The 72089-nt window shown below is 41.2% G+C and overlaps 1 protein-coding gene and 1 pseudogene across 2 annotated transcripts; both read right to left on the reverse strand.

Moving 5' to 3' along the window:
• Nucleotides 1-14639: 14639 nt before the first annotated feature.
• LOC115358868 (sodium- and chloride-dependent GABA transporter 3-like) lies at nt 14640-53404 on the reverse strand. 2 transcript variants are annotated; one of them, XM_030050966.1, is made up of 15 exons: nt 44831-45086; nt 43922-44149; nt 43112-43246; nt 42589-42729; nt 41973-42054; nt 38964-39096; nt 33331-33465; nt 24572-24675; nt 23962-24086; nt 22311-22423; nt 21330-21467; nt 18705-18807; nt 17830-17930; nt 17255-17425; nt 14640-15966 (listed from the first exon to the last, which is right to left on the reverse strand). In XM_030050966.1, the coding sequence occupies exons 2-15, from the start codon at nt 44130-44132 to the stop codon at nt 15823-15825; spliced, it is 1836 nt and encodes a 611-aa protein (XP_029906826.1). In that variant the 5' UTR covers nt 44133-44149; nt 44831-45086; the 3' UTR covers nt 14640-15822. The 2 variants fall into 2 exon arrangements, 1 of the variants encoding a protein (XP_029906826.1); XR_003928210.1 differs by lacking the exons at nt 14640-15966; nt 44831-45086 and adding exons at nt 20860-20939; nt 53353-53404 and having other exon boundaries at nt 17289-17425.
• A 7007-nt stretch (nt 53405-60411) lies between these two features.
• Nucleotides 60412-72089, reverse strand: part of LOC115359209 (plasma membrane calcium-transporting ATPase 2-like) — a 41030-nt pseudogene continuing 29352 nt past the window's right edge.

The following is a 72089-nucleotide window of genomic DNA, read 5'->3' on the forward strand; positions in this document are numbered from 1 at the left end:
GCCAAAGGATGGACGAACATTGCTGAAAACAAAAACAAGCTACAACATTAACACTTTAGCTGGTGGTCTGTTCCATTATTGTGGAATTCTGAATTCTATGGGGAAAATCCTAAATAAACTGTGGTCTTCTGTGCCTGACAGACATGCCTTTAAACTGCAGTTGAACTTTGATGGTCTACCTCTTTGCAAGAGTACCAGTACACAGTTTTGGCCGATTCTTGGTCTGTTGCAAGGATACACTAAGAAACCAGTGTTGATCGAACTGTTTTGTGGTACTTCTAAGCCAAATTCATTGGCTGAGTATCTTCATAATCTGGTTCAAGAGTAAAAAATGTTGAAAAGTAGGTTTCCATTCAAGCAGAAAACCTTCTTTATAAATGTTGTCGCTGTTGTGTGTGATACTCCAGAACTCATGACAGTTTTAGACAAGCAACAGATGAAGAACACCACATCCATCACTCACCTCTTGCAGATGTTGGCATTAACATGATCGCTTGCTTCCCATTCAAATATATGCACATGGTTTGCCTGGGTGTAATGAGGCGTCTCTTAGATTTGTGGATCGGCACCACTGGCCCCTTTCGCTGTCACATTTCGTCTAGTCTAGCTTCCATGGTTTCAGACAGACTTCATGAATTTCTTAGGAAAATTTAAAAAATTGGTTTGGGGGCCATGCAATCCATGGAGTCAGGTGATACACAGATTATCAGAGATGGGAAGTGGCAGCTACAGTCCTGATGTTAACGAGGCATCTCCTAAAGTGGATAAAGAGCATACAGATGGGCCTGTGCCAGAGTGCTTATCACAGCAAGTTCGTCAATTAAAGTGCTCACTATTGATGATATAGTTGTGAAGTCCAAAGAGAGAGATTCTTGTATCAAAATTGATAACAAGTTGGTTTTAGTCCAAAACATAGTTGAGGATAAAGGAATAGTGTACATTGTGGGCAATGAATATAAACAGGTGGAACACTTCTTTAAGTATCCAACTGACTCAAAAGAGTTGGGAATTTATGTGGTTTCTAGCCTCTCCACCAATCTCAAGTGTTTCATGATTGGAAAGAAGCTGTAGAAGTATGTGAGATTACCATTCCAAAACAAATTTGTTGTTGTTCCACTCCTGCACTGAGACTAATAACCCTTATCTTGTATTTTAGTTGGCTATGGAATAGATAAGTTGATTAAGGATTAGGAATTTATGTGGTGATTGCCTCTCTGCAGATGTTTCATATTGTTGTCTTTGACAACTCAAATGAGGTTGAAGTTGTGCCTTCAGTCTGGATAAAAAAAAAAAAGGAGAGTTCTTGTGGTCTACAAATAAAACTGATGTGGCAAAGCTGTAAAATCCCAAGAATGTCCGGGTGACGGATGGAAGCCCTATAGGGCCAGAATTATTTTCAAATCACACAAGTTAAATTCTGTGACCTCTACCTTTTTTAAATTGAACTAACAGTATGTCATGTGTTACTTAAAATGTTTTTGTTTTTTGGTATTATTTTTCCAGATGACTACAATGAAGCTAGGCTCAAACTACCTCAAGCTGTTGAACACACCGACCTTGGAAGTGATGGCAACGATTCACGAATTAAATTTAAAAGAAAAAGAATGTAGGTTTTGTGGTTGTTGTTTTTTTTTTTTTTTGTATTATTAATCTTTCATGCATAACACTGCAAATGATTAAATGTGTTGTTAGACCCAAGAACATTCTTTTCCCTGGGGAAGAGGATGAAGACGATGAGATGGAAAACACCCTGAAAATAACAAAGCCAAAAAAAGGCTAAGAAGCTTCAACGCTCTTAAATTCTAATGCATTTTGTCACAGCAGATAAAGTACTAAGATTTGGTTTGTACTTCTCAACAGACTGGATTCATTGCCCAAAGTTCTGAAGATCCTTAGGCAGCACAACACTCCTGCATTAGACCCAGGGAAGCAGAACAGCCCCAAGCTCCTCCCAAGTGGCCACAGCAGTCCTGACCTCTTCCCAAGTGATGGCGACACTCCTGACCTCCACCCAAGTGGCCACAGCACACCTGACCTCCACCTAAGTAGACACAGCACTCCTGAGCCACACCAAAGTCAGCACTCCAGCACTACCAAGTTTCCTTCAAGCTCGCACTCCAGCAGTGAGAGCAGTACACCGAGGCACACCAGCAGTGAGAGCCATACACCGAGACACGCCAGCGCCAAGATGCGTCCACTGAGGCACACCAGCACTGAGAGCCGTTTTCCAAGGCACGACAGCACTGAGATCCATATTCTGAGGCACGCCAGCACCGAGTATGTCCACCCAAATGAGAAAATGTGATTTAAGGTAAAAAATACTGGGTCTCAAAGGTGGGGCGGACATTCGTGAGTGTGTTTGGAGGATCATGCACGCAACGATCATAAACTCCTTGGCGAAGAATATTAACATGAGAGGAATAAATGGAAAGATTGGCTTCCAGCGCCTACAGATATGAGATGTTGTGCTTGTTAAGTTGACCTTCACGCCAATAGCGTCATCCATATGTTTAAGAGTTATTGATATTTGGGTTCTTAGAGAAGGAGAGATTGAAAATGGGAGGATAAGATGAGGAAAAAGGAAGAGGAAGAGAAGGGGAGTGGAAAGGAGGGGTAATAAGGAAAGGGGAGGAGAAAGGAAATGGTGCAGGAAAAAAGGAGAGGGAAGGACAGGAAGAAGGGATCAGGAGAGGAGGGTGGAGGAAGAGAGAGATAGGTGAGGTGACAAGCAGAGTAAAAAACATGATTTATCTTTTATTGGAATAGATACAGTGGCTAGGACTCAGTTTTGTTTATTTAGAGAAAATTGATTTGGGTAGTGGAAATTAAGAATGGCCGTGCATTGTATCACATGGAGCCACACATGATTAAAAAATAAGTAGTCATATGTCTTCCTTGGGTCCATACTCAGCCACCACAGAACCTGGGATGGGACATAAGACTGTATTTATTTTTAAACTGTGTGTGGCTCTGTGCGATACAACACTCAGATATGCTTTCTCCTGGAGCCATATCAGAACCTGGTAGGAGGATGGTTACAGCTCATTACTGGACTGATCTGCAAAATTACAGTCCCTATGTGTAGATGTCACACCAGAATGTCAATAGGGCCTGGGCTCTGTTTTAGTGTAATTGTACAGTAGCCACATTAGGTGGTTATACAAAAACTGAATTTCCTGTGTGTATGTATGTTTTAGCTGCTGTCAGGTGTAATTGTCTGATATCTGGGGCCACAGACCAAGAAATCGATTCCACCGTCAAAAGATGGCTGCATCTGGCCCAGATGCAGCCATCACAGATGTTCAGGAGTTCTGTGCAGAGTCCAACTGGTTTGTGGTCTGACAAATGGCACAGACGTTCAGGAGTTGTGTGCAGCAGAGTCCAACTGGTTTGTGGACTGAAACATCGCACAGACGTTCAGGAGATCTGTGCAGAGTCCAACTGGTTTGTGGACTGAAACATCGCACAGACGTTCAGGAGATCTGTGCAGAGTACAACTGGTTTGTGGACTTAAACTCTTTTTTTCATATTCATTCATTACACATACAGTGCTGATGGGGGAGGAGGGGAAGGAGGAGGTGAAAGGACATGAGAAGCAGGGAGGAGAGGAGGGGAGTGAGGGACTGCAAGAAAGATTATCTGTAGGGGTGTAAATCACAAGTTTCATCATGATATGATATATCGATTCTTTGGAGAACGATACGATATATGCTTATCACAACGTCTGCTACAATACGATTTTGATTCAAATCGGGCCTGTGATCGATATGAGGTGAAGTAAACATCAGAGATGCTTGCTACAAGCTACAACTAGGACCTACGCTAACTGATGCAGATCTTCCGAGATAGAACTCCCTGACCCTCCACTTTGTTGGAACCCTTCCACATCATCAGCAGGTATCTCAGGATCACAGGTGTTTCGCCCCTTAACCTGAACACCTCTCCTGAGTGGGGCAGCAAAGGCTGGCTAGCCTTCACCAGCAGAAGGGTTCCAACTGTGGGCTCTTTTCAGCCACAGCCATCTTGAGCTGGACTCGGCTGCTGAAGCAATGTCCCTGGTGGCTTTCTTCACCAGATTAGGTTCCAGCCCAAAACTCTGAAGGAAGTAGTTCACCGATTTTGCTGGGAAACCGTGGCAGCTGACTTCAATGGGGTAGCTGATTGCATGCCACCCCTTTAACGCAGCTTCATTGACCAGGTCCTGGTATTTGGCTTTTGCCAAACAGCTATGAAAGCCATTACTAAAACTGTGTTTTTGATGTGATTGCAGGTGAGATAAGTACACAAGCACCATATAGGGTCAGGTCAAATTCCCCTCTCTGCTCCCAGTGACTTGTTTTATGTTGTTTAATACGTGTTGATGATTTATATGAGAGTCGATAAAGCAGCTAACTGATGCTAGCGTCAGGCACTAATGTAGCCATACAGTCACGTTAGTGGCGGGACGTTATTGTTTTGAATGTTGACATTACTGTTTTGAATGTCATGTTCAGAGGATGTTAGGATACAGAATTCCAGTAAAATACTGTGTTTAACTTAGATTAATATGTTGTTAGTGAACACGGGTGCCCATTTTATATTGTTTATCCTTGCCAGGCGAATTTATTTTTATTTCTTTACATTGTTTTTTAAATGGATCTGAGTCATAGCTATGGTAGAAGCCTGAAGTAGCCTAGTCATAATGGGGTTTATTGGATTAAACTGAATCTCGGTAGAAGCCGGAAGTCGACTAGTCATAACAAAAATGGCTGTGAAGACAACAGCTACAAAAGCCATTACTAAAACTGTGATGTGATTTTTGATGTGATTGCAGAAGAATAAAATCATCTGGCACCTGGTTGTCATGAATCTCATTCAGTGTGTAACACAAGCTATTTAATAAGAAAAATAAATATAGACTTGTTGTACTCATCGTTCTTTTGGAGTTGTAGTTCAGTTTTTGTGGAAAAAGCTGGTCAATTTCAAAATAAAGGCATGTCTGGATGACGATATGGATCGATATTTTCACTTTGCAGCGATGACATTGGATCGTTGACCATTGAAGCGATATACTGATCCATATCGATGTATCGTTACACCCCTAATTGTCTGATAAATGTGTTTTGTATTGATGTAATAAATATTTGTTCATAATACTGTCATCACTGAGGCATTTTTTTTAGTCTGGGCCAAATATGGCAAGTGTGTATTAAAGAAGTGGCTTGGTTAAGGTTTCGTTGAGGTTGACATCTGGAACCAGTGCTGAAACTTGTCTGGTCCAACACAGGGCCAGAAGAGGGCCAGCTATGGTCATACATGTGGCTGAGATATGGCTATGTCATGGGCCATATGTGGCCCATTTCTGGCAACCAAATTTGGACCACCTGTGGACCGTAATTCATTGCGGTATGTGGGCCGAGTGTAAGTGAGATGTGTGGCCCACCACTGGGCCAGACCAATTTTGCTATGTGGGTGCATGGCCTCACTGTGGACATCTATCAAGGTGGAAGTAGGGTGAGCTCGGACGAATTGTGTAAGTTCTCTGCGTAGGGAACAATCAGACACATGTTGGACAAATTGATCTTGGAGTAACACATCCTTATGTAACAGGCCATTAGGAGCCTTTTTGACAACTTTATCCATTAAACACATTAATGCATGAGAAAATTCTTGGAGTGTTTTCTCCTCTTGTTGCTTCCTGGAATAAAAATCTTCCTGCAGAGACACATATGACTTAGTACACCCATACCCATGACCTCTTGATGAAATGATTTATAAAGATTGTTGTGGACCGGGTAACAGCGCTGAATGGTGAAGAGCATCCAGTTATGTTCATAGGCACAGGTATGCAAGTAGCATGTGTACAACATTCACACTGATAGAGAGTTAAGGATTTTCACTTTTGGCTCATTCTTGGTCCCTTTCTCCCTCAGACTCCGGCTGGCTGCAGAAAGCTGTGAAGTTGAATGTAGAGGATGGCCGGGTGATGGAAGAGCTGCAGCTGTTTGAGGCTCCCCACCCCATCAACTTTCTCCAGCTGTCCTCCTCCACTGTAAGGCTGATCACAACACACAAACACACTGCACTGACTGATTCATAAAGGATGCAAACTGACTGACATGATGGCTTGTTGCACTATTCTTCTTTGTGCTGATGAAATTTTCTGTGTATGAAAACAGAAAAAGTAGCCCGTCTACTAAGGCGTTGCTTACACTCTTTTCAGTGTGAATTTTATCATTCGATCATGCCAGGACACAGTAACTATGAAGTCTGTATGCTCTGAGATCAGATCTTGCTTGAATTTGGATAGACCAAACGCAAGCAAGACATGTGTGGACAGCATGTGGGCACAATGCAGACAATTTATCAATACACGTGTTGTGTTTCTACAGGGCCAGCTTTACACTGTAATCAACGATGTGATCGTACAGCTGAATGCCAGGGACTGTAGCTGCTACAAGTTCTGTTTGGACTGTGTCCTGGCCCGAGACCCATACTGTGGTTGGGACATGGTCCAACAGCAGTGTACATCTATTGCTAGCTTGCAGTCTGGATCCGTGTATAAGCTCTGAGCTTCTTGTATTTCCAACAACTCCTTCTGTAATGTGTCCTTTTACTCTGTCGTCTTCTCATTCAGGATATTGCTGATGGAGATGTGAGCATGTGCCCAGAGTCTGATAGTAAGTTGAATATTCACTTACATACATTTTTCAGCTTAAGATATACCTGTAAACTCAAGATGAAACATTCTTGAAGTGGACTCACTGAGTCTGTGTTTGTGTTTCCGCAGTCATACTCAACACAAGGCCATTCAACATCCCCCTCACCGTCAGTATCTCCCAGCTCCTCCCGTGCTCTTTGGACAGCAATCTGCCTGTGTCCTGGTGGTACTATGGCCGCATCATCCCCCCCGGCCCCCTCCACAGTGTACTCAAGCAGGGTCTGCTCATTGAGAAGCCCACCAAAGCAAACGCTGGCCTCTATTCCTGTCATACTATGGAGACAGTCAAAGGCAAACCATATTACAAGATGGTGGTCCAGTATTTCCTGCAGGTTCAGGAGGACCAGAACTTGATCTACCTGATAGTGCCTTTGGTTACCGCCATGTTCCTCTCCTCGTGTTGGTCATGTTCGCTGCATGTGTCACAGGAACGGTGCGGCTCGTCATTACATCAGCAACAGCCGTCACTGCATAATCAACATCGACGTTAACACAGAGTGTGGCTAAGCTGAAGAGGAGGAGTTGGTGGCAGAAAATGAGGATACATTCAGCTGCAGCAACAACTATATGGTCATCGAAATTCCGGAGTAATCACACACGCCTGTCTTTTTTTCCTGTCTCTGTCTCTGTTGTATTTCTCTCTGCGTTTTTCTGTCTCCTTCAGTTTTACTCTTTTTCTGTGAGTGTCTGCATCTGTCTTTCTCGCTCTTTCTCTCTGTCTGTCTCTTTTTGTCTCTCTTTGCTCAGACATGACTGGTTGACTGCAAGAGCTGCCAGTCCCAACCCTCCAACATGACCACACCAAGTCAGTCAAATTTGGGAAGATTTGAGACCAGACAAGGAACGACTGTGGCCAGGGACATCATCGAGACCCCGTCTTTCTCTTTGTGTTTTTCCATGTCTATCTCTGTGTTGTGTCTTTGTCTGTCTCTGTTTGTCTGTGTCTTTGTTTGGTTTTGTCTCTTTCCAGGGTATCTTCATGAGGTCAACAAACCGATGCCTTGCCATGGCGGAGGAAATGCATCGTCAAAATCAGGACCTCCAGCCATCGGAAATGAGGACATCCTCTTGCTCTATCTCTATCTCTCGCTACCTTCTTGCTCTTTCTCTCGCGCTCCTTCTGTCTTTTCACTGTCTGCTAGTCTCCGCAACTAGTGCATGCCCAGCCATCCTGGTGAGGGATCCCTCTGACTTGGCCCGCCCAAGGTTTCTTCCATGACAAGCAAGTCTTCCTTGGGAGTTTTTCCTTGCATGCTCTGAGGGTCTAAGGCTGGTGGTGCCAGGCAGGAATGCTAGGTTTTCAATTTCTTTGATTTTGTCCATCCTTTATTTGCTTTTGTTTTCTCCTTTTGCTTTTCCTGCTTTTCCTCTCTGTCCACAACCTTTTATTTTTATACTGGGCTATTATCATCCAACAGTAGTAATAAAGAGACATTTGAATATGAATGGAAATGACTGGTATAGCATGATGTCTTTGGCTGAAACTATGTCCATAAAGCCAAATATTTGACAGAGGTTTGTTTAGCTCAGTGAGTGCAGAGTCCCACACTTAAAATGTGCACATGTGCCTGTCACTGAGACAGGTTGGCTGGAAAAGAGCCGACCTTCATCAGGTAAGCCTCCACATGATGTTTTTAGCAACATTATGCAACCATTTTATGCATAGGCTATAGTATAAACAAAGGTGTCTGTTACCATTTAAATGAGACTGATACAACAAAAAATGTATGTTGCAGAGCGGGTTATCAATATGCAATGAAAACTGATTCCACCGCTGGATTTTTGCATGGGCTTGCCTGAGTTTTTAAAAGTGTTGTGTTCTTGTTTTCACATTAAAAATATCAATTTCAATTTGTGAAAAAAATATTGTCTCAATTTCAGAACTTCTCTGGTGCACCATTAATTTATGGAAGATTTTGTACCTTTGTATCGCACAGTGTAGTAAAAAAGATTACCAGGTTTATACATGGATGACGTGTATTCCATGAAGAAACTCTTGCTGCTCCTCTTGCCTTTTTTTTTTTTACTGCAAAAGAGAAAAAGACAGCTGGTGTATTCGTTAGGCAAGCAGGAAAAATAGTGATTTGTTGTTTATTGTGGAGGAATTACCTTTCCACTGAGGCCTTAGAGCACATGACCCAGAGGAAATCTTCCTTGGGGACCATGGAGTCCAAGACCTTGTTCACATCACTGGTGAAGGTCCCATCTACATGCCTCCTGCTGAAAGCCTCACCCTCTCTGTCCATTTCAGATCTGGATATGTAAACATGCACACAAGATAACCACTGCTCAGTAACTCCATAATGCTGAAGCTTGCCATTTGCAATTTGATCTGTGTTATATCTATAAGATATATAACATTAATTTGATTTTTTTGCAACGTTTGCAACGTTTCCGAAAATATGTCCTGCTGAATTACAAGATAATGTGTATAAAATAATGCACAAGACATCTAGATACTGTATTTTCATTTTGATGTAATGTTACCACCATAAAACAATAGCAAGGCTTGGTTTGGAATATTTCACTCAATGTAAGTGTGATGTGGTGTCAGTGAAGCATTTCAGCCGGCAGATACAGAATATGTATGCGACATTATACATCATGTAAAAAAATGTCTTTGTTTTTTCCAACTTTGAGGCTTCTTAAAGTGTTAGTTTGGATTGCTGCCCATATAATGATTTTGCTGGTTTATGCCAGGTCTAGTTCTGATCCAGTTTTTTAACTTTGTATCACAGAATCGTGTTGGAAAGGATTTAATAGATCAAAGTTGGTGGATGTATTACACTCACATGCAACAGCAAAAATCACTACATGGGTAAGAATTCCAACTATCTTTTCAAGGGAAAGACGACTTAAAACAAGGGGTTAAATCTCTCCACAGAAACCCAGACCCAAATGTTACACTAAACATACAAAATCACTGGTATGGTTCTTTAAATGCTCATTTTCTTCTTTTACATAAACTGAACTGAGTAACTGTAGTCCCATCTCAAAACTTGCTACCTATCTAAAATCCTAGAGTCTTTGGTAAATCAGCGTGACCTCTGCACTCCCAAATCAGTCGACTTTTAGACCTATGATATTATCCCTGCTGCTTCCCTGCCTGTAAACAACTTCTTTAGGTCTGGATTGCATAATGTATTGTGGTGACCCAGTTCAGATATCTATCTAAAGCATTGTCCCCAATGTCCAAATCGATTTGGACATAGGGGACATAGAATAATCTTTGTTCTCCTCTACCCTAGTTTAAAAGTCTTGACATGAAACATCTGTATCATGTCACAGTCCTTTCCTTCCAGGAGCCTTCCAGGCTCCTGGCACCTCTTGCAGCCACACATATTTAGCGTCAGAGCATTTAAATTAAATCAATTGCGACTGTGCTCATTTACATCATCAGTCCTGGTAAATCAAATGCTTAATTAAGAAACTGCAACAATCCCATACCCATCTTAACATAATGAACAATATTCCTCAGAAATTTCTCCTTTTATCAATGAATATCTTGTCTGAATATGTCTGGATAACAGCTACTACAAATAAGAACCAACAGTGAGCAGTACAGCAGTCTAGTTTCTCTCTTAAACCTAATTAAATTGCTTGTCTAGTTTGGCAACATGGACTAATTTTGTGTCATGATTAATTATTTTGATACATCTTCAGTGCTGAAATATCTCCTACACACACTACAGCATAGTGGTTTCTCTCCTTTGTGGAGTTTTTTTTTTAAATCTACTTTCTGTGTAAAACTTTTACCACAGCCACAACAGTTATATGGTTTCTCTCCTGTGTGGATTCTCATGTGTAAACTCATGCTCTGTTTCTGTGTAAAAGTTATACCACAGGCTGAACAGCTAAATCATTTCTCTCCTGTGTGAACTCTCATGGGTCTTCCCAAGTCTACTTTCTGTAAAAAAAAAAAAAAAACTGACTGAGGCTCTCTAGTCTCTGTCCAGTTGTCACTGTCTTCAGTCTCAGATTCAGAAGCTGGATCTAAGCTCCCAGCTGGTTCTGATCCTCCACAGTCCTCTCCATCAGCTAACCATTCGTTCAGCAGAGCTGCTGGCTTGAGGCTCTGCCTCTCTGTTCTCTTCAGGGTGGCTTTGATAAAGCTGTAAGGACTGATCTTTCTCTTCATCATCCTCAGTCTTCACAGTGACAGGAGTGAATGGGAATTTGCTGATATCAGCCGCCTGCAGCCCTTGAAGCTGGGTACAGAGTTCCTCCTGGTTCAGACTGGGGCTGCACTCCTTCTGCTAAGAGGGAACCTCTTCATTACTCCCCAGCAGCTGCTGATGCAACTCTGAAATACACACATTTGCACATGTGTGTAGTGCACAAAGTGACAGTTAACCCAACATTTCAAACAACATTCGACCCATCAAACTTCTTAGCCTTAAGAATTTGGTTCACGCAAATTGTTTTAATCACCAAGGTCCATGTAAATAACATGTAATCCATAGAGTTACAATTTTCAGTGTGCACAGCATTATAAAGACCCACACACACCATCAGTTCATGAGCACTCTGAAACTACACTACAGCCAAGTATGATGCAGAGGTAATAACACAAGTTATGGACTTGCTTGAAGATTTACATTGTCCCAAACTAATAAATGAAAAATGTATATAAAAAAAGGATACACAATGGTGAAACTGGACAAATAATTTTAATGAGTCACAAGATTTCATTTTACAAAATGATTTGCATAAAAGAATAATCAACAGCCGATTTACACTATTCTGTTTACATGTACTGGAAATTTCGCCCTTTACAAAGCCACGGTAGCAGAGGCTAGTAGTTTATGTTGTGGCTGTCACTGTGTCACTGGTGCTAAACTGGCTTTTCACAGGCATCTCACGCTTAGCTGATGTTGTAATGAATTTGCTGAAAGTATTTTTATGTTTGTTTTTAAATAGTGTGAATAGACTTTTGCCTTTGATAGACTATTTGTTCATTTCATATATTGTTAAGAAATCTCTGAATTAAAAAATGCAAATCCCCCCCCCAAAAAAAAAAAAAAAAAAATACAGAGAACATGGACCGAACCGTGGGTTTACTGAACCGTGCACTCCTCATGAGAATCACTGAATCATTCCTGCAGAAACCTCAGGGTCAGAGAGTTAGCCAGACAACTGTGTAAAGGATTAAGCTTTATCCTGGTGGCAGCACTTTGAATCTGTGGAATACCCCTCAGCTGTGTCAGCCAACTCACTCCACTGATATAACTTTGGTATCAAACACCATTTCTCCAAACGTGTTGGTCCAACGCGGAGGGGAGATGAGTCTGACCAACCCTCTCTGTGAAGCCACACCTCGGCTTTCTCTGCCGCTCCTTCTCATCCTGTGAATGAGACAGCTCCTCAAACAGACCAAACATCTCATCGACAGCTGCTGGTCGACCAACAGTCTCGGCTCCTGGAGTTTGGACATGTCTTCAGCTTTCTCAGTCCCTCTAAGGTCTTTGACTATGACTGAAAACATGAAGCTCCAAGCCAGTGTTTCTTGTATTTCCTGCCTTTGCTAATGTGCTCAACAACTACAAGCAGTAAGTAATTTCTTCCTCTTCTAGGTGCATTACCGCCACCTTCTGGACTGTGGTTCAGAATGACTTTTGCTACTTGGTTGCTTTAAAGTCTCCCATTTAGGTCAGTAGGCCTCAACTAGTGAACTGACCTGCCTCCACATCCTGTAAATGTGTGTGTGTGTGTGTATGTGTGACAGGACAGTTTAAAGATACATTCAGGATTCATTTCAACCAGCAAATTCTTCACACGTTGATGCTTGTTGACACTGAAGTATAATTTGTCAGTGGAAAATAATCATTTTAGAACTATTTTAGCCAGGCACAAAATAATAATAATAACGGTGCGTTTTATTCTTGCAATTGCATAGTCTGTGTAGGCACAACTTTTACAGCCCAATATTTCATCACATTCAGATGGCACTGTCCTGTAAGAAGCAAAAGTATGTTGAAGATCTCTAATAATTTCTTAAAACATCTTCTCTTGGCTGGCATATGGGTTCTGTGGGACAACTGCCCCCCTTTTCTTCTTTGGGGTTAAGTTCCTCCAGTTCTGTGGTCTGGTTTGAATTACAACTTTATTTTCCCAGGTGGACTCCCATCCAAGTACTGGCCATGCCCTCACCTGCTTAACCTCCATCATGGCTGCTAGCTGAAGAATGAGTACATGGAGAGACCGGAGAACAATGCTCTCTCTGCATGTGCTTTTTGTATTCACACTGCCTTCACACATACAGATGGTGTGATTCTGATGGCCGAGCGTAGCTGTAAATGTCTACAGGGCCTAAGCAGGGTTTTTCTGTTAATGGATTAACTAAAACAAATAGCAAATTCAGGAATCCCACATGAACAAATTAAATCAAATCTAGCTTTTTTTTTTTTTTTGACATAGACATTTATTTTCATCTCACTGCTACTGCTACTACTGCTGTTTTGTACTCCTATGCACCATAATGCTGCATATTTTCTTCATACATTTCCATTCAACATTCTGAAGTTATATAACCCTGTATTCTTATTTATATGCTATTCTTCTTTGTACTAATATTTGATCGTGTTAGTATTTGATGCTGCAATATTTCCATATGGGAATCAGTCAAAGTCTAAGAGATTTATTTGATCTGACTTTATTTTGTCTTAAATTTTATCTTGCCCCTGCAAACCTTCAATCACAAATAAAAATCTTGTATGCTTTTCAAAAGGATGTTGATTGATTGTTGGTTGGAATAAGAAATTGCAGTATATCAGCTTGGATCTTTTTTCTTTTTTTTCTTTTTTTTTTTTGCAATTGATTAGACAGGTGAGTCAGGAGATGGTCTGAATGAAAAGTCTTTACTCTTCACTCATTTTTCCTTTATAATATTTATTCTTAAAAATGAGTAAGCAGACAGTTCATGTGTTCTGTGAATACCAAAATGTGTGTAGAACAGTACAGAACAGTAAAACACTTTTCATTATATTTCTATAACAAGATCTTTTGAGCGGCATATCAAAAGTCAAAACAAAGGATGTATTTGTATTACAACAATCCTTTTTTTAAACATTTTTTTTTCATCTCAAGAAATAAACCACAGATTTCTAGAAAGGGATGTAAAAATATACATCGATCTGATCAGTGTTAAACAACAGGCTATAATTTCCAATGCAGTTTTTACTTGCACAAACTTTAGTGAGGAGGTGATGATGCCATAATGCAACCACACCAGAGGGACCAATCACGTGTTTCAGAGGACTTCACAGCTCAGACAGGAGGGGCTTCAGTCTCAGAAGACACTTCCTCAATCTCCCTCATGACTTACTCAATCACACACTTCCTCAGCTCAACAATTCCTTATTTCTTCCCTGCTTTCTGTGCCTCCTCCTGAGAAACTGTAAACAGAGAAATTTGAGTTTCCTCCCCTCTGACATTCTCATCTGATTGCATTTTCATGAGGAAACAAGGAAGAAGAAAAGAACTGAAGTGAGAAAGATGGACAAAGCAAGGAAAGAAGGCAGGGAGGGAGGAAGGAGTATTTAGAATCAGCTGAATCCTGATTGGATGCAGCTCTAATGGGCTGAGATTGATTTGAATAATGAGACCAGCTCATTGGCCCTTAAAACAACCAACTGGCTAAAAGAGGCAGGCCCTGGTGCTTCCCCCCCGCAATGGCTCAGATAGCGAAAATAAAGTGTGTAGCTCCTTCAGATCATGTTCAAGGCTTTAGAATGTCAGAAAAAAGTTGAACGCCACACATCACACCATCCATCACCCTCATCAACAGTAAAAGCATCACTGATGCGTCGATGTGACACCAAATGCAAAGCATTCACATCTGGTGTCACAGTTTCATATGAAGCCTGTGTCACTGTTGCATCCCAAAGAGAAGCAGAGGAGAGAAGTGAAGAATTGAAAGAGGCGGGCAAAAGGAGGAAGAGGTGCAGATAAGGGGACAGATAGGTTTTGAAATGTTCATCTGATGGACGTCCATCTTCTTCTCTACAGGCGGAGCAGGAAATAAAAATGCAGGGGTGGAAGCACATCTGTTTGTCACTCTGCGTTAGGCTCAGCATAATTGCTGTGAAATGACAGAGATCCACGACTTACAGAAGGGCAGCTAGGGGAGAGAGAGACAGTTTCAGACTCAGCCTGCGAGTCAGTCAGAGCTATTTGTAGTAGTATGAAGCCTGGCAGTTCAAACCTAGAGATGTAGAATTAAAGGATCCTAAAACTGAGGGGATCAGTTTTGCAGACATGTTTACCTTCTGGAACTCTTTATGTTGCCAAAGAAGAATAGACATCTCTTTTGAAAGAGATGCACTGTAGGCTTGGGCCAGTATTTCTTAAATAGATATTTAGTAATCTTACGTTGCCACTTAAGCCATGCAATGTGAGATTTTGTCAGTGCCACTAGCAACATAATGCGATTCCAGCAAGGAAGACTTGCAGGAGGCCCAGACAGATTCCACACCCCTCAGAGTCACAGCGTTTTTGTACGGCGTCCATGATTTAAAAAGCAGAACTCTTTCAATAATACAACTCGAGGTTTTACTCGGAGGGGTACGCAGTGCCCTCCTATAGCTTTAGTACTAGGACAGAATATCCTCCCTTAACACACAAAACTACCTAGAATGGTCCCCAAGCTGCTACATATTAGTCACATTTTGTGTACCTAGTACTTAATAGGGAGATACAGCACTTTGCCAATACAAGTGTAAACCTTTTACAGCACAACACATTGCTTTTGTTCTAAAGGCACAGACACTAGTGTGACCAACACTGACAAGGTACCAGGACAACTTCAACCAACTATGTCAAACAGATTTTAAAATATTAATAGTTAAAAAAAAAAAAAAAAAAGACAGAAACAACTGACTTAGTCATGTTAAAACAACAAATGTGTTATCAAAGTTTGTGCAAAACAGAAACAGACTACATAATCATGTGATAACTTTTCCTTTTTTTTCCTCATTTTTTTTGTACAAAATATAACACTCCGAGTCATTTATTTAACTTTCTGTTTCTTGTGGTGGTGGATAATGCAGTTGTTGTTGTTTTGTGGTTTTGTTGTTGCGTCTGTGTGGGTGACAGGCAGCTTGGTCGGTCAGTCAGGTGGTCAGTTAGAAATGTGTCTCCTTCTCTGAGATGGTGGATATTTTTCCATCACCCTTTAGTTTTGCGTCATTGGCAGCATAAGGACTGAGGGCGGCGTGTTTCCCCCTCATTTTCAGGTCTGGGCTGGGTGTGGTCAGTTTCTTCATTCTCTGCAGAGAGCGAGGAAAAGAATTAGAGAGATCATGTGAAATTAAGTCAACATGAAAAATAAAAATTTTAATATTTGTGCTATAAAATTATGTTTTAAAGGTTCTAAGTGTAGCATTTTAACATCAGTAAACCATTACCACAGTAATTTTGAGACATTAGCATAAGCAACATGGATATTGGCCAGTATCCCGTTTGTCATTGCTATGATAATGCGAAATTGGGCCCCCTCTTAAAAGCTTTAAATAGCTTCCTTGTAGTGACCCTTTCACACATTAGGCTGTTGTGTGTACTATTCATACATGGTATCCATAATGCTGTTGAGATTGAAAATGAATGTATGAGCATCTTAAGGTTTATTTTGTTTGTTTTTTTATTTATTTATTTATTTATTGAAATGTTATACTTGTGAATATGTTGCCTTGTTTTGTCATGGATCCTTGATGACTGTCTGTACACTATGCAGCAAATGGTAAACACTTAGATAAAAGCTTGTGTGTGGAAAAAAAAACAAAAACAAACAAACAAACAAACAAACAAACAAAAACATATACAAACATGACCATTGCCAAAATGGCAGCATCTACACTGCATTACGCCATGTGCCACTGAGTCAGATTTTGTGCAACATTTGTTGTACTTCTTTACAGTACAAAGGAAAATTGCTTTAGGGCACAAAACAGGCCTTCATAAACTGTAATCAGAGCTAAAATGTCTTGGACTTGCAGATGATGGAATGAAAAAGGCCTGTGAAAAAAAATCACTTTCATCATGTTCATCTGTTCTGTAACGTGAAAGAGAAAGGGGGCAGTGTTTCTCATACTTCTGAAATATACTTGGGAGAGGGAGTAGTATACAGGAGTAGGAGTATAGTTTATTAGTAGGATATAGAGGAGTAGTAGTAGGATATAGTTTATTATATCTATTTAGACATGAACTGTCTGTGAGCATCATTAAGTAAAAGAGCTCAAAACTGAGTCAAACCTTACTTGAAATTAATGGGAAAGTCGTATAGTATACCATATACTGTATAAAAGCTGTAATGCATAAAACGTTTGTGTGCTGTATATTCATCATGCTGAAGTTTCATTGTGATAGGATTAAAGGACATTTTTTGTCCAGCTCATGTGTGGTACCTTGTTTTAAAGAAGATTTCTACATGAGATGGCGTGTCTGAGCAACAGTGTGCTAACTAGGAGGGTGAGGGGGAGCACCCTCATTCTTCCCCTTAGGTGGCAGGAAAAAAAAATATGAATGGGGGACTGATGGGGAAACGTCATGTGCTTGTACCTCAGTGAAGGTGCCAGGAGTCTTCCAGATCATCCAGATGATACCCAGGGGGATGCAGACCATGGACGACATGGCCATGAACCAGCCAATACCGTAGCCCCAGTCAGGGTAGATGTACACATTGTTGTACTTCAGGGGTTTGTACTTAATCAGGAAGAACAGAAAGATGCCCTGCAGCAGACAAAAATGACATCCTGTATGTATAATTATCTCTCACAGCGTTAAGACAGAGAGGAAAGATGTCCTCTGTGAATAGTTACTCTTGAGTCAGAAGTGATATAGTGCAAAGGTATAAATATATATAATATATGTGCAATTTTCCCAAATCCAGCAATATACAAAAGATTATTCACTGAGGAATGAAGAAATGAAAAGACAATTAACCGGGTCACGGGTTGTATGACACACCTAAAGCTTTTAACCAAACACAGGAAAGAATGCACTCTAAAGGTTACAAAATAAAACAACAAGCGCCTCCTGCACGTCACTGTCTGTCCTTCACGGCCGTTTTGTTCATCTAGACGATGAATCTACTCCTGCTGTTTATTTTGCTGAAGTGTTTGCAGTGAACTCACAGCACAGATGCCCGGGGTGAGGATCATCCAGCACCATTTGATGAAGAACACAGGCTTGTAGCCAATCATGTCCTCAATATTTAGGTAGAACCTGTCACTTCCTGAAACACAAACAAATGTCACTGTCACACAAAGGAAGCTCAGGGTTTCTCTGATTGATTTGATTTGACAATGCATCACCATCAAAACAGGACTGCACTATCTGTACTATCAGTCAATATGTGAATGTCAGCTGATACAACCCATCCTGCTGAGAGCACATTTAGAGACAATTTCAACCTGTGTTGCTGTTAAATGTTGCCCATATAAAAAATACTGAGCATAGTGAATGCAACTTGTCATAAAGGCAATTATCAATATGTATAATATGTCCATGTTCACATAAGTCTAAGACTAGTGTAAAGTTTTTATGTTTTCAATCCAAAGATGAAAGCCAAATGTTTTTGAACAAACAATCAACAAAATGCAAGAACATTTCAACAAAGCATGTTGTAACATTTTTGCTCATGTAAACACAGCATTTGTGTACCTTGTATATCACGCAATACAAGCTGCATGTTGTGTAAGACATTCTCCAGTAGAGGGCAGCAGTAATATTAAAGAACCAAGCTCAGACTAAGTACTGCAACCTGCTTTATGCAATGGCATCCGGCTGACATTGGGCTCTACGTACGTGTGTGTGTGTATGTGTGTCAAGATGAGGTAACATGGATATAAAAAGTCTGCTGTTTACTCACATGGTATGTGGTATGTAGACACACACACCCCAACGTAGAGGACGGGAAACATTTTATCTTGCTGGAAGGTTTTGTTGGTGAATAAACTCACTTCTCTAAGATTTCTAGTTATGTTTCCAGTTGAGCGTTACATCTTACCATACACCCAGCCGATACATATGGATTCAAAAATGGCCACAAACAGCAAACACATCCCACTGGCAGCATACGAATCAAACAACTGGAAGACATACATCCCTCCCTGAAGAGACAGGACAGGACAGGAGTCAGTTTACTGTCACAGCCAACAAATGCACACACAGTACGGATTTCATCCACACATCATCCGTGAAATCAGTGGTGCACTTTAATTTAGCTTGTCAGTAACTGATGGTCTTATGGTGGAGGCCAGTGTCACTCATGTTGCTATTTTACTAAGTACTTTCAGCAGTTTGGCTGGGTGATAAAATATTTCATACGGATGGAAGGCAATGAAAAAAGAAGGCAATGTGATGAAATCCAGCAACCGATTATGTGCAAAAACAAGACCAGTTACTGTTTGTACAAAACTTAAAGCAGAGTGGACGACAACAGCTGTCTTCTGTATGGGATGATACTGTATGGACTATCATGTTTAGAGCGGTAGTATATCCCAATGCAAACACAGCCAGCATCCAGCTGTAGACAAGCCATGATCTCTTCATTCAATTCCTGCTGAATGGAACTACCTTTTTCACAGGATTACAACTGCAATGACTGTAGCATCATGAAGTCACAGCTGAAGTCATGGTAAGAAAAATTTACTGTAGGTGCCTGTTTCTAATGTAATGCATCAAATGATGGATTATGTCCCTGTGAGGTGGATCTCATGATTTCTGGGCAGTATGGAAATAGTGTTACAATGGTGTTAAACTTTAAGGTTGCCCTTGTTACCAGGGGTTTTGCTGCACGTGATCATCCACTCTGCCCTTCTCCTTACAAGACAACTCATCCTTTATTCCTCCCTGCTTCCACTGAAAGGGCCGTCATGAATAAAATCTTACATAAATGCTAGAGCAGGATTACATCACAGTTCAAAACTACTATTGCAGAAGTGAGAGTGCATTGTAAATATCTTCAGTGTTACAGTGAATGTCTCCAGTCCCAGTGCTTCAGCTGCTGTTTGAGGCTGTTCTTTAAGGGCAGCACAAATATATAGTAATGTTAGTTGGTATATGCAATACGAGTTCAATATGTTTTCTTAGTATTGTAGAATAAATAAAATAAAATAAGATAAAAATATGATCAAATAAATGAACATTGAATATGAACTATGCAACTCGTCATGAGCAACAAAAATAAACAGAAGCATAAGTAGCACCAAACATCAGTGTTGTGTTAGCTGCTGTGTCTGAGCTACACCATGACTACAGAGTGTCAACCAGAAAAATGGTGACACCATAACCAGCGTGATGCTGCCTGTGGCATCAACATTAAAACAAGTCACTGTTCTGCGTTAGTAGGCCGGCGTTGTTGCTATGACAACCAGCGTAGCTTCACCAGCAAAGTGCTGTGCTGCTAGAGAAGATAAATCTGATCCGATCAGTTCAGTGTGCAGCTTGGACAGCGAGCCTAAAATATCAGATTTGAAGAAGTAAGTGGATTTTGCTGCTTTGTGAACATCGCTGAAATGTCAGAAGATGTCAGAAGAAACCTTTCAAACTGTGATATAATCCTACTCTGGGCTTCATGTGAGGCTTTATTCATGATGGCTCTTTTAATGGAGGCAGAAAGGAATAAAGGATGAGTGGTGTCTTGAGTGCAGGCAGGTAGAGTGGAAGATGAGATGTGAGTAAAAGCTCGGCAACATGGGCGGTTTTTGATGCCGTGGTGACGGGTCAGTGGGGATGAAGATGGGCGCTGAGACACAGAGCTAAAATCAGTGGATAATGCAGTGGCCCACAAAGGACAAAATACTAAAGAGAAAGAATTCATAGTTGGTTGTAATTTGCCATAAATATTCCAATTTATACTGCATCTAACTGGCCCCTGTTTATCATGGCCATCATGGACCAGTGGAGAACAGCACAGTGTGTGGCGGGGCTTGACAGAGTGCAGTGCATGTGGAGACATGAAGAGCTTTCAGTGGAAAGCCTTTCTGGAAGCCTCCAGCTTCTTTTACATTATTGCAAGAAAAAGGTGGAAGAACTCAGAAATGCAGCGGGCACCATAAATACTGTTGCAGAGATGGATGACTGTAAGTCTTCACTGACTGTTAGGCCAACCTTAAAAACAAACTGGTTAAGCGACAACCATTCACCTGGACAGGATTCACCTCGGACTTGTGTTTTCACGATGATGGTTATGATGATGATGACGATGATGATGACAATGATGACAATGGTGATGTTGTGTCTATGCAGAAATAAAAAGATTAACATGATTTGAGGGTCACAGCAGAAGCAATGGAAAGCTGTTTTAAGTTTTGGGTAACCAGTCCTCCCTTCCATATCTTATATTTGCTGCTTACTGTGGTTTTCCTCATTATATTTAATGCAGGATATCTACAGTAATATAATTGTGTCTAATCATTATTTGATAACAATAAACTGCAAATATTAGATTGCAACAGCATCGAGAAGCTGTTTCATGCTATCATTTGATTTGCTTTGGGACACATCAAAATATTATAATTACTCGCTTGCGTGCAGGTAATAAATCTAACAAAGGACAACTCATGGAAAACAGGTTGAGCTTGAAACCTGAACACATGGCATGTTTATGCTAAGCAGTGATGAGTCTTACCTCTGTACACATGATGAGTCCTATGAGGAAGGACACCACAGACATGCCGAGAATGAGCAGCTCTCTGCGGTAGCCTCTCCTGAAGGTCTCGGGGTACATGTCAACCACGGCTGTCACCAAGCTCTCCACACACACAAACTGCAAAGACAAGGTGCATCCCCACTTACATTTTGATTCAGAAAGATCTCAAGAGCAATATCAAGACATTATTTCACTCAATGCTCATTTCTTATGTCTATAAAACTTGCTTTACTTTGGAAACACTATGTGGGATTACCTTAAAGGAGTGTCTGATTACTCAATGCCGTTTTGATATAACGCTGGCAAGTAGATGACAGTTTAGACAAAATTTTAATTTGAAAGAAAGCATTTTGAAATGTCTTAGTGGTAGTTGGGTATTTCAAGGAATATAAAACAGTTAATAAATAGTTATTTTGAGTGATTATCATGAATATACATAAAAATGTAATCTATTATCATTTATTACATTCAATCTGGTTGTGCCACTGAGATGAACTGAGCAGGTGTGCCAAAAATCTAAAGATTAAAGGTGCACAAAACTCAAAGGACTGGACTCAGTGGAAGCTCAGAGAAAAATTAATACATGATAACAGTTTGTTTTTTTAATTTTTCCTCTTAGTGGGAGCAATGTAGCTGAGATGTTGAGTAAATTCTTGCACAAGTGAAGGCACATCTTTTTTTCTCATCAGATGCTCCAAGTCTGAAAAAGAGCGACATACAAACCTAAATCCATAAACAGCACGTTCTTTAACTTGAAGTGTCAGAACCATATGAGTTCCAGTGTCATATCATTCACCTCATACATGTATATATATTTTTAACTCACACAGCTTGACCCAACTTTCTGAACCTCAACAGGCCAACACGTCAAATGTGATTTAAACTGCAGGGGTCAAGAAAACCCAAATTTTCTGTTTTAAAGCAGAAGCAGCTCAATGTCCTGACACCAGCGGTCCTCACTTGACTGTCCAGGCCGAGGAAGATGAGCATCATGAAGAAGAGACACGCCCACAGCGGAGACAGAGGCATCATAGTAACAGCCTTGGGGTACGCAATGAAGGCCAGACCGGGACCTGCATCACACAAGATACACACGCACACACACACACACACACACACACACACACACACACACACACACACACACACACACACACAGCAATATTACTATTATAGTGTTGTCAAGAGTTTTCTGACATAATGAAAGAGAAGGCAGAGACATGATGGCAGCAGGCTGTAAAGGTTGGGGGTTGGGGGGGGTTATATTCAGAGAAAAAACTCAGAATTGAAAATTGAAAATTCTGAGATAATAAAGTCACACATTTACGAGAAAAAAACTTGGAAAAATACATTTTCTTATATGTATCTTTCATATACTATTATACTTATAAAGGAAGCACATGGCTTGATTTTGCGAGGTTGGATTGGCGACACGCTGCAGATGCTGCTGCTCGCCGACTATCAGGCCTGCAGCTGATGACATCATCAAATTCTACTTTTCAATGGGATTTAGGAACAAGGAAATCCTGCTGATTTTAGCCAAAATCACAATATTATTTTCTTCTGAATCAGCCCAAGTCACAGCAACTTCTCTTCAAAGTCCAGATTCTGATGAGAAGATTGTGATTCTGGGCTCAAATCAGCAGGATTTCCTTCTTACTTAATCCGATAGGATAAGGAAAACAATTTTTCCTCGATTTTTCTTGCAAATTTGTGACTTTATGATCTCAGAATTTTCAAGTTTTTATCTCATAAATTTGTGAGCTTTTTCTTGTAAATCTATCACTTTAATCTCAGAGAATATCTAATTTTTTTTCATAAATTTAAATTTTAATTTAATAAATTTAAATTAATCTTGGAAATTCAGAGTTTTTTTCTCGGAATATTACACCCCCTTCCTCGGTTACATATTTTTTTTCTCTCCCTACAGTGACCCTGGTACACCGTCGCACCCTTCTGTCATTCTACTAACAGACTAAAACAAAAATAACAGCAAAACAACAACATTATGGCCACAGTATTAAAGTAGGATATGATGGCTCCGAGGGATCTTTACATACACAGAGGTAAAATTATTAGTGGTGAGATGAGATTTTGTTACAGAGTGGCATGAGACCAGCTGGCTCAAAACCAGGGCTGACATGCCGTTGTGTAATGTAGCACCAGGGTTTGGTGGCAGCCCCTTGGAAACACATTATCTAAAACATTAAGCTCTGTCCTCACTCTGCTTTGAGACAAACATTTCAGATTGCTCTCTCGCTCGCTCTGTCACATTCACTAAATCATTCATGTGGACTTGAATAAATCATTATATGGCAGTCTAAGAGCCTAGGTGAAGAGTGTGGAGTTATATAACAGGTTGTGTTTCTCTGTGTTGGGACCGTGCGATGGATGGCGATGCTGAAATTCAGATTCAAAAGTGGCTTCATCCAAGCTGTGCTCTGTTTGCTTAAAGATACGTAAAGATGTATTTCTGGTAATAATTATGCCATATTCTTTTCTTAATGGCTTAATGGCATTTTATCACAAATATATCAGAAAAGTTAAGATCATAATGTAATTTTCATTCTGAATCAGACACTCTGTGGTGACAAATCGTTTGCTCTCTCACCAGATTCTGCCACAGCTTCGATGGGAACGTTCTGCTCGTAGGCCATGAAGCCCAGGACCGAGAAGATGGCGAAACCTGCCACGAAGCTGGTGCCGCTGTTCAGACAGCACAGCATGATGCAGTCTCTGAGGAGAAGGACGGAAAGACAGAGACAGAGAGAAAGACGTCACAGCCACTGAAAAGCTGTCATTATTTATCTCATATCACCATCCTGATATGAGACTAGACATCGCCTGGGATTTTGGATATCATGATGTTGTGATATGACAGAACTTTCCTGCTTTTACAGGCTGCATCACAGAACAGGGAGGCAATTTCTAAAAGTATTAGACTGTTTTCCCTGTAATATTATTTGTTTGATCCACATTACAAACGTGTTTTTAATAAAAAAATCTCCAGAATATCTTATGAAAGCACCAAGTCCTGACAATATCATTACAAAATCGATACTGAGGTATTTTGATGGAAGACATCATAATATTTGCTTGCGTCCATATCACCCAACGCTAACATTACATCACAAATCAGACAGACATTTCACATCTTTTACTAAGAGTGGCTTCTTGTTTTTATTAATAATTTATCCATTAATGAGCGTGGAGACCCTCACCTGTAGCAGTTGTTGTCGTAGGCGTTGTAACTGCCGAGAGCAGTGAGACAGCCCAAACAGATGGCATACGAGAAGAAGATCTGAGTTCCTGCATCCACCCATACCTGGTGCAAAAATGTGCATGAACACACACACACACACACACACACACAGTGGATTAAAGGATGTGAAACTTTGCTTGCAGTTTAATTACAGCCTCATTAATACTTCCCGGCCTCTTCGCATTGACAACATAAATTCTTTTGTGATGTTTTATTAACTGAACCATAGAATTAACAGGAGATTGCCATCGAGGAGTTACTTTTTATCTGCTCTAATTACACCCCACATTTCTTTTGCTCTTCAGCAACTTGATTTTCATCATTTCAGTGAATCTCTTTTGAAATTATGGCTCAGCTGAACTTTTTTTCCTCTGAAAGTTGAGCAACATAAATCATGGATTCCCATCCTAAAAGTAGATACAAAGTCATCCAGTGCCTAAATATTAATATTCCAGACCATCTCCATTCCTTTCAGATGTTTGGTTGGGACTAAGGGTGGGGTTGCTTAAGGTTGTTATTTCTTCTTATATCCTGGTATTGTGAGCCAAGGCAAAGACAATTATATTTTGCTTAAAAATTCATGTTAAACTACTTAAGAGCAAAAACCCATGTTTAAACCTGTGTGTTGGCAATCACCTGCCCGACTGAATGGTTAGTGAGTAAGACACTGAATCCCTATCATTACCTGAGTCTATAGCTGACACAATATTCTGAGCAAAAAGGAAGTTTCCGTATGGGAGGGCTAAAACAGATTAATTCATTCACAAATGCTCTCTTCCCACATAGTCCTTTATAAAGATAGAGGGAGCAGGAGCAAGGACACAAGGTACACAAACATCCTGGACAGGCCCCTATTCCAGGGCAGATCCACATTAACGGTAAAGGACAAATCTGTTTTCTTTCAACCTGGGCCTTATTTCCACAGTGTTTAAAGGAGATAGGATGAACAGGCTCAACTCGCATGTCAACCAAGATCATCACCTTCAGATACGTGCCTTCAAACCAGTGAAGAAGTCATGGTGATGAACCTTTTCAACAGTGTTTTTAAACAGAGGTTTTTGCCATCATGACGACTGATAACGCTGGAAATTTCATCACTTATTTCACTTTAGAGCTCTCATACCATTAGTGTTTTTAGTGTTCCAACACACACACACACACACACACACACACACACACACACACACACACACAGGACCAAACCAACACCTGAACCCACAAAACACATCTTCTCAACACAGTGACACGCAACCTACCTTCATGACATGGTCAATTATCTGTTGCCTGTAACTTGAATATCGTGTTGTTAGATGTTCATTTAATTAGTGCGGATTCATTGGTAAATAGAAGTATGACTGTCACCCTTGTAAAAAAAACATCTATGTAAACCAGCTAGTGCTAACTACTTGTAGGATATGCTGGAATTGTTGCTAGATGGGCTATGTTTCTATAAGCAGTAAAAACAGCAAGAAATTCACCAGTGAAGGTGATCCAAGGTAAGAACAATCACAATTATTAGTCTGTTTCACACTAAGAGTCAGCCAGCCTCTCAAAAAGCATCAAATGTGTTGTAGTGCATTTATAGTATGTTTTAAATCTACAACTACAACTTAGTTTGGATGTGGATGTTGGCAGAGGATCAGCAGCAAGCAAAGTAAACAAGGTAAACAAAGTAAACAAGGAAATAAACTCTTCCAACTGTTCATTTGTAGCGGTGAGAATGCTTTTGTGTTGAAAGGATGTTGAAAGCAATAATTTAACTCCTTTTTGTAATAAACTGAGGATTACCAGTTGGCCCTGTGTGTGTGTGAGTGTGTATGTGTGTGAGAGAGAGCGAGAGAGAGAGAGAGAGAGAGAGAGAGCGAGTGTTGGACAGCCTCACTCTCAGTGATTTGGAGGTATGAAGTAAGTTATGTAATTTTGAACACATCGTCATGATGCCAAAACCTAGCAAACTCAGACCCAGTTTAAAAATAACTGGAATTATCCTTCAGTATTAGATGAAGAGCTACTGTATAATACAAGCCTTCTTTAGTAATAGTTTGAACTTAAACAAAGACAATTTTATATTGAAGGTTTTTTTTTTTTATTATTTATCTGAACATGTGGTATAAAGTGCATTTTGCATGTGGAAACTGATTTGTGTTGCAGTACAGGAACCCAGCGGATCGCGTAGGGTGCAAGCAAATTCAAACTTAATGCAGCATGGCTCTTTGAAAACTCTCTCACATCACCATTCAGCCACTAATCTCATTTCCCCACCGGGAAACAATTAACAAACGCCCGGTCTTCTCTCCCTTCTGGGAGTAACCACGGTAACTTCTCTGACCTCACAAACACAAGACTGTTCCTGTGGAAGAACAGGCCTTTCTCTCCTAATGTTCATTAATGTTCCCTTTAGTTCACCCTCGGCTGATGGCCGCACAGCGCAGGGAAACCTTAAAGGCCCAGGCTCGGAGAGAATCACTTGTTGATGTTGTGCCTAATTTGGACGGCCTGTGTTTGGTTATGTTGAGACTGTGGCTAGAAGGAACTTTTTTTTACTGTGTGAAAACTGGACAACCTTGGCTCTTGTTTTATGCAATAGTGTGTTCTTGCAATAAACCAGTCTCAGTCCATCCGCTATATCCATGAGATCATATGGGGGGTGACTTCAGATATTGACATGAGAGTTGTGACAAGACTTTTCAGGAAGAAATCAAAGGCAATGCAGTGAACACCTGTTGTCCCTGCGGTGTGCTTTAGCGGCGTTCAACTGCAATACACAAGGATTTGGCTGAACTGGGATGAATCAATGACAAACTCGTCAGCCCAATTAGCCACACTGCTTCTAAGCCACAAAACAAATCTGCAACAATTACAAACAAGATAAATGTATCTATATCACAAGAGTTTGCTGTGTGAATACTGAATGTGTTAGTGATTTCCATGTTTTAACTCCGGCTGGAGAGCTACATTGTCTCCTATGGGTTGAGAAAATCCTACAACACTTTAAAAACCCTGTAAAAATCCCATCAGATGAACTAAAAAATGAATGGCATTCTATTTTTTCTAAGTTCCTGAGAAGCAGACATTCTGGGCATAACAAGATTTTCACTCCACAGCAGTCAGGAGTGCATCAAGTGCATCAGGAGACTGCATGCCATCCAGTCATTCTTTTTAGCTTCTTACTTGTTTCTTTTTTAGGGCCATTCTTTAAGAGGATCACAAACCAATCAAGAAAGTTGGAAAAGAAAAGAGTAATATTCTGGGATGTGGTTGCTAAGTGCAGGGAGGTAATGAGAGGAGTGCTGAGAAGGGAGCTGGGTGTGTTAAAGGGGTGGGATGGCAAAAGAAGGGCCCTGAAGAGGGGGATGGCTTTAGGGAAAAAAGAAAGGAAGGAAGGTTGGACCAAAAGGAAGAGCAGGAAGGCCTTGAAAGGAGAGAGCATGGAGAAAAACAGTGAGATTAGGGGATGACAGAAAGGAGAAGGCATAGGGGAAGGCACATAAACTGATCTGTCGCAATCAAATCAAATCATGTGATCAAATGCTACTAAAAGCCTGTGTAGGTAACTTTTTCCTGACACATTTTGACAAATAACCATTAAACACAGAGGGTCCAAGCCAAACTTAAAGCACTGACGAAAAAAATCTGGTCCTCTGGGCTGCTGGTGCAGTTTCATTTAATAAAAACCTGTCGGTGCGACTCAAACAACCAATCACCTCAAAAAAGTGTCACTACCTCCGTGCCCCTTGTGTATCATTTTTGCTTCCCCTCCCCAAACAAATTTAGCTTTAGTCTGCTATAACTACGGTGCTCTAGCTTAGTTTACCATAGACACAAAATGGCAGAGAAGGGAACTGGCTCGTGAATTCCTGCTCCTCATTGCACTGGCACTGGAGTGCATGAGGGTGAGAGTGTCTCATGTAGGAGCTGTTTCAGTTCAGCTTTTTAACAAAATTCTGCTCACTCTACAAAGTTACCAACACAAGCTTTTCAGGAGCTCAGGAGTCCTTCCATCAGGAGGGTATGAGACTGCCAAAAGAACCATTAGCAATCCAAAAAGAAAAATGAAGTGTCCAAGGATTGCTACAATAATATATTTTTAATAGTATTTATTAACTTCTATTTATGCAAGCTATTCCCAGCGAGATCATTTGTCTTTTACAAGAGACACATGGCCAAGAGAGCACTCGCTAAGGCTGTCATCAAAAAGGTACAGAGCCTGTGAAGTGCAATGAGAAGAAAAACAATCAGGGTGATGAGATATAACTATAGAGATATAATTAATGGTCACAACATAATACTCCTCCCTTCTCCTGGGAGCAGACTGCAGTCAGGGACAGAGTTTGTCCTTGACTCTGTCTTGTCTCGGGGCACAGACCTGGCAACGTTTGTCAAATGTGTGTTTCAGTCGCAGTCTGCTCCCAGGAGAATGGAAGAGTACCACACACTTATCATGGCCATGAAAAACCTAAAACATGGGAGCAAGTGAATAAAATTGAGGGAGCAAGTTGAATTTCATGGCCACAAATTAGTAAATGGTGACCTTGAAATATATATTTTTTTCTTTTTACTGCACTTCTCAGGCTCCGTAAAAAGGTGCTCTTTGGATCCCAGGAAATATACACTAAAAACAAAAAGGTCAGGCTTGTTACAGCAGAGAGATATGGCTTGCTTGTGCAGAATCAAAAAGTTTTATTTTTCTGGCTGGGTGACCACATGCAGTAACAAACCTTTTTGTTTTTTGTCTCAATAAATGTATGTTCCACAGCCCTAACTCACCACGGGCGGACAGTTCCTTATTGGTATTCCACCCAGAGTGGAAAGAGAGATTTGAAGCTTTCTTATCCATCTCTGTGTAAGCTGGAAGCAGAAACAGCAGAGATGACTTGCAGAACTGTGGGCCCTGACGTAAAACAGATACTGAATATGGATTTTTGGGTAGATATTAGCTTTTGTTAATACTAGGATATCAGCCAGTGTTGTCTACCTTGACGATGCAAATGGATGAGATGGATTTTGTTAGATTTCACATATAGTTATTGATGGATAGTAGACTATTGTTTATAAGAGGCCCTCCAGTTCCTGCTGCTTTGAATGATAAGAACAGAAGATATTAAGAGGCAAGGGCATGAGGAGGGAAATGGAGGTTATGAGAGGATGGAAGACAAGTTTAAGTAAACAGACTTCATTTCTTGTGCCTGAAGCGATAACAGGGAGGGGTAATGAATATTTGGGGAGCACATCTGAGGAAAGGGAGGGAGGGAGGAGTGTTGTGTGAGGCATCGCAGAGGGACAGAGGGTGAGAAGTGGGGAGAGACGGAGAAATGTATAGGAAAACAGAGAACAAGGGAGGCATGATGAGGTCCTGGGGGGTAAAAGAAAAGGCTAACACACAGGGAAACGCCGCTCCACACAGCCTGGGGAGCAGAACAGAACCCCGATTGTCCTTGAGGAAGCTAATTTAACATTGGTGTCAGAAGTAATGTCTTCCTCTGCCAAACAGCAGCACTTCTTTATCACCCTCCTCCTTCAATCTGTGCCTCTGTCTCTGTTTACCTCCCCCTCTCTATTTCCCCCCTTCCGTCTATCTGTGCCTGTCTTTACTAAATTCACACATGCTACAACCATCTCACTGCACAGCAGTGGAGGAGTCAGTCAAAGACAAAAACACAGACTAACATTGGTGTTACAACACAAACTGCTTTTATCGTAGGACACGGTGACAACTTAATAGTGAATCGCATCTAAGATTGGTATAAGTACAGATTAAACTATCTCTTTGGGCAAACTGAATCATAGGCAACTGGTCTGACGACTAGTCTGACGTCTTCCTAAGACAAATACAAGTCCAGTTGCCGACAATTCAATTTGCCCAAAGAGAACGATGACCTGGATAAATGAGAATATCCATAGACAGATTCAACTATCGTATAAAACCTTTATTTTTTTCATTGGTTTTGATTTCAACATTCAAAATGAAACATGTTGTGGTACTTTAGTGAGGGTCATGACCTTGGAAACTATGACACCTGATCAAAATCGTATCAAATACTCTCTAAAACACAGACATGAAGTCAATGAAAAAACAATCCAGTTAACTAGTTCTGGAAGAGTTTGGGTTCTGGGGTTTATTTTACCACATGAACCCGCTTTGCCAACCTGAACAAAACTCATCTGATTAACCGCAGTACACAGTCCAAATTATGATTACAGCACCCCACTGTACTTTCTTTTCACTCACCACATGGAGCTGTCTTGCCAAAAAGGCAGTGTGAAACAGACTGAGTGGTCTGTCTGTGAAGCTGTAGTGATTGATCGAATATCTAGTTAGTTCTGTAGCTTCGATATGCCTTATTACCAGATTCATGGCATTTTATCCCTGGACTGGCTGGTGCCAGGCAGAGTGTGAAACAGGTGTTCAGATTGGACAGGACTTCATGATAATTGCTCAGACAGGATTCTGGTCTCCTCACATTTGGTGAAATGAGTGTGATCTGGGGCTCTCGCCTGCTTTGGTGAGAGTGACAGATCCCATTCGCAACCCTGGTTCAATTCTCAGCTCGTGGCAAGAAGCTTTCTACTCTGAGCAAAATCCTAATTTTTAGGAAAAATGTTCTTATCTAACCACAGCCAAAACATTACCCCAACATTAATCAAACTGCTTTAGTTGCCAAAATCTAACCTTAACTTTAACCATACCACTTCAATGTTAACTAACCTTTTCTCTTTATGGACAGCTGAATGTGGCCTGTATAATTTGTGCTATCATCACATAATCCTTGTGGTGAAGTGTTGTGTAATGTTGTATCTATCTATCTATCTATTGATCCATCCACCCATCCATCCATCTATACACTGTTTCCCTCTTACTCTCTCTCACTCAAACTCTTTTTCTCTATTCACGTTGTCATGACACCACATCCACTGACATTTTCTGGCGCACTGTTGCCTAGCGACCCAGTCCGTCTGTCTTTTCCAGACGAGGTCAAGGAGTCTGCTCCGTATTTGTGTGTGTGTGTGTGTGTGTGTGTGTGTGTGTGTGTGTGTGTGTGTGTGTGTGTGCTTGTGCACACATACACACGTCTCTGTATGAGTTTATATGGTAATGAGTCACCTCTATTAGCCTCAAATCCTGATCGCTGAAGCCCTGTGGGTTTTGAGGCTGGTTATTTACCTGACCCCAGATCATCTCATCACCAGCAGGAAGTTGGAGCACTGCTGTCACAATCTTGGCTCCACTGTAAGCGACACTATGACTGCCACCAGAATGAAATGCACAAATGCCACCCTGTACCATGTTTATTACAAATGTGGATGCAGTATCCGCCTGGTGTTGCACTTTTTCTTATTCCATAGAGGAATCATTCAAGTGGGAAACAGCTGTCAGAGTGTCCATCAAGTGGTCCAATTAGCAGCTGTTTGATGGATAAGTGCTTTGGGAAACAATATGCTGTCCTACAGTAACACTGATAGATGTATAAAACGGCTGGTCCCCAGTAGCACTGAACAACAACACCACCTGTCCCCCTGGCAGCTGCTACCTGTTTTGCTTTACCACCTGATAAAATGACACAACCTGGGGAGCATGCATAATTAAAGTGGCAGCCACTGCAGACCCTGCCCACCCCGAGTCCGTCCTGCATTACACTTACATTCACCATGATTGAATGTGGACCATGTAGACTCAATCACAATACAATTCCATTAAATATTAACAAAATTATAACATGGTCACATTTCAGTCTTGATGAACGCAGCATTAAGGACGGTGAAACTACCGGCTTAACTGATTAGTTAGGAAGGGAAACTAGTTTGACAGTTGGAGAAACATGAGATTGGTGTGATAAGGTACAGTGCATATGGCAGTAACAAACACAGGAGTTTCCACATGTTTTGACCATCAGTCAAGTTCCATACATGCATCTCACATGTGCATCCATAACAGCTAGCTGTCAGCTATTTGCATGTTTGCACAGCTGTCTGACTGGTAGGTAACTTGATGATAATTACGTGTGTGGGGATATAAAGAGATTCAAAGGTCATTTGAAACAAAAACAAAGAACACTGGAATTTTTGCAAGTGTGTACAGTGAGTCAACTCTGAGAAGAACTGGCTGATCACACAGTGCGTCAGTGCTGGGCACACTATACTGTGGTGTACACGGAGTATAAGGTGCTTTCCATTACACAGTATCTGCTCTTATCGTCTCTGTTCTACTCACTTTCGTTGCCAGTTACTTCTGGATTTCGTTTTCCACTTTTGTTTGCACATAGTATCTCCACACAGCAGAAGTCACACTGGTCTACCAGAGCCCCACATGAGTTTTTAATTAAAACAACAACAACAACAACAACGACAACAACAAACAAAACCAACTTGAAATGGCTATAACTAAGGGATTCACAACAAAAAATATTTTTTTAGATAGATAGATTAACAAATATGACACAAGTTTTGCGAGTCTTGCTTTTTGCATGTCCTGGTCGTGAGGGGCTACGCTGCTTAATTTCACTCTGATCAATCAGTCTGCAGCATTTCATGTCACATTTAAGTTGTTCAAGCAGCTCAACTGGAACATCAGCGGGGGTGATTCCAAAAGTAATATTCAGTACCAGATACTAATCCAAACTTTTACCTAATGGAAAAAAAAAGCAGGTAGATCTGAAGAGAGTAGAGGTGATGCCATGTAATGGAAAACGAGCCATATTGATACTGTGGTTATGAGCCTACCTGAGGGTCTGAGAGACGGGAGATGTCCGGGTAGAGGTAGAACTTGATGCCATCGTAGGCTCCTGGCAGCGTTACTCCTCTGATTAGCAGGATCAACAGCATGACATAGGGAAATGTGGCTGTCACATACACAACCTGGGGACACACACATGCACACATTCAGAAAGTTAACTCAAATCCACACTGCAAAAGAACACAGTTAACACTGAGCTGTCAGAACTTGCTGTGGTATTTGCTTACATAACTGGCATAATGAATTACAGAATAAATTCAAAGCAAAATTAGTCGTGCAAAGGGAAGAGCCTGCCAACAGTAGCTAATGCTGAGCAATATAAGGCTGTAACCAAGTCAACCTCCTACTCTGATTCGAGGCACTGCTGTTCCTCTGTAAGATGAAATCTACAATCTATCCTGCAGGACTGCTGCAGGATAGATTGCAGTGAAAGGTGTTTTACTGCAGTACAGAAAAAAAAAACTTTGGTTTGAAAGACTTTAGAGAAGAGAGAGGATGAAGATGCTGGGAAGAGGCTGATGGTGCTGTGTGTTTTCCTTACAGTCCATTCAACAAACTACTGCTTAGTGCCAGTGGTGAGAAGCCAGGTTTTGTTCAGGCATACAGTAATAAAAGTTTCCAGCTGCTGTGGTCAAACTCAGACCACACACATCCAGACTGAGAGAGTGGAGTACATGCAGAGAGAGACAGAAGAGGACAAAGATGATGAGGAGGAGGAAGACTGGGAGGGGGGTTGCTGCTGGCACTACCATTGGCGCATACACAGCCACACATACACATACACACAAACAGCGAAAGAACAAAAGACAGAAAGACAGACAGAGAGAAAAAAAAATCTAAAACGAGCCAGGAACAGAGGTGGTGGATGTGATCGTCAAAATGATGTGAGCCACAACAGCCCTACCATCTTAACAATCCTTATACATCAAGGGAACCTTTTTCAAGCTTCATGATCTCTGGCGTGTGTCCATTTTGGTTGGACTGATGAAGCACAATACCAGTACGGCCACCATCAAAACTTGGCCAGTCTGATCTGAACTGATCTCTTGCACTCCGCCGTACATGCGCATCACATCATGTCTGTCATTTGCCGAGGCAACCATCAGTGGACAGAGGCATTTCACTCAACCCAACAGAGTCACGTAAAAATAAAACTTTAAATTGCACGCCTCAGTATTTTTTTTTTTATTATTATTATTTTAAAGTTGTACAACGCAAAACTGGTGAGGGTTGAATTAAGTGAGACTCAGCTGACAAACTTGGTCAAACTCATAAATTCTCATAGATAAATTGCCTGCTTATTCCCCAGTTTTTGTCGGTTGAGTCTCAAAGTCCTCATCTAAAACTTTCCACAGTGCACCTTTGACTGGAGATACATAAAACTGCTCAACTTTAAGATTAAGAGTTAAGGGGCGCACTTTTGGCTCACATGGTAAGGTGCATACTAAGGTTGGGCGACATGTCAAAGTTGTCCTAACGCCAACCATCAGCCCAACAAGTGACGACTGGCGATATATCTGCTGGGTGGTGGGGGGTCTGCTCTAACTCTGTTACTGAACCGCACACAACCTATGCACTGAACTTTCCGTTTAAGGAGCTACGCTACTTCTATTGCTCAAAAAATCATCAAAACAAAAACAAAACAAACAAAAACAAACAAAAAAAACCCCTGGCAACAGACTCAGCCCATCCCTGATAGCTGATTTGTTTGTTTCAATCACCCAAGTTAACCCTATAAAGCCTGAACTATGAAAGAATTGGCAGAAAATTCAAATTTTTTGAAGCTGAACCCTTTATTCAGTCCTATAACAAAATGTAAAAAAAAAAAAATAAATAAATAAGAAAAAAAAAAGAGATTTTTCAAAAAATATGTTATTACATACGGTTTTTCTGTTGTATCATATATGACAGTACTTGAAGTGCCAATGGTATGATACAGGGTGAACAGGGGAAGTGTCCAAAGGTATACAACAGTATTTTGGTCAAGTATTGATTAAACTGAAAATGGAATGTGTTATTTGATAATGTGTATCATATATGATACAAATGGCTTCATAGGGTTAATATCAAACACCAAAAAACCAAAACAAAACAGAAATGCCAAAAAAAAAAAAAAAAGAATCTTAAAAAAAAAGCTGAGGCATTAACATTTGTGTTCCCCTGAATAAAGTCCTCTCACTGTAGGTAAGATCAAGTGATCAAGTCTATTGAAACCAAATCCCTTTCCTAAAGCAGCCACTGCCACAAGTAAACTGCCATCCTGTGGGAAACACTTGGTAACAATAATGTTGTAATAAATTACACTAGCTTTAGTGTTACCCAGGACTCCAGGTTAAGGACACACCAATAGGAAACAGGTGGGATATCACACACAGTACTGGAGTCAACTGCACGCCAGTGAAAGTCACAAAACCATACCTGTGTTACAGTGGCTAGCGCTCTCTAACCCTCAAACCAACACTCCTCCTTTATGGAACTATTCAAGCTTTGCAGAATTGTGCTCAACATCTCAAGGCTCTTAGAAACCCCTTGAACAAAGACCCTGGCCTCTTGGAAGGCAGCGGCGGGCAACGTACATCCCCTGGCTTGTTGGCATCCAGTCAAAGTCCAATTGAGGACAGAACAGAACAGGACAGAGCAGAGCCAGGCCAAGAGACTGAAAAGAAAAGAAGGCTCTTCTGGCCCCTTCTCTTAAACAGGAGGAGCCCAGAGGAGTGATGCTGGCAGTGTGGGAAAATGTGCTGCTCTTCGAAACATGCACAGAAGTGCATGAGTACACACACACTCACACATACAAGAACTTCATTCACAACAAACGGGTGTGTACATAGACACAGACACACACACACACACACACATAAACTGGAACACTTGCAAATACTTGCTTGAGCGTACAACACACGCACACACACACACACACACTCCAATTACCCATGTGACCAAGGTCATCGTACTGTACTTGAAGTAGCAGTTTCATGAATGGTCATGAAAGGAAGCTGCTGTGTTGTTGGGGGAACAAATATTTTGTGTCTAGCTTGCAGCACTTGATGCAGTGAGCTCGTTAATCTCACTCCAGAGTTCAGTTCACGCTCACAATGCTGGGACACAAGTGTGACTGCGACTGTTAAAATGCTTCTTACTGGCCAAGTCGAGTCAAGCCAGGGCCGTGCAAAGCATCTGGCACAATGCAGGTTTGGTTTTTCAAATATATAAGTAAACTCTTCATAGACGTGTGCTGTAATAAAGCAAAATTATGGTTTTGAATTTGAAGACATTCTGCCTATGCATTTGAAACAGCAAGCTAGATTAGCAATCAAGGTAAACTTGATTATCCCAGTCGGAAAATTCCTGAGAGGTCCAACATTGGTTACTTGAAATAGAGTTCAGGAAAGAAAATCTTAAACAAGGCAGTGTTTGAACGGTGAAACTGTCCAGTCTAAACTCTGTTAATCCTTGTATGGCCTACAGGGAGAGTGTGGGAAAACTTGTCTTCTGCCTAATTCATCCCTCCTTCAATTAGTCAAATAAAACGATTACACATCCTAAACCATCCTAGTTTCTCTCTCCTCTCTCTCTCTCTCACTCTCTTTCTCACCCCCCCTCTCTGGGGATGAAAAGGAATATATTCCATCTCTCCATGAACTTTTGATGCTCTGCGTACTCCCTCCAGCTCGCCACGGGAGTACGTTTAAGCCACCCCAAATTTACTGGTCAAACTCACCCCTGCCTTGTCGTAAATCTAACAGGAGGGCTTAAATGTGAGAATGGCTGGCAAACATGGCTCACAAAGCAAACAGCTTAGCGGAGGGGGAACTGAATGGTCTGTGGGCTCTCTGCAGAAGAAAGCATCTCTCTCTTACGGCTAGTGATCTGTGGTAATTTCTCATAGCAGACGAGGAAGAGAAGGAGAGGGAGAGAGAGAGGCTACAGAGGAGGGGCTGAGGGTATACTCTGCATGCTCCTCATGAACGCTCTCCTTTCCTCCAGTGAATACAGGAATCAATCTTGGACCGGCTGCTAAAGCCCAGCCATGAAGAAGCATTCTTCGCTCTTACTTCACTGCCACACAAAAGACACTTCAGGGAGATATAGGCATTGCTGCCTGGTCGTTTTTTTCCTCGTCATGTAGAAAGTGAACCCATTAATTTTTCCTCACACATCTCTTTCCCCTGCTCTCTCTCTACTCTCTGTCTCCTCTCTCACTCTGTTTTTCTGTCTCTTTGTCTCTCCATCTTCATCTCTCTATCTCCCTGCTCATTCTGGCTCATTGAATCTGTGAGGAGTTACTTAGGGGCTGCTGAGTGTGGAAGCAGAGGTGCAGTTTCCTGACTGCTGCTGGAGTCTCAGGGAGGACATTAGAATGGACGGGGGATAGGAGGAAAGGCAGAATGGTGTGAGGGGGTTGCAGAGACCTCCTTTTGTCTACTTTTTTGCAAGGGGAAATGCATATGGCTTCCTGCAAAAGAGCTCTTTAGGCTAAAAGGGAACAAAGCGCTTTAGGCTGGAGCAATTTCATTGGACTGGATTATTCTTTTTTGTTTGTCTTCAAATGACGAGAGGAGAATAGAGACTGCTACACTAAAAAATGTTGGGAGTAATGGCAAACTAACACACACATGCATGCACGAACTCACACAGACAAATGCCAGTCTCAAGACAAGTCCTTACACTGAAAACTGTAACACAATCCAATGAAAAGACAGTGAGACAATGCCAGACAGTCTCACAGTCTTCATGCCCATTTGTGAAATGAGCACAAACTGTGACATGCAGATGTCGTGGACACAAATCAAGTGAATATTACATTTCTCATTATATTCCTCCACCATTTGTCAAATGAAACTGTTATGACTGTCATGATTAGGTTTAGGCAAATCAAATAACTTTGGTTAAGGGTAAGGTTCAGCCCGATTCGTAGCTGAAAAAGGGATACATTCTCTGTATCCCTTTTTAGCAAGCAGACCCTGAGTCCAATTTCACACTTAACCTTATTATAGGTTGTACATGACCTGCTTCCTTTTGGATATATGCCACTATTATTTACAATTCATGCACATGAATTGGGAGGAATGCAGGTCTTTTGTAGGTGTGTATGTTTTCCCTGAGCGTCAGGGAGAAATAATTGCAGACTAGTCAGTCAGGTACACCTGCATTTTGGGGTTAAGGGTAAGTCTTTCCCTAAAATATATGTAGTCAGCTCACAGTGGAAAACATTTTGACATGAGCTGAGTCCAGGAGGTTGTTGCTGCCTTACGTATACACCCATTTTATACCCATTTACCACCCCAATCACAACGCTTTTACTTTCCAGCATGCTACTGTATCTCAATGTCAAGCTACTTCCTGTTTGTAGTTGTGCCTCCATCATGTTTTCTTGGTGGGAAAATATATTTTTCTCCTTTCATGCTATTTACAACACCGTTTTTCACCAAATGTTGGGTGACCAGGATTGAAAACATGGCTGTCGACAGTCCTGATATGAAAACAGTGGAAGGATCTCAAGAAAGCTCAAGGTTAACTCTCTTATCATCGCTTGTCTCAACACACATTCTCATTCAAGCACAACAGAGACCGTTCCCACACACACTGATGATAGTAAACATGCATTGCTCTGTCTTACCTTGCCAGTAGACTTGGGCCCCTTCCAGATGCAGAAGTAGCAGATGAACCAGGCCAGGGCCAGACACATGGCCAGCTCCCAGCGCATCCCCCCAATGTGCTCGATGCCATCTGATATCTTCAGCACTCTGCGTCTGTTTTGGCCCGGAGACACAGAGCAAAACTCGTTACTTATTTAGATTTATATTTTAGGCATTTAGCTAATGCTTTTGAGGCACATACAGTAGAAGCCACTTCAGGAGACCCTTTGGTGTGCATCTATCCCAAAGCAGCGTTGTACGATGTTCAAAACAATTCCTCATGGAGAATGAGCAGCACTGCAGCACACATAATGAACAGGATCTCCACAGAGGATATGAGATTAATCTGCAGCACATTTAGCTGATGCTCCTATATGGAGTGTTTTAATGCAAATGCAGCTACTGTACACACAGAGAGAGAGAGAGAGAGAGAGAATGATGAAAAATAAATACCTGCTTGAGGTTGCTGTATATAAATAGAATCCTGCATGATATAATGTCTGCTTTTTGAGCACACCTTCAAAAAACATTAGCTTTCCACCCATGCACTACCTCATCTCCTCACTGCCCTGCCCAGCTTTGAGCACGCGACACTGGTCTATTTTTGATGTAATGGTAGACTTTGATATAGCTGTAAAATGATTTGTTCTAAAACATATTTTCATTAAACTCACAACACCTCTGGCTCCTGCAGACTGACTTTATGTTGCTATGGCTTGCAGCGGCAAAAATTTGGTGTGTTGTGGCATGTTAATGATTATTGAGGTATTAGTGTAGGCCTGCACTGTTAACACTAAAAAAAAAGAGTAATACAGTGCCTACAGGTGCAATGGTGTGGTAGTGAAATACAGGGCAGTTTATCAGTGATAATGACATCACAGGTTGTCAGCGGCGGTGAATCAACAGCGTATTTCCTGTTTGTTGAATCATCGCCAGGCAACAGCATAGAGGGAGGAAGAGAAGAGAGAGCCACAGAGCTACAACGGTGCTGCCAACGCTTTGCCTCTGAGTTCACCCCCAAAGCTCCTGACCAGCCATTGATCATAGTGACATGTTCTTGGTGGCCGGCCACCAGCTAGGTCCAACACAACCCCTCCTCTCTGCCTCCCTGGTCCGTGGAGAGGGCAGGATGTGAACACCTATGCATGTAAATATACTGGCGCATGTTTTTATGTGTACGTGTGCATGTTTGTGCATGTACGCCATATTTGTGAATGTGTGACTTTCCACGTGAGTGTGATGGTGTCAGTGTCGGAGCTCGAGACCGACATCCACTGTGGTTCTTCGGGGTTCAGCGTGGGTGCAGTTGGAGGCAAGACGACAATCGGCAGAAGACAGGAGTCGTCTACCTCACCACAGCAGTGTCACCAGGCCTTAGACAATTCATGTTTACATGTAGGTCATTTTCACAAACTAGATATTTAGCATTTTCCTTCTTCTTTGTTACCTTCTTCGTTCTTGTTTTAGAAAAATAGAGAAAACCACAAACACCACTGGAAAACAAAGTAGATGGGAAAAAGTAAATTCCCACAGAACTCCTCATTTCTACATTAATGAATAATTTAAGAAGAGCTCAGTCTGAAGAGGATCCCCACTACTGGCTGACCCTGACCTCTGACCTCCCAAGAGCAGAGGAAGTAAGAATAAAATTCTTTTATAGGGATCAAAAAGTATTGCATTATAAATTAGATAACTTCATTAATAGTGTTTCTTTATATCAAAGAATAAAAAGCAATGGCAGGGAGCAAAAGAAAGAGAACTAACATAATAACTTTATGAGTGGCTAAACTAAGTAAATTTTGTTCCTACTGCTTACAATGCTTAGATCATTGACATTGAGCTCAATAATGGAAATTTCAGAAGTCTTAATGTGACACTAGTTCTAATGGTTGATGTATTCTTATTGCAAGTGTGTGTTTATCTGTCCTCATTGTGTTTTTGCATCTATATGTCTGTGCAAAATATATTGTGTATAACAATAATGTATAAAGATGTTTTATGCTTGTTTTCCAGAATATGGTTATGATAAATCCATGCACTGAACATCATATCTGGAGCCCTGGCAGAAAGGCTCCACACACAGACGACAAACTGCAGCTTGAGCTCACAGCTCTGATGTTTGTTTGCGCTGTACATACAGTAGAAAGCATGACAGAGTATCTTGGCACAGTTTATCCGCCTGGGCCTGGTCAGTTGTTAATTTGCCAGCAACATGGTGGTTGGACCTTTGGCCATTTCCTTTGGGCATGCCTTTCTCTCTGGTTGGGTTTATATTGCCAGCTCAAATCTGTTGTTTCCATCGTTGTTATAATGCTAATCTCTTTTAATTGTGGTTTACACACGCCAAAATACACAAACTCCTGAACTGATCTGTTTACAGATCAATTAAGAGACTGAACTATTTTTCACATTGGTTAAAAAAAAATCAGATTTGAGGCAGCAGTGTAAATGGGGCCTCTGGCAGCGAGACATGAAGTGTGGTCAGCATAACACACTGACAAGGCCTGATCTGCTGCCACACACATGGCTCTAGCTGGGAGACAGCTGGCCCACCAAGGCCCGTTGACACAGAAATATGAAAAGGCCTGACTAATTATTGGGGGAAAGGTTAGAAGGGACAGTGAAAGAGACTACTGGAGCTGTCAGCAGCTCAAATTTTCAATTATAGCGGAGAGATTGGCACTAACTGTGTAGGTTTGACAAGCTCAAGACCACCTACACTAACAGTCTCCCCCTTGTGTGACAGGATAAGTAATGATCCATCAATACATCATATATTGTCTTAGAGATGAAAACCATCAATGTGGAATGTGTTGGAATGTGAAACTAAGCCACAACAAAGGGTGTAATGCTTAAGCTCAAGCTTTTTTTTTTTTTTTAGTAATATTATTTTCAAGTTTCTAGCTTTCCCTCCATCTAACTTCCGCTACGCATGAGTAAACTCTTGCAAATGCAGGAGAAAGACAATGATGAATAAAAGATGTACTCACTCCCAGAACTCCATGACAGGAGAGGTCGCGTTGGGATTTGTGATGTTGGTGGCATTTTCTCCATAGTAGTCAACACAGTTCTCTGTGGATACACAATGTCTTGTTATTATACTCCAGACACTGCTGCAGGTGTACAGGAGGCGTAGGTATAGCACTGTATATTGCAATTCATCACTTCAAATCTTCTAAAAAATTAATCTTGATACTAAACAATCAATGGTTTTCAGACAACAAGCTTCACTAATTTGGCTTAATTTCACCTTGGCAGCTTATTAATAAAGATGATATCAAATGTACAAATAGCCTGCATGCAAATGTCAGTCTCAGAAATCATCCATAGCAGTCAACATAGTTCTTTGTGGATACACAATATCTTGTGATTATACTTCAGAGAATGCTGCAGGTGTACAGGAGGTGCAGGTATAACACTGTGGATTGCAATGCATCACTTCAAATCCGCTTCAGATTGGGGTCAGTAGTTCAAACAATGTGGAGTATGGGAGGAAAAACATTTTATTTTCTTTATTCCCTGAGAGAGGGATGCACATTACAACTTATGTTTGCAAAAAGAATGCACTGTCCGTCCCTTCACTCAATTCTCTGTTCCCCCTCTCACCTGTATTCCAGTAGTGCCCGCAGCCAGCCCAAGGCAGCTCAGTGGTGAAGCAGTTGAAGAGGTAGAAGATGGCCCAGGCGAGGATCACCACATAGTACACATTTAGATGAGCTTCAATCACCTGGGTTGCATAGCCAATACCTGAAAAAATCAAAGATTAAGAGGTGAAAGAAGAAGAAATGATTAATGTTGTTTTATTTAGCAGCCACAGATCAGCTACAATGGGAAAATACAGTGAACAAAGATAATCACTGCAAAGTGATTTGATAATATCCATTGAACGGTCCTTAAAAAGGCAAGCAAAGGACCAAAAAACAGCTTTTATAGTCTGCTTTAAATGGAATCTGTAATTGGAGTGCTATATGTATATATGTGTGTGTGTGTGTGTGTGCCCCTGCTGACCCTCACTTTGTCCCTCTTTACTTTCCATTCATCTAAGCACAACTTAATAATTCAAAGTGTGGACTGCCTGCTCTCCTTAAAACACGTCCACACATAAGAGATAAGGCGAGCGTGTTCTCACCCTCAAACAGCGGGCAGACCTTCCTCCAGCAGGTGATCCCTCCCTCACTGGTGAACTGACCCAGGGCGGTCTCCAGGAAGAACACGGGGATACCGCAGCACACAAAGAAGATGACATACGGAACGAAGAATGCACCTTCACGCACACAGAAACAGGGGGGCAATAAGAATATGCACCAATTAAAAAAATATGCATGCTGCTGATCTACAGTGGAAAGGTAGTCAGGCAAATCATCAAAACTTGAGGTAAGGTAGAGGAAAAAACAAACTTCGGAGCACCATTTGGAAGGAACTATACACAAAATAGCGATGAAAGTACACAGAATGATGCCACACACATACAGTGCAGTACAATGTGCACAGATGTGGATGTATATTGTGTTGGTTAATGAGAGAGCCTGTCTTAACTGTCCACTTTTATAACAGAGGAACCTGTCTTACTGTCTCATCTTTTTAATAATATCATTTTATAATCACAGAAGTGATTGTGTGTAATGGATGAAACGATCAGGGACAACAGAATAGATGTTAGGAAACTCCTCTTGCATCATGCATCCTTGAAAGCTCTCTGACATGCCTCATAGTAGAATAAATATTTGACAGAATCTTGAATTTTTCCTTTTAAAACAACCCATCCCACCTTATTCAATGTTGTCCTGTTTTATACTTCCACATTTCAGACAAAGGAAACTGTCTCCTGACCTCCATTCTATGGTGCACAATCTGATTTACATCCATTCCAACAGCCCAGGTAATATAAACCGTCTTGCCAGCTCCATTTTTGTAACAGAGGTAAAGCAACCTGCCTTACCTCCTCCATTCTTGTAGCAGAGGTACGGGAACCTCCAGACGTTGCCCAGTCCAATGATCTCTCCAGCCACAGACAGGACAAACTCAATCTTGTTGTTCCAGTGGCCTCTCTCGTTGTACTCCCCTTTGTCCAGGCTGGAGCTGGACCCTTCCGGATCTCTGCCATCCTCTGGTTTACCGTTTATAACAGGCCCGCTCTTCTCGGCTGTCATGACTCTCCAACAGCCTGCTGAGACACAAAAAGACACATGAACAGATGATAAAAGGATGTGACCTCATAATCAGACCTTTAAACGGACTGAATGACTTTTCTGGGATTTATACATCTTCCCTGGCACAACAGAATCAATAGGACTGTCCCCAACAGAGCAAATCCCCGCCCATCGGACACTCCAGACTTAACTCAAAGGTTCAAATCAATTGAAAGCATTCCAATTAATTTTCATTAATTTTCAGTGATTATGCAGCAACGTGGCCCTATTACCATTCATACATGTTAATGGGAGGGAGGAGAGGAGCAGAGTGGAGCCAACAACACCACTCCATTAACTATTCACTTTACTTCTGGAAAATAAGAAGAGACTAGAATAGAGTAGAATAGAATGCATGTTTAGGAATGGGGATATTTGTGTGGAAAAATCACAACAAGCTCTCAGGACAGCTAAACCACTAACTTCCATGCAAGCTGTCCTACTGCTCTGCATGCAGCTTATGATGCAGCGTTTTCCACAAAATAACTTGTTGATATGTGTGTGAAAAGCAATCAGTCCGGTCCAGTCCCCTGCACAGTCCCAACACGAAGGCATCAAATACCAGATCAAGTAAGATGCAATTGTACATGCAGAGACAGGAGGCTGCGATCGCCGCGGTCGGAAAAAAAGACATGCAAGTTGAGCTGCGGTCTACTCACCGATCTCCAATGGAACAAGTGGCAAACCTCTTTTTGGCTCCCGCGATGATGCGCGCTAACAATCAGCTTTACAAAACAAGGGACGGTTAAGCCTGACCCGGGGGCGAGAGAAGAGAGCGGGGGTAAGAAGAAAAAGAGGAAAAATGCGGGTCCGCTTTGAGTGAAGTGGTTTTGTTCGGTCTCTTGTCTATATAAAGGAAGATCCCAGAGGTGGCAGAGTGACGGTATCTTGCACCAGGCGATGGATAACGTGCGACTGCGCTCCCACTCTCCAAGCGGTCTACTCTCAAGCGCCTCTACTTGGATAAAAGCCATGTGGTGGCCAATGTAGCTCTCAGTCCAGCGTTACCACGGTAGAGAGAGCAGGGTGAGATGGAGAGACGGGCGAACCACGAGAGAGAAAAAAAGTTGAGTGGATGTAAGTTTCAGCAACGAGCTTAAAACCCCATTCATTTAAAATCAATGTAAAGCACAGCCTCAAGTGGCTTATTACCGGGAGCAGCACGCCACTGTAATAATAATAATTAAAAAAAAGAATGCAAATGTTAATTAATATTATTTTTCAGATGATAATCCTGCCAGTAGTAGTTATGGTTACCTCTTTATAGCTGTGGAACCCAGGCTATTCGTTTTATGGTGTTTTATGGGTTTGATGGTGAATGTTTTCAAACCTTTTCTCCCAAATTGGGTTTATGTTGGTTTTATGGATTCCTGCATTCTTATGACACAGTTCATAATAGCTGTACTGGCAATTAACCTGTCTATACTGCAGCAGACAAGTTGACAGTCAGTGACAGAATTTTCTAATGCACTTTTCTAATGCACTTTTGCAGCTTTTGGAGGTGAATGTCAGAATTAAATCCTGACACAGTGTGTGTGCTCTAAGATATTTCTCTAGATACTTAACAATCTATGGTTTTCAGACAGCTTGTCTCACTAATATGGCTTAATTTCACCTTGGTAGCTTATTAATAAAGATGTTATCAAAAGTACAAATGGCCCATATGCAAATGTCAGTCTCAGAAATCAGATCACAATTTCCAGTAGGCTTCTTTTACCTTTGCTGTTGTTTAGTTGGAGGTTTGTGGGAAGTCAAGTCTTAATCTTCAATAAAAGGCAACGACCCCAGTTGATTTATGAATTGATGTCACCAGTCTTGTTCCCTTTGTCAATCCAGTTGCCCCTGGGGCTTTGCCTTCAGAATACCAACTCACAGACCCTTTGTCCCCTCTAAAAGTCACCATGCACTCCAACACACAATACTGATGGATTTCCTCATTAAAAACATCGGTTTGTAGTCGTCTTCGGCTGATGATGAATGATCGGCTCGTCATAAAGTCTTAATAACCCATGCTGCTTCTAAAACAAATGTTTCCTTATGGGCTTAAAAAGGGGGTTTGTAGGGTTTGTTCATACACAAGTTGATTGCCTGGTTTCCAGGCGTGATAGACTTGGTGCACTAGGAACTCCCCTGGCTCTAAAAGACTGACCTAGTCTCTAAGAATCCCTTCACATCAGGGTCACTCGTCATTAGGGGCTAAAAGGAAGTGCCTTGCATAAAAAGTATGGCCACCCAAAGCGGCTGGCAAACATTCACTGTGCTTTTCAGGCAGAGTCAAGTTCTTTATGTTGCCTGGTACAACATTATCAGAATGGGAATGCTCGATGAGGGTGGAACCAAAATGGTTCCTTGCAGGTGTGAAACTGAGTCACAGGCATGTGTTTCCCCACTCGCTGGAAAATGTTTGTCTGCTCTGCTTGTAGAAGTGTTGCATGGAGAGCAATAATCATAGACATGACAAATGCACCGCTACTTGACTGATGCATAAAATTTTATCATTTTCTGGTCCAGTGACAGAGCCCAGCTTCTCTGACTTTAGGAAAGTAAGGAACCAGCTGTGTCTACGCTTGTGAGGAAGGTTACTTCCAAGACACATAAAATATAAAGGAAAACCTTTCACTCTGGCCTGTTGACATGACTGCAACAGGTCATTCTCCACAGCCTACCGACTGCAGAAGGACCAAGATGCTTAGCAGTAATTGGCTGTCCCGCTCCTAAGGGACCAGAAAGTTGTTGTCCCATTGGTTGTTACAGTCCAGAGGGACCGAGTCACTATCATTCCCAGCTAGGACACCAGAAAAAGCCTGTTGCTAGGATACTTATCATCACTCTTTTACAAGGTGCTGTGATTGAGAGAGAGTGAGGGAAACAGATAGGTGGACCGTGTGACACAAATGAGTTAGAGGCAGAGACAAGAGGAAGTAAAAGAACGGGTAGAAAAAGGGAGGACAGACAGAGAGGAGAAGCGGAAAAGAAAAGGGAGAAACACACACAGGCAAATGTACAATCCTCAGGTTTCTTTTTGTCTGCTTTGTTAATTCATTATAATTTCCCATTTTAGTATTTGTCTTGACACTTATTGCACATTCAGCTATCTTGGTGGTGCATCCCTCTATGAGTGGGCCCACCAAAGATTTACTTAATTTTTTTTCCTAGGAAGGGTTTTTGGGAGTCATTTTCAAGCTGGTTATGTCTTCTAACATGCCATGTTGTGTCTTGTGCTGTGTTTTATGTGGTTGCTTGCAGAAATACATCACATTGTTTGATGAATTGTTGATTAGGTAGATTTAGGTACGTGTGACCTTTCTAAAGAGTTGCACTGAAGTGCTGCATACATAAGCCTGACTTGACTTTAATTGACTAGAGGAAGAGGGAAAAAGCTGTCTGTCTCTTCTCCTCTCTTATCACATGATGTTATATAACTGTTTTTTTTATTTTTGTGAATGCTGCTAGGTTCTTTGCTTGAGTCTGGACCAATTTGTTGGGTCTGTAAAAAATCCTTTTTAGCAAGATAGGATAGGCTGAGAGAGCATTTGCTCTTTTTCAGAGCAAGTCTCACCTGACAGCTGCACCTTACAACCAGAGTTTTACTCTTGGCAGCTAAGCATCTTCAGTACTCAGTATTTCAAAGAAATGGCAGAGGAAGTTGTTGGACAGCAATACATAATTCATTGACCTCTCTTGTACGATGTTTTGCTGGCTGAGTACAAGGATTTGGACCAGAAACCGTGCACAAGTTCTTCTAGCACATTACGTTCTGTCTGAGGCCTTATTGAGTTTATTCAGATACCCAGACTTTGCTGAAAAGGGTAGTAAATCCTCCCCTGTCGACACAGAGACTTAAAGCAAATGATGACGATGATGATGATGTGATCTTGATGCTTTCTCTCACATAATTTCAGTGACAGTCTTGTAATATGTAATCTCTGTATCAGTGTTAAATGTCCACCTGATTTACATGGTAGCCAACAGCTAACATAACAATTATATGGCTGGATGTCAACCCAGAATCTATACAATATAATTTTACAGTTATAAAAACTGTTACTCATTGGCATGGAAAACGTTAGGATGAAATTATGGCACAAAAATGGGAAGCCCTCTGGATTCACTCTTTGGAACCTCTTGCCTTTACAGAGTTTAATGTGATGTTGCATTTGATGTATGTGTAATATTGACATTTTGTTAAGTTCCATTTAGTAATGCTTTCAAATTGCAGGCTTCACAGAGATCTGGTTTTTGGGTTCAGTTGCTCTTTTAAGAGCTGTTGAAATGCCTCTGGCCAGGCATTTTTCACATTTAACCTCATCAGCTACTCACCAAAATTAATTAGTTGCACTTGAGCCTGTTTGGTTCTGCCCATTCACTTTTTGATGCCCCGTGAAGGTCATTGCCCACAATGTTGACTTCCAATAACATTTTTTTCCTTGCTGTGGAAGTGCAGACAGTGTGCCTGTGTTTTTCACTATTAAGACTCATGAATACAAAGTTAATGTCACTTTTGACCAGTGGCTAGAATGTTTTCCCCACATGTTGCTCCATGAACACCATTCTGATACACAGCACACGTTTTGCATGTGTGAGGAAGAATCCAGCCAGCCTCTGGTTGGTCTCTTGCTGGTCTCTTGTTTTGTGATGTGTTGTATTTTAGTTTTTTTTTTTGGTGAGTGCACTTTTCCTCAATCTTTCTTGTCTACCCATATTTTACTTTGTAATTTTCCATAATAACTTTCAACAGCCCAGAGAGCCCTCCCAGACTTCTTGCTATGCCACATCACTTACTCAGAAGGCAACATGTAGCTGCATTGCATTCTGGTCTACTGAGACTACTGTTAGTGGAGGAAAAGGGTGAAGGCAGACAAAATTCCAGCACAATGTCCTGAAACTTTCAATAAACCTTATTGAATACAACATTTCTGTCTTTAGACCCTCATCAGGTAAATCTGTGCAACTTTAAACACAGTGTGCAGGAATCTTGTCTTCTTTTGCCTATATGGACATTGTTCCCACACATCTGTCTGCTAAAAACTGAAGGTGCACATTAGCCTTTCCAGTCAGACTCTGAAGGGATAACAACAAAACCTACATTTACTGTTGATGTTTGAAATACTACAAAAATGTTCTGTCACACTCCATTACACCGTGCAGTGCAGTGCACATATAATCAACATCGTGTTACAGTGTCACTTAGATTTAGCTGGTTGTCCAGAGGAATGAGAGAACACACCACCAAGCAGTAAAAGGGCACAGGCATGCAAGACTCATAGCCAAGTATTTTAGGATGGATTTTTCCTGTAATCTTGATAAGCAAGCAAACTTGACTTTCGGGTGGATTCCAGGAAGCCAGCACACTGTCTATTAAACATGACAGTCCATACACTGACTGCCCTTTCACCAAGCTAAAAAAGGAGGAATCCAGAGTGTTCATAATTCACAAAGGACAGATTACACTGCAAAATGGAAGTAAATAATGCAGCAGTGAAAATAAATATTAAATCGAATTTTGCAGAGGCTTTATGAGGTTTTGAATGTAATTGGCACACAGACTACATACCAACAATTCAAACACTTTCCCTTTAGGTGGAAGTTTGAAAGAATTTCGTCATTCCTCTGAAAAACTCCATTTGACATGGATGTATCTTTGACATGTTTGAATTTACGCCCACTGGAAGCAAAGAGCCAAACTGAATGACAAAGACAAAGTCATAAATGCAGCCAGATCGGCCTTGCGGTGCCAGCGCCTGCTGAAAGTGTATAAACCTCTGTCTCAATAGAGACACCACCCCACATCTTCATATCAACAGCAATTTGTTTGAGCGATTCAACAAAACACCCCGAGAACATTCAAACACGGGTCACTTCACTGAGAAAGCTTTAGACTGCATTGATGCGCAATTTTCAACAACAACAAAAAGAAACTGAGAGGGAAAGTGTAGAGAAAAGGAGCGAGGGGAAATAGGAGACAAAGAGCTCAGCTCAGTAGATCCCAAACTCAGGTTCAACAAACTAACTGCAGCCAATCCGCTGCATCAATTCAGTTCAGCTTTATTTATCCCCATGGGACAATTAGCAGGGTGCAACAAGGGAGAATATTTACATCCACAACAATAGGTGTCATAGAAAGTATTAGGCTACAGCAGCGAACATTATGGCTGATAATTTATGTCTCACAGACTTTATATGTGCACAGCTCATGCACACACACAGACACACGCACCCATACACAGACACACACACACACGCTGACCCCACCTTACTGCTTTCCTCGGAGCGTCCAATAGTTTTTTTTCCTGCTTGCCAAGAGGGGAGCGCTGAGCAGCTACCAACCAGGCCACCCAGTAGTGAGTGAGACCTGCCAGCAACACCCGGGCACATGCCAATAGAACAGAGAGGGCTGATATTGGTATGCTGAATATTAATGCTATCAGAGACCACAGCCAGGATAACAGCACTTCAGTGTCTAATAGCCTTTTACCAGAGAGGCAGCAAAAAACACTATCCTTTAAATGGCATTATTCAACATTATGATCAAATAAGTCATGTGAAATATGTAATGAATTATTTAGACTATTCTGATCAAGGGTTTTCTGATGTTTAAGAGTGTTGTTAAAAGACGACATTTACAACTTAACATCACATGACTCAGAATGTGACACAAACAGGGCCTGCGGGCACTGATAAGTGAACGCTGGCGCAGCATGAGCAGGAGCAGACAGACATGAAAGCACAAAGTGTCTGAAGTGTCAAGGAAAAAGCTGCTCATTTTCTGATCTAGTTTGGTTTATTCATGCAGGCGGCTTAGCCGGTTTGCTCTTTTTGTTGACAAAATCTCTCTCTCTGGCTTTCTAATTAATCAGCGGTTCCACTGATGAGACATCCCTTAATCAGCAGATCAGTAGCTGACGGGGTAGACAAGGCAAAGCAAAAGAAGACAAACATTACGCATCATGTTTGACTGTGCCATATGAAAGCTGGATCTTTACTTATCATGCAAAGCAGCCTGTTTGAAAGTCCTAAGGGGTTAGAGAGGGAGAGGGAGAGAGAGAGATCAGATAGTCTACAACAAGGGCAAACAAAACAACAGCGGTTGAGGAGGATACTGAGCTGTCTATTTGATCTACAGTTATTTCTAACTATTAGAAATGCAGCCATTGTACACTTTCACTGTTAATCGCATTGGTAAATGCAAAAGTGAAAAGCCTTTTCTTTTTCCCTGAAAGGAAATGTTGAGAATATTCACGCTTCTTCCCCATTTTTTGGCTGTCTGAAAGCACGGGACATGACCTGCTTTGTAGTGTTCCCTCATAAAAGCACATTTCAGAGAGAAGAGGCGGCAGTGGACACTGAGGCACTAATATAAGATTAACATCTACAATGGCTACCGCATTATGTGTGGGAGAAAGAGGAAACAGAGAGAGAGAGATGCAGACAGACAGAGTGATAGGAAACAGCAGAGAAATTAGGCTGAAATAAACGGAGACAGCGAGTTGTGTCAAGTGAAAAAAAATGTTATAAATGAAAATGTTATACATCACATTTATGGTCAACTGTTGGCCCATATTGAACCTTGGTTATACACACACTCACACACACATACACAGGACTGAGCAGTATTTCTCATATATCCAGTTGAGGCAGGTGGTTAATAGCTGCTTTTGTGAGATGAACCATTCATTCATTTTTCATACCAACTTATTCCTAATGATGACTGCAGGAGTCGGAAGCTTATCCAAGCATGCATTGGGTAGAGGGCAAAAGAAAAATCAAACTATGATCAAATCATTACTTAATTTCTTTTGGCAGGAGTGCCAAAGATTAGATTACAGTGTCACTATTGACAAATGTAATGCTCTGACACCCCCAATGATTTCTCATAGGGACTCAATAATATTATAATCGATGTGCAATTAATACATTCAGCGATTATTAGATCTGTCTGTCTCCATGCGCACCTATCAGACTTTCTGAGCCTTTTCCTGCAGGAGCTGTTAGTATTTTCTCGTGTGCACCATGGGTCTCTCTCTCTCTCTCTCTCTCTCTCTGTCTCTCATCATTCTTTCGCCTAGATGGAATGCTGATCAGCTGAGGAAATATGATACCCTCTAAATCTGTCATTTCACTTATGACATCTCAGCATTGGCACAATGAATAGTGAATGGGACCATTATACCCTGGGGGTCTAGAGGTGGCATGGAAATCAGAAACCCGTCCATCTACCATCACGAGGAAATTGAATGTGATTGTGAAAGTGAGAGACAGCGAAAGAGCATGCTGAAATGTTTGTGTGACTTTGATAGAGAGCGCTTTTCCTGGTTATGTATCTTGTTTCAGAAAAGGAACCTGACTCTTAAATTTTCATCACCGTGAGCTGAAGAAAATAAATCTCTGATGATACGGACACATCCCTGTTTGTACCAGTAGCTGTTTAATCATGTGTCTTCAAAGCCTAAATGTATGCAGGTTTTCATTTCAACTAATTATTAGCCAGCTGATTCCACCAATTAGTCCCTCCCTCTGTGGTTGGAGGTGTGCTAATGACTGAAAATGAAATCAGGTGCCTGTGTCAGGTTGGGGTGAAAACCTGCATTGGGCCTCAGTGCAACATGCCCATTCTGCCAACTCCCATCAGTAGTGAAGGAATCATAGAAGGCAAAGTCAGTGCTACAAGTATGCTGCAGCAGCAAGCAGTAAGTATTCAGATCAGTTTGTCAAAAGTAAAATCCATTTGAAGCTTATAATGAAATGAGATAGAAATAATTTTTGGCTCACCCATTTCACCTTCCTTCTTACCTGTAACCCCAATCTTTTACCTTTAAAGTTCACCACCACTGAATTCATGAGGACAGCTTATTTCGTCTCAAACATCACATTTTGATACATCTACATTACAAAAGAACTGGAAAAAGTCTTAGGGCTATTTTCTTTTAGGGGCATGGTATAGCTTCTGTCCCCAGATCACACTGAAAGGACTTTAAGTCCATTAGTGACATTAAATATTTTAAATGATTAATTTTAAAATAATGGGATAAATGTGAATTCTTAACTCAAGCAGTATTTCCATGACAATCTTAGCAGCACATTAAAGGCATTATGGTTATGAGTAATGAATTTAGGGGGGAAATTGAGTGTAAGCTGTTGATTTAGCTGTTGACCATCCATTCAAATGAATCAAATCAATTACCTTCTAAACTGATGGTTCTCAGTCATGCTCCTCAGCATTCAGAGTGATGCTGGTTTTCATTACAGCCTGCTAATCAGGGACAGATTTACACCTGGGATGCAAGGTGAATGCAATTAATTGTAATTAATTAGCTGGCATGGTCGCAAACCAGCAGCACTCTGGGCCCTAAGGACCAGGATTGACAGCCACTGGATCTTAAATGCTCCCATAGACACAGATGACCCCTACTGGTAACATCTCTGCATTGCAACTCCCCTACGATTCCATTAAAGTCTTTGTAATCTGCGTCGTTTTATTCTCCTTGAATGAACCTTCTCTCAATGCGCTCAATAGAGGGAGCTTAGCACTGTCTGATATAACCAACAACACTGCAAGGTTAGGCTACAAGGGATCTAAAAGCTCATGAGTGTGTGTGTACTGCAACACTAAAACATGGCACAATGTTGTATCTTTGGTGATTAGTGCTGTGTCTGTTTTTTACACACTCCTGGTGCCCTGAACTCTAAGTGCAGCAAGAATGTTTACACACCTGAGTTGTGTTGGGATGGAGCAACATTTCACCTCTGCTTTCTATCAGCCAACAACACAGCTGTAATACAATGAATGCACCGTGCGTGTGTGTTTTCCCATGTCATTCCCACAGCCCCATCCCCCCCAAGAGGAACCATAGTCTCCTGTTATCCCATTAAGACAATTGCCAAGACTGGCATTCAAACACGTGCGCGTGTGTGCATACATGCAAACACCCACCAGCATGCGCACACACATACACACACACACACACATATATACGGACGAATGCACACAAATATACTCACACATACACAGACTGGGCAGAGAAAGAGTAATTTCAAAATCAATCCTTTTGAAGAAAAAAAGAGTGAAAAAGAGAGCCCCAAAACCTCCACCAGTGTTGGCTGATTGTAAAGGACTGTCAGTTACTGCAGGCTCTATTGGGCCAAAGGGAAGCAGCAGGATTCAACTTGGGGCCCAATAAAGGGCTATTCTTCCTGGAAATCAGCCCTCACACATGGACTTGAATGCACTCAGCGCTAATCTTCAAGCTGTGGGAGCCCACTCTATATTCACAGGCTGTGCCACCCCACCAGGCGCAGCCCTGCATGCTGATGCCACTATGCTACCAGGCAAGGCGAACACAGGGTTAACGCTAACGCTATGTGGATATCTGCCACACACAAACTGGTCATTATTAGTCTATTTGTTTTGCTTTGTCTGTCTGATTCTATCTCCCTCTCCCTCTCTCTCTCTCTCTCTCTCTCTCTTATACAGGAGGTTAGATGTTGATTTGAGCCAGTATCTGTATTTATTCATATCCCCGGGTTTTGCATTTCCAGAAGTCACATGCTTACCTGTTAACTTTGCCTTGTATGTAACTGTCATGATTATAAACTGATGCATGTAAGTTGAAAAAGCGCACTCATCTTCACATATGAAAGGGCGTTCACAGGAGCCTTTCAGTCGATTCGATTAAAGAAAAGTTAATATATTGATGCATAATAACTATATTCAGTGAGTGTAAAATGAAGTGCGTCATGCAAGGTGTTGCAGGACTGATTCTGTATTAGAAGCACATTCATGTGGTCCACCTTTGTCCTTGTTTGGAAATACAAAAAAAAGAAAAATAAAACTTAATGTGCCACTCCCCAACCCCCTTCACGTCTGTGTTATGTCTAAATCTGTGAAGGTTAATCCTTTGAAGCGTGACAGTCATCCCCATCCACTGACTGCAGACAAACACTATTCACCATCATCCTCATACACTAACCCTGTTTCACTGCCTCATCATCAGTGTGCATCTATTTCCACTTAAACCTGCGTTTTCACCAGGCAGTTGTCAATTAACCATATACTTATATGCAGTGCTGCTGCAGCAGATGAATACATGGAAGAATGATTGTTTCCCGTTTGAGACGGGCCTTCATTGTTACTGTGTCAGTTATCGCCGGACCCGGATTCATCAACCACGTAGTCCTCGCCATCATCATCACAAACAAGGCAAAAGAAGATGTGTCATAGCTGGGAAACCTTTTACTCACCCACCTTTAAAATTGACTGGTCGCCTTTTATCAGTCTCCACTAACCCTGCTAGCTGTTGGCCCTAACTGGGCACACACATGCAAAACAAACAGATTTGGTTGTCTTATAACTGAATTAAAGAATTGTTGCAGTCACTCACTGATGTGCATTCTCCCCTAAGCATTAAATCTTTTTTAATACCAAACATTTTACTTTCTTTTTTATATTATCTGTTGTATATATCTTTTTTTTTTTTTTTTTTAATCCTGTCTTAATAATGGCATAGATAACTCCATCAGATTCTCAGGTTTTTTGTTGTTGAGACAATTCAGTATGGAATTACATAACTGTTTCTATTTTGGGAGGAGTCACCACAACGGTGGGTAGAGTCTTCTGTGGTCAGCTGTCTTTACACACTCTTTTGAATGTGTCTACCTCTAGGAAGTGTAATTATAGTAAATTAAGTTGAGGCATTCCTCTATTTGCTGAACCTGAGCAGTTTAAGCATTCAAGACCTGCCATTGTGAACTCCTGACCCAGACAGAGGTGCATTAACCACATGAGCCACTCTGGAGAGAACACTTATTGGCATAATTTACAGTAAAAATTAAATGTATTAAAATAGGAAGACTGAATTATAGTGAGTTTGCACACAGTTTAAGAGATCATCAACACAGCCCAAATGAAATGTGTAAATCAGAAACTTGACCATTGCACGGGTTTAACAGGAACGTGAGGCTGCATTAAAATATCTCCAGTCAAATGCTGCCCTCTAGTGGACTACACATTTGAGTAAAATACCTCTCCTGGCCTCTGTTATGCAAAATGTTCAATCTGTTATTCGCTAACCCATTCATCATCTATTCACTGACTTACTAATTCCTTCAGCTAGTCCCCTCAGCCACATCCCTCTCTAATCAGAAGTCTAATCTGGAGAGCATGAGTAAGAGTAAGCTGATTTTTGGTCCAACCATAAAGTATGCAGGCAATTTCTGTGATTGGTGCAACTTGAGCAAGAGATAAGGAGCTCATCAGTGAAATCATCAGTCTGGCATTTAGTTGGGATTAAAACCTGGATACTTGCAGCCCTCACCACACCTGATTTTCCACCTCTGATGTATCCACTTGTGTCATCACTCATCCATCTGATTCCTGCCTTGCTAAAGGGACTGAAATGGTCTTGTCATAATTTTTTGAATTTACAGACAGCAAGCTCTGTAAGTGCCACACTTGGTGGTATGCAGCACTTTCTTGATTTACCTGATGCTCAGATCCAAGAGTAGAAAAAGCATACCAACACTCGATCAGCTTAGCCCCATTTCAAATCAAAGGGACAAAGACAATACTTCGTGCCATGGTATATTTACACTATTCCCTTCCCCTGGAACTGGGTAGGATAAACTCTGCACTAACCTTCTTTCTTTAGCATGTTGCAGACATCGGCAGTGCAGGCACTGAGAGGAAACTGGCCATGCTCAGCTACTCCGCCATATTGCTTTGCCCCCTCTCTTGAGCCCCACAGGAGTTGGCTGCAAATTATGTGACACCCATAGGATTCTTATGGTCACAACACTTTCAGTAACACCACTACAGTGAGATGCCCAACATACTAAAAGCAAAGTAGCACAAAGGAATGAGTTACTTAGCAACAGCCACTGAGAGGAAGTGTGTCAATACCTCAGTTTGAGAGAGCACCTGGAAACATGCTGGAGACACAAACACAGTTATAACAAATATCTGTCTATCTACCTGAGACATAATCAAAGTCATACACATCACTGGTTGGGGAAGTGCAACCAATCAGAACAGGACATGTCACACGGGCCAGGACACACCATTCTGGGTCATGCTGCTCTGGGAGATTTATTTAGTGCTTTTTCATTTTTTGTTTTATTATGTTTTTCACTTGCGCTCCTGTCAGGAGTGTGGTAAATGGGACAGTCAAGCAGCAAGAGTCACAGTTCATCATCAGTGTCATCATCATTACGAATATCAGCATCATCATCATCATCATCACCACTGCCACCACCACCATCATTATCATCATCCTCTTCATAGTATTATCATTACCATAATTTTCATAATCATATAACTTTTTCCTCAAGCTAGAAAATAATTTACATCACATTGTTGTACTGACTTTTGAGACCACAAACATTCCGGCAACACACTCTAGGATAAGGGTGGATAACAATCAGAAAAGCATGACGTTTTGCATAGTATTAAATGAACAAAGACATTGAGTTCTTTATTTACAATTATTGTATAGATAAAAAAAATATCATAAAAACAAGATGAATGAACACTTAATCACTTACCCATAAATGGCTAAGAATGCCAAAAGTTATCTATTGGCATTCTCTTTTTCTTTGTTCCACAAACTGCATGCTGCTAAATACAGTACATCGAGGCAGGTGAGAGTATATTGCAAGACGTATCATTGATATCATCATTATCATCGTCATCATCATCATCATCATCTTTATCATCACCATCACCATGGTTGTCATCATCGTCAACATAATTATTGGTTGTTACAACACATGTTGCCGTGGTGTCTGACATGTGCCTGACAGGAGCTGTGATTGGTTACATACAGCCAAACAGCTGTGTTGGCAGTATGACTCGTGGTGCATGATGGTAGGTGCAGTCAGGAGGAGTTCCTGTGTCACACCGGTCCGCATGGAGTTTCCGTCCTCAGTGGACTCATTGCTCTATTTACAAAGAATACTCTTAACTTGGTGTCTCTGCATCTTCTTAAAGCTGAATGTCCTCTTGGATGTAAAAGTGGTTTGAGAATGTTGGCTGAAGTTTTTTTTTTTTTCTTTTGAAAATTTTGTTGTGTTGCAGTTTTTTTGTTTCGCATTTTTTGTTTGTTTTTTTACAGAGAAACGAAGAAATTGTCAAGTTAAAACATTTTTAAAGTAAAAAAAAAAAAAAAAAATTAACAGCTTCTAAGCAGAACATCAGAATCCAGACTATAGTTAAACTTAAATAAAAGAGATTTTATTCAAATGGTCCATGTTGCTTTTTCACACGCCTGAGCTGACTGGTAAAGCTTGTGCACCCTCTCCAGATGGACAGATCGAATGGGAAATGACAGAGGAGGAGGATATATATATATATATATATATATATATATACTATATTATATATTAAAAAAAGAAGATAGAACTGCTTGGATAAATGATTGTATATACTGTGAGTAGTAGTGTATATGATTTTTAAATGTAGAAAAATCTTCAATTGGTTCAAGTTGCATAATGAGCCTATCACGTCATGCTTGCCACTGACTCTGATTACAGTTAACTATAGTAGTAATGGTAGTACTGGGTAGTTAAGTGGCCTTGTCCTTCTGGGTGCACTAAGACTGGGTAAATGTGCCTTCTGTATGTAGCTTCTCTCTGGTAATGTCTGGTCAGTCAAAGCACAATAAATAGATTACAACTAGTGAGTACAGTTGAGATGCTAGAGTACTGTATATTCTGTGACGGCAGGAAGACAAGCTTGGTTAAAAACACAAAAGCACATCTAGAATTACACCACAGAGTTTTTCATTCATAACCAGATAGTGCAGAAAAGGATCATCTTTTTTATATAGAAAAAGAGTCAAAGCAACATTCCATTTTGTTGTCATTTTTTTTCTAGTTTTTCTTTCTTTTTTATAGATGTTCAAAATGCATACAGCTTCGTGGGGCTGTATGTTTCTCTCTTTACAAGAAGAGGAAAAATAATAATAATTAAAAAAAAAAAAAAAAAAAAAAAAAAACTCCCCAAAAAATCAACACAATATATCCCAAAATTTCAACACAAATGTTTGATTTTCATACAGAGAAGCCAAATATACCTTAGTCTGCAAATTTCTAATATGACTCGACTGCAGCCTTTGATGGTCACACATATCTTAAAGCAGCAAGTCCTTCAAACAAGCAGATTTATCTAGAAGACAGTTCACTGTAAAGGTCCTGATGTAAGCCTTTGACTCAAGCCCTGACCCCAGGCCAGGGCTGAAGCACAGAATTAAAAAAAAAAAAAAAAAAGATAATATAATAATAATAAATAATGAAAAACAAAAAAACAAAACAAACAGAAAGTAGAGAAAAAGTATTGAAAAAAAAAAAAAGAAATATACCCCCTCTGTCACAAAAAGAAGGCATCCGTTTGGAAAACCATAGACAAGCCACTCCAACTTGATCCCAACATAGAGAGTAATACTAAGATTCCACATTTACTAGGTATCCCATTATATTTTGGTTTCTTTTTGTTTGTTAATCCTCTAAAAATATCTACAATATTTGACGATAGCAGGCAAGTTCCAGCACATTTTTTTTCAGTAATAACACCCAATAGAGCTCTGGTCCACTGAAGCACATCTGAGCCGTGAGCTTCTCCACCCCCCTTTCTAGAAACCAGGAAGTATCTCTACGAGGTTGTAAACAAATTACATTCTCTTTAAGACATAATAAGTCAAAGTTTTTGAGCCATTGAAGCAGGAACAAGGCAACATGCCGACAAACAAAGATAAACTCTCTCTAAATATATTTATATATATTTATAGAATATACCCCATAAATGCTATCATCATCGTTATTACTATGGGTTCCTCTTTTCCAACAGGTGCAAAACTACTGTGCAAGTTGTGCCCTACCACCTCAGTACACATCTCCTTTCACGGATGAAATAAATCTTTACAGTTGGGTACATGTACATGCCACACAGAGGGAACCCGCAGGCCAGGAACTCAGAGAGGCTGTCTTTAAAATAGCAGTCCGCCACATTGCCTTAGCCAATCAAAAACAAAAGAATTCCAATAAAATTAAAACCCTTTTAAATAAAAACCTGGGTAATGTACATTCATGCAGGAGCAATAATAACAATAACAATAATAATAATAATCAGAATCAGAATAATAACAATGTTTTTCAATTTAATTTAAACTATCATCAGTATTGACAATGTTATTGTTGAGGAGGGGGAGCGTAAAGGGAGTTAAAAGTCTGTCCTGTTTTTTTTTTTTGTTTGTTTGTTTGTTTGTTTGTTTTTTTACGTTTTTTTGTTTTTACTCCTCGGCAATTTCTCCCTCCTCATCGTCCTCCTCCTCTTCTTCTTCACTCTGCTGCCACTAATGACACAGTTCACACATATGTCCTGTCAGTGGCACGCATATACATGCTCACACACATATAGTCACACACACTTACCACCATCATACACACATAACCACAAAAACAGCATGGCTGTGTGGGTTTTGTGGTTTTGTTGCGCTTTTTTTGATTGTAGATAGTGATTTTTTCCCCCCTGCCTTGTCATATTACTTTCGATTCTCTCCAATCAGAGGAGTGGAGAGCTTGACGAGCTCAAGGTTAAGGGGATGAATGAAATTTTGCCACGGGGTCTGGATGGGAGGGTGGAACATGAGGACTGAGCTGGAGGGGAGACAGGTTTAGGGCGATCAGGTTAAGAGTTACGGTTACAGTTAAAGGGTCAAGGGGATTGGAGGAAGTGCCCCCAGACTGCAAGTTAGAGGTCAAGGATTGGAAAAAAACATTAGAGGTTACGGCTGAGGTGAAGGTTAGAGGCTGGTCTCCAGGCTGTGCAAAGGGCTTGCGGGGCTGGAGGAAGCAGCTGATTTACTGGTGTCGATGGTCAGATTGATGCCGCTGTCGATGGCGTTGTTGTTCTTGTTCGGGGACGAGGGCTGGCTGGAGTACTTCCTCCTCCTCCGGGCAGACTCCTCGTCCGTGTCATCGATGAGGGGGATGTTGGGCGTGGAGTCTTCTATCCTAAACTCAGGGTGCGTCATGAAGTTGTGGATGGATGTTCTGGAATCGGGTTTTTCCAGGCCTTCGTAGAGGGAGCTACGGAACGCATTCACAACACGGATCTGTTGCAGAGGGAGGGAAAGAGAGGAGAGAATAAGAGATGGTGCCAGGAGTTGAATGGAAGGGTTGGAGGGACCCTTGGGATGAGAGAAAAGAGGGGCGAGGGAGAGAGAGGAAGGGACAGAGGGGGAGGTAGGAACCTTGCTAGTTGAGGAGGGGGATTGGGGAAGAAGGTGAAGGAGAAGCAGCAGGAGAGAAGGCAGCTGCAGTCTGTGTTCTGCTTTCAGAAGATGGCAACAGTTCACAACTCACTCAATTGGCGTGCATTAAGAAAAACTGTGAGAAACACAACTGTAAAAACCACAACAAAAAAAAAAAAGGTCCAAATTATACGTCTCAAGAAAATAAATACCAAAGCAACACAAACGCTCGTTGTAAGTATACGCTTTAGTCCAATGTGCTGTATACCTAGAAACAAGCCATGTTAATAAATGGAATGCTCACAGAAAAATTAAAGGAGAATAACACATGCAAGTTTGAAGAGGTCTGGTGGACGAGGTCAGTAAAAGGAAGGAGGTTAGATCTGAGAGATCCAATCAGGTGGTTTAAACTTCTGAGGGCACCAGAGCACTGTCTGGGACAATATCCACACAGACTCTGAGTGGAACACACACATACACACAAAGAGAGCACAGGGTGGGTAAAGCATGGTCCCAAAAGGGGCAATGGAAACAGTCAAACTCAAGTTTGGATGATACTGGTTCAACACAGGCATTGTCGTGTAAAACTCAGAACAAAACAAGACATCCAAAAATAAATAAACAAACAAACAAACAAACAAAAAAACATTGGCATTTAGACCACAAGCTTTCACAGCAAATGAGATTTGATGAACAAAAGGGAGTAAACAAGAGGTAAACACAAACTACATGCAACAAGACAACATGATGGTGAGGAAGAGATGAGCTGGTGATGGACACAGGCACACAGACTGCTGCAACAAAACATATGGAAGAGAATAATGGAAATAATAGTATTATTGTCAGAGGACTGACATCAAAGCACGTTTTCAACTCCATGCACATCTAAGTAAACACTCAAGTATAGGCCTCAAAGATATACGTGACCCTTAAATGAGAAAAATGCAAAATACCAGTTCCTTTACCGGTAAGAATATGGGAAAGCATTTTTTAGCCAAAAGCTCCCAAGGATTTGGGATGTGCAACTCGTTGATTCCCTTATTTCTCAATTTAAAAACATGTTATTTGATCCTTAAAGAAAATTGAATCGTGTTATCAGTTGGTAAAAAAGTGCATCATAACATTTAGGTTGGATCTATAATGTTGACAGCTCTGAACGTTTTTCTAAATTATTCCATGAATTGCTTGAATGTCTTGTTATTGAAGGGAAACTTGGCATTAAGTTGACACATGATTAATCAAACAATAAGAGGATCTAATCACTCATTATGTTGTCTGTGTGGCTCATTATTTTATCCTCGTCGTACTCAATTATAAGGCCTAACAATTCTTGAAAAATTACATGACACTGCAATTATTGCGATCTTAAATGGTTTCCAGACCAAGGGTTGAATTATTCGGGGCCACAATTTCAACTGACTGAGCAAACACACAAGCATTTTTAATCCAAGCTATTCCCAAACTGGCCCATTATGGGTTTTGATTAGAAAGTATGCAAATATATTGCAACATGGTATTTTGCACACACAGGAAATGCTCGTTTATAATTGTACTTAAGCATTTTTACAGTATTAAACTCTCTAGTACAATTTAACCGATTATGATAGTGAAGAAACATGGCAATGTCTTTCAAAATAATGGGCATACTGTCAAACTGCTTCTGTAATATGGGAAGATTTCAAAACAGACAAAATAAATAAGTAAACAAATAAATGAAAAATAAAAAATAAAAAAGGAGGGGCCAGTCGGGATGAGGGCATGGGACAGGATGTCTGACAAATAACACTGATGGGGTGCCAGAGAAGGAGGGGGGGTGCATTTACGGTGCTGCAGAAGATCTACGTTCAAACTATGGCAGCGAGACAGTCAACTACACCGACAGCATGAAGCAATGAGACAGGATGGATTACTGGAATTGCTTTATGGCGATTCTCCTGTCCCCTCTGCGCACCGTAAACAGGACTGTGGATCTTACTTTCATCAAACAAATACAAAGACTAAATGCAAAGAAGAGAGAGAAAGAGAGGGAGAGAGAGAGAGATAGAGGGGTACATGGTGCCAAAATCAACATGTAGATTGATTTTAGCTGCACCACGTGGTGCCCCCATTTAAATTAGAATGAATGCTTACAAAAAAACTTGCAAAGTGGCCATAGTGAGATTCTTTGGCATCAAGACCTCACTGGCACCACCCTGCCTCGTTCATGTCTTGTTGTCTTTTGTGCTGATCTGTTAGTTGGAGAATACATAAAACAACAGACCTATCAAACCCTTCTATGGCAGTGTTGAAGTTGAGTTTACCCTGGCCCAGGCAAGCCTAAGCTGCGTCTGGTTACCAAGGCTGTACATTGTGCATCTTGATTCAGAGAGATCTGACTTAAAAGTAACAAAAATGACCCAAAATAAGAGCACATGGTGGCTTATACTTGAATGTTTACCCAGTCCTTTAGTGAGTTGGTTGGAATTAGTTCACATCAATTTCTGTCAAGACATAAAAATGGAGGGATTGGAGGATGGGATGGTGGGGTGGGGAGGTGGGTGAGGAGAGGGAGACAAACTCACAACCTGAAATGTCACGCCGTGGGTATCACCCTTAGTCCTGCGCTCCTAGCACTCTGGGGAAACAAACACACATTCACCAATGAGAGGACAGTACACCCAAGCGTTGGACGAGTTATCAAGATGAATTTGAAATCCAGTATGAATAGCAAAAAGACAGAAAGAGAGGAAATGAAAAAGCAGATAGCAAGAAAGCAAAGAAGATTCTTCAGAGATGCCAATCCCAAAATGCATACAGTAGGTGTATTCACTTTTAAGAATAATGAACCATACCATAAAAAATAACTTTGTCAATCTCTCAGTCAGTTCATTCCTACAATAATGGGATGGCGTCCCTGAATTAAAGAGAGCAGAGAAGCAGACTGACAGAGATCTGACTCACGGCCAGTAGTGGGAGGAGCAGTAGCAGCAGTAGTGCTTGTAGGAGAGGAAAGGGCATTGGACAAGGACACGTGACTAGGACTAGAAACATTGGTTACATCCTGGGTCTGGCTGGTGGTGGATGATTGGCGTCTCAGAGCCCCAGCCCCCTGAAAGGAGGTGCCACTCTTGAAGGTGTTGACTACTTCAATCTGTTGAAGGAGAGCGGGACAGAAGAGGACAAATGGCTGCTCAGAGAGACAGACACTAAATGGCAACACAGGCTGACTGACTGGGTGATTTTTGTGGTAAGAGAGACCAAAGTATAACGATGAGTCGCAATCATGACACGATGAGGAGGGGAGGGGGGGGGGGGCTTAAGGTCAGGGTGTAGTTCCCCCTCAACAAAATGGTTAAATATATTTAAAGAGCTGACTGTCCAATGAAAGGAAGACTTTATAATAAACAGATTCTACACGAGCACAGAGCCTGGATACCAATCTGCTCCAACCTGCTGTTTATTGACAGTATTTTGAGCCCTCAAACACTTGGTCAGGTAAAATTCATGCTCATGTGCCTCACCAGTATGGGAGTACAGGAAACTGTATGTCACAAGAAAGGGTGGGATTTGACAGGTCTATTAATAACATATAATTCCATTCAAAGCTGTCATGTGCCACCCTGTCCTGTAACATACAGTGTATGACATATTTGTAAATATGGGTGGGTTACATTGACCATAAGCATGACCTGACAAGGAGTTTGGGCAAGGAAGTTCTCCTTAGTGTTTTTGGATTTTGGCTTATTAATTACGGTAGTAACAATCACAAGTCAGCCGGTCTTGTTTGCTGAGACATGCCATTAGAACCAAGAAGAACTTTTCTTAACACCAACACGTGAAGCAGAGTGCCTCAACCAATTCACTGGCATAGTTTTTCCTAGAAGAGTCTGGGGGCTTGAAACATTGTCAGTAAGTGGTATTTTGGAGCAGATTAATCAATAGGTTCATTATGTTCATTTTTCATTTTTTATTAAATTTGAAGTCCAGCACTCTTTGCAAAGTGTTGCGCATACTCATTTATTTAATAATATACTGTGTAGATGCAGCCATTTAAATCACTCAAGGAATGTTCCATTGTGTTGCACTGTGGCATGTTGCCCATCAGTGCATGTCAATAAATGCCAATGGCAGCCTCTGTAGCCAGCAAGATGCTTGGTTTGGCTGCCTCTGTATGGTGCTGGTCCATGGTACTGTGTCGTGGGATAGCTTCACCCTGGACCATCAGTGACACAGAGGTGAGATGAAATCGTTAAGACACCCAAATCCCATAAAGATGTAAAACTGTTTTGAATGTCACAGTGACAATGGTCTGGAGAGTTCATCGGAGAGTGCTCCCCTCAGTAACTGTTTCCGGCTGCACTGAACCGCGGGGCTTGAATGTTGATTTTCCGTGAGTCCACGCTGATATTCACATAACTCCAGCATGCAACAGATGCATCTTCATGTACTTGAACAGGCTACATTGAGATAAAACAACTTTAAGACTGTTACTGGCTACCATGGACACCCCTGCACATCTGAGTATGGTCTAACATTTCCACTCAGGGTGTGGCAAACGATCAGCAACTTCCCACACTGAAAACTGCTTATTTGACAAAGACATACACTATATTGAAAAGTCATGTCAGCATCAGAGAAACCAATATATCCTCATAGGTGGCCAAAGGTGAACCTTGCCAGTTTTTATAACTTACTGAGCTACAGCAAGCCTTCCATTCCCATCATAAAGAATAACACAAGGGCCTGTGTTTCCTCTGTCCTGTCGCTTTGAGAGCAGGTCCTGTATGAATCAGACCTTCAGCATGAACTGACCATATCTTGTTTCTTTTTAATTCTCAGCTTCTTCTGTAGCTCTCTAAAGAAATGGATTCAGTAGAAATTAAATCCCTGTATGGAAATCCCTATTCGAAGATAGCACCCGTGCCCTTCCCTTGTTCTCACCTGAGTCTGAATGCGGTTGAGACCTCTGAACCAAAGGATCTGTCCTCTTCTCAGCTCCCTCTCCGCGTGGTCAATCTCTTCGTTTTCTTCGTTCACGTCCTCTTCTGGTAACTCATCTTTTTGACTTAACTGGCCCGCCCCCCGCAGGAAACGCAACCTGCTATTGGGTATGGTGGCTATCACCTGACCCGTAGAGAAAACAGAGCATTGACTCAAAAGGCAATTTAAAACTATACAGTACAGTTAGAAAAACATACAGGGAGAGAGAACAAGAGAGTAAGAGACAGACAGAAAAACACAATAAAGCACTAGTCAAAGCTAGAATGAAAGCAAGAAGGCAAGCAAGAGAGGAAAACAGAATAGTGATGACATACAAGCAGACAAAGATAGCTAGTTAGACAGCCAGACATTACCTGCCCCCAGATTAGCTCTCCTATTCCAAGGAAAACACACCACATCCACTTTTCAATGTCCAGAGGGTGACAGCTGAATGGCTTCCCTCCAAACTGCACAATCACAATCTATATGAACCAAGCATAGGTTAGACCCAAACAGCATGAGGACAATGTGGAGAAAAAAAAAAAAACACACACACTTTGGAATCACGATCAAAGTCTAAAGAAACAAAGTCCAAATCAGCTGTGATGCTGTATTATTCCAACTTAGGTGGACAAGTCATTTATGTCAGGAGTTAATATTTAAATTAGGTGAGACATGAAGTGATACCACTATTTTATTCATGTCCATATCTCACATCTATCTGATAACAACAACATAAAACATGATTAATAAAATGAACTCAAAATGTATATGCCTACCTGGACAGCAAAGGTGCCAAACACAATGGAGCAGAAGATGGGGTTCCTGAAGATGCCTTCAAAGACATTCCTCTCTCCATGGATTTTTCGGGCATTTATCTCGTTGAAGAGCTGCATCATGACAAAGGTGTTGAAGATGATGGTGTAGTGCTCAGACGGAGGGGAGTGGAGAGGGGCATTACGGCCACTGTCAATGTCAAAGATCTTCTCACCTGGAAAAAATAAGTCATCAAATTTTGAATGACATTCTTAACTTTAATCATCAGTGATCCTCTTGGAGAGAATAAAAGTGCACGTGACAAAGAAAATTGAGGCAAAGCAAAATGACATAGCATACCAACGAAGAGCAGCGTGAAGATGATGACAAGCTGGTAGACTCCATGTCCGAAGATGTTCTTTGTCATCGTGCTGGAGATGAGTGGCTTGTTGCGACCGTATGGCTTCCTCTTCAGCAAAGACTCTGTGGGAGGCTCCGTGGCCAGAGCCAGGGAAGCGAAGGTATCCATGATCAGGTTCACCCAAAGCATCTGCACAGCCTTCAGTGGAGAGTCCTGGACAAACACAAATACTGTTAGATTTAAAACCCCCTAAAATGCTTACAAACCTCCTTAAACCCCCTAACATGTGCATGTACACAAACTGGGATATTAGGAATTGTGACTAAAATTATTATTCTATGCAATGGAACCAACTTAAAGATTCCCTCAAAGTGGATACAGTGATTGTAATCTGGGACAATAGCTTCCATTTAAATGTCATAGATGATTTTATTTATTTTGAGATGTATTCAACTGAATCTGCTTTAATTTTGTGATTTTATTTTTATTGCCTAGTGTACTTTTTGTGGTGTTCTCAGGGTGCCATTATTAGTCTCGCTCTCATCTGGCTTCTCCCTGGCTAAATAAAGGTTTATTTGTCTATTAGAGGCCTGTTTCTTATTTCCATACATTAAGAACACTGATGATGTGCACACATACAATCATGCACACACATGTGCATCCACACATTACACACATCCTACTGACCTGTGTAATGCAGGCTCCGGTGAAAGCCACGATGACAGCAACAACATTGACAGTGAGCTGGAACTGGAGAAACTTGGAGATGCTGTCGTAGACATTCCGTCCCCACATTACGGCTTTGACGATGCTGCTGAAGTTGTCATCGGTCAGAATGATGTCTGACGCCTCCTTAGCCACATCTGTGCCAGCGATACCCTGCAAGAGAACAGGCAAGTGCGGGGATGGGAGACCAGAGTGAGAACAGGGTGTAACATTCCAGTCTCAGCAATTGGAGATGTCCTAATCGTATTTTGCGTTGTGCTGCATCATGCCTCAGCTTACCACAGGAAACACAGCAACTACTCGAACTGCAATCTTAGCTAACCATTAAATTATTCTACTAGTTCTTTCATGTCTATCTCATTTTCATTCCACACACAAACTTAAGAAAACCTTAATGAAGTAAAGAACAAATTAAACTAATTTGATTTCAATTAATTTTCATTCAATTTCATTAACTCTGAGGATTGTTTCTGATGAGAGGAGTAGAAATAGAGACAGGAGGGTAACAGTCAGTGAGCCAAAATGAGATGTATACTACTAAGAAGAGCAAAAAAGCAAATATACAGCTTTGTTATGTAAGAAACTTCATTTTATCTTATAGTATGAGTACTGTATTGCTCTGAACAGTTTAGAACATTTGCATTCTGTATAATATAGCTTTTGTGAAAATATTGTAGTTGTTGCATAGATCTGGAGCTCCACTAGGGGGAGATCCTGATCTATACAGTTGCGTGCCGAGAGGAAAAAAGATAATGTGATGTGGATAACATGTTATCTATAAATGCTGAGATGAAGCTGAACAGAAAGAGAGGCTGCTTACCATGGCAAAACCAACATCAGCCTTTTTCAGGGCTGGTCCGTCATTGGTCCCATCTCCTGTCACAGCTACCACCTGCCTCTGATCTACCATGGTGCTGTCAATGATGCCTGTCGCACAAACACACACACAAGCAGCAAGCACATTTATTTATGACAAACCTGGTCATGGCAATATTATTTTTTTTTTTACTTTCTGTTTTTTTTTTTTTTTACTTTCTGTGGCAAACCTGTGAAAAAAACAGGGAGTACTTGACTAAAGATTTGTGTGTGTGTGTGTGTGTGTGTGTGTGTGTGTGTGTCTGTGTGTGTACATGTGTATGTGTGGTCTGTGTGTGGGGCTGTGATGAGTGAGTGTGCAATGTCTAAATACAGCACGTTCACTTTCACTGCAGTGAAAGTGAAGCACCATCTAACAAACAGTACAAAACACTCACCTTTGACAAGAGTGTGTTTGTCAGTTGGGGAGGACCTGGCCAGGACTCTGAGTTTGGGCCAAACCTTGTCAATGCGCTCCTGTTCCACCTGACCACACACACACACGTACACCCACACACACAGATAAATAAATACAAGAACAGGTGGTCAGGGTTTAGGTTTGGTGAGAGAGGTCTCTTTCTCTCTTCCAGTCTTCGCTCTTTGCTCCCAGCTGCCTCTCCAATCTGTCAGTGGATTGTCCATCAGCACAGAAGTATCAAGCTCTCCACTCACTACCTCACACCCTCTAGCAGGGCTGAGTAATATGGACAAAATTAAATACCACGCTATGTTTGACTGAATACCTCGATATGGATATCGAATACTGTAGAAACGAATATTGGTACTTTCATAACATATTTACTTCCAAGGGATTTGTGATAAACAGTTATTAGTAATGTGGATATGATGACCAAGCAGGTGGAGACAAATAATAGAAGAGCCACAGTAGTATAAGTTGAATCCCTTTCTGTAACATTGCCTTTAAAAGCAGGAAAGACTCTTATGCCACACAACAATACAATATCCGAAATCCCAGACAGTATCTCGTCTCATATCATGGTATCGATGTAATATTGATGCATCACCCAGCCCTGCTGTCTAGCTCACTTTCAATTACCTCTCCCTTCTCATTGCGGATCCTCCTGTTAAACTCTTTGCCATCGATGCACAGGAAGTCCTCTCCAGGGTGGATGATGCCACACTTTATAGCAATGGCCCGGGCTGTGTTTATGTTGTCTCCTGTCACCATGCGCACTGTGATACCTGCGCGCTGGCACTTCTGGATGGCATCGGGCACCTGAAGGGGAACGCAAAAATACATGCGCAAAATGATTTAATATAGAGCACTTTCTGAAATACATTTATGTAGATTTAAACAACATCCTACCCTGTTCAGCACACAAAAGCAGTCTATGAGTATATAATGCACACAAATTTAGTAAAAAAAAAAGCACGCCAACAATTTGGGCTAACAATTAATCAAAAATATTATCAAGATTGCTAGATACTGTATTGAAGTGCAATATAAAACCACAAAAGAATTGGCAGGAGCTGCAACTTTTTGATAAAGGTTAAATGTGTGACAAAATGCCACTGCCTGGCCTTCAAATCGTATCCTCCAGACATACGAAAACATGTTTGTTTTGTACAGACCCCAGCAAAACTGGCATCCTGATTTTAATAGTTTTTTTTTTTTTTTTTTTAGTAAAAATGAAAATTATGATGCAAGAATTATCATTCCTACTAAAATCATGACTCTCAATATACGCAATATATTATAAACAATGCAATCGCAACGGCTGTCAAAATAACTGCAGTATGATTTTTTTTAACATATTGTTCAGCCCTACTAACAATATTGCAACTCTTGTCAGCTGTAATGCACACACACACACACACATACAACACACACACACATACACACACAAATACAAGAAAAGTCAAGTTTCATCATGATCCATTCTTCAACAGCCACAATACAAAGTAGCCATCACTGTCCCCACAAATTCTGGATCACACTGAGCAATATTTTCCCTCTCTAATCTGTTCTTTAATAAAGTGATGTATATTATGTATGGTAGAACATATTATGTGAATTGTTTTCCCCCAAGACAGTGCTATTAGATTATGTGGAAGATAGATGGAGTGATCGGTGGTAGAGCCAGCAAGAGGAAGCTGAGCATTAATTCAGAATGCGGTCTCCTTCCTGGCAAAGGTCAGTGTGGGCGAGCACTGCTCTCCAAACCCACACATACACAAATGTGTGCGCACACACTCACAGCAGCACACAACAATTTGTGCACACACCCTGCAAGGCAGTACTGCACCCCTGCACTCAAACCCCCACACACATACACACAAACACAGAGGCAGAACACACATACACTCCACACATATATGGATACATAAACATAGGGATGCATACTGCACATAGACACACACATAGGAGCAGGCCTGTACCCCCCCACACATAAACACACACACACACACACACACACACACACACATACAGTGCACAGGATGGAACACCAAATGAATCCACCACCGCAATGCGTACGCATACATTACAATGCCACAGCGAGTGGCTCATGCACGTGCACACAGTGCAGAAGTCGCTGAAAGAGTGAGGGGGCGGATTACAAAGTGAAATCTATATAGTGAGGGAGGGCAGTGACCGTCAGATCGTTAATGAGCTGAGAGGGTAAACAAACACAATCTTATATCCTATAATTACAGGCCTCCTCACATTAACTGCTTAAACTCCGGCTCAACTTAATGTTCCCTGAAGACTTCCCTCCTGTAGCTTAAAAGATTAGTGTCCAGAAAGCGTTCACTGTTCAGGCAGCCTGCAGACAAACCGTGCAGATATCTCAAGGACATTACAAAGTGGATGCACCTTAACCCAACAAAAGGTTCCCTTCCTAAAACACAACTCAAGTTTTTCATAATCCTAAAACCAACTGAGTAGTAGTTTGGGATACATGTTCGGTTTTGAGATGCTCTTGTACCACTGTATGGGAATAATGCCACTATAACCGAACTGAAACAGCTCACACAAAGCGCTAAGCAACCTAGGCGACT

Source organism: Myripristis murdjan, chromosome 5 (assembly GCF_902150065.1).
Source record: "Myripristis murdjan chromosome 5, fMyrMur1.1, whole genome shotgun sequence".
NCBI lineage: Eukaryota > Metazoa > Chordata > Actinopteri > Holocentriformes > Holocentridae > Myripristis > Myripristis murdjan.

What these genes read in the sequence shown, in the direction of transcription:
- LOC115358868 (XM_030050966.1), bottom strand. Translation starts at nt 44,132, where the DNA reads ATGACAGCCGAGAAGAGCGGGCCTGTTATAAACGGTAAACCAGAGGAT. An exon ending in CTGCTACAAGAATGGAGGAG is followed by an intron (nt 43,247 to 43,921) that starts GTAAGGCAGGTT and finishes GTGTGCGTGAAG; the next exon opens with GTGCATTCTTCGTTCCGTAT. An exon ending in TACGACAACAACTGCTACAG is followed by an intron (nt 24,087 to 24,571) that starts GTGAGGGTCTCC and finishes CCTTCTCCTCAG; the next exon opens with AGACTGCATCATGCTGTGCT.